This window comes from Telmatherina bonti (assembly GCF_933228915.1).
Source record: "Telmatherina bonti genome assembly, chromosome: 10".
NCBI lineage: Eukaryota > Metazoa > Chordata > Actinopteri > Atheriniformes > Telmatherinidae > Telmatherina > Telmatherina bonti.
The window spans coordinates 37847612-37919173 of record NC_136628.1 but is presented as its reverse complement, the minus strand read 5'-3'; the positions used below and the strand labels follow the sequence as shown (position 1 = coordinate 37919173).

Here is a 71562-nt window from a genome sequence, read left to right as displayed (position 1 = left end):
GTGTAGTTGTGTCGTTGTGTAGCTGTGTGTAGTTGTGTAGCTGTGTGTCGCTTGGTGTCGCTGTGTGTAGTTGTGTCGCTTGGTGTCGCTGTGTGTAGTTGTGTCGTTGTGTCGCTGTGTGTAGTTGTGTCGTTGTGTAGCTGTGTGTCGCTTGGTGTCGCTGTGTGTAGTTGTGTCGCTTGGTGTCGCAGTGTGTAGTTGTGTCGTTGTGTCGCTGTGTGTAGTTGTGTCGTTGTGTAGCTGTGTGTAGTTGTGTAGCTGTGTGTCGCTTGGTGTCGCTGTGTGTAGTTGTGTCGCTTGGTGTCGCTGTGTGTAGTTGTGTCGCTTGGTGTCGCTGTGTGTAGTTGTGTCGCTTGGTGTCGCTGTGTGTAGTTGTGTCGTTGTGTAGCTGTGTCGGTGTGTAGCTGTGTCGCTGTGTGTAGCTGTGTCGCTGTGTGTAGCTGTGTCGGTGTGTCGCTGTGTCGGTGTGTCGCTGTGTCGCGGTGTCGGTGTGTCGCTGTGTCGGTGTGTCGCTGTGTCGGTGTGTCGCTGTGTCGGTGTGTCACTGTGTGTCAGTGTGTCGCTGTGTCAGTGTGTCGCTGTGTCGGTGGGTAGCTGTGTGTAGCTGTGTCAGTGTGTAGCTGTGTCGGTGTGTAGCTGTGTCGGTGTGTCGCTGTGTAGCTGTGTCGCTTGGTGTCGCTGTGTGTAGTTGTGTCGCTGTGTGTCGCTGTGTCAGTGTGTCGCTTGGTGTCGCTGTGTGTAGTTGTGTCGCTGTGTGTCGCTTGGTGTCGCTGTGTGTAGTTGTGTCGCTGTGTGTAGTTGTGTCGTTGTGTAGCTGTGTCGCTGTGTGTCGCTGTGTGTAGTTGTGTCGCTGTGTCGCTTGGTGTCGCTGTGTGTAGTTGTGTCAGTGTGTCGCTGTGTGTCGCTTGGTGTCGCTGTGTGTCGCTGTGTGTAGTTGTCGTTGTGTAGCTGTGTGTCGCTGTGTGTCGCTGTGTGTAGTTGTGTCAGTGTGTCGCTGTGTGTAGTTGTGTCAGTGTGTCGCTGTGTGTCGTTGTGTCGCTGTGTGTAGTTGTGTCGTTGTGTCGCTGTGTGTAGTTGTGTCGTTGTGTCGCTGTGTGTAGTTGTGTCGTTGTGTCGCTGTGTGTAGTTGTGTCGCTGTGTGTAGTTGTGTCGTTGTGTGTCGCTTGGTGTCGTTGTGTTGTGTCGCTGTGTGTCACTTGGTGTCGTTGTGTGTAGTTGTGTCGCTGTGTGTAGTTGTGTGTCGTTGTGTCGCTGTGTGTAGTTGTGTCGTTGTGTCGCTGTGTGTAGTTGTGTCGTTGTGTCGCTGTGTGTAGTTGTGTGTCGCTTGGTGTCGCTGTGTGTCGTTGTGTCGCTGTGTGTCGTTGTGTCGCTGTGTGTAGTTGTGTCGTTGTGTCGCTGTGTGTAGTTGTGTCGTTGTGTCGCTGTGTGTAGTTGTGTCGTTGTGTCGCTGTGTGTCGCTGTGTGTAGTTGTGTCGTTGTGTCGCTGTGTGTAGTTGTCGTTGTGTAGCTGTGTGTCGCTGTGTGTAGTTGTGTGTCGCTTGGTGTCGCTGTGTGTCTTGTGTCGCTGTGTGTAGTTGTGTCGCTGTGTGTAGTTGTGTCGTTGTGTCGCTGTGTGTCGTTGTGTCGCTGTGTGTCGTTGTGTCGCTGTGTGTCGTTGTGTCGTTGTGTGTAGTTGTGTCGTTGTGTCGCTGTGTGTAGTTGTGTCGTTGTGTGTAGTTGTGTCGTTGTGTCGCTGTGTGTAGTTGTGTCGTTGTGTGTAGTTGTGTCGTTGTGTCGCTGTGTGTAGTTGTGTCGCTGTGTGTAGTTGTGTCGTTGTGTCGCTGTGTGTAGTTGTCGTTGTGTAGCTGTGTGTCGCTGTGTGTAGTTGTGTCGCTTGGTGTCGCTGTGTGTCTTGTGTCGCTGTGTGTAGTTGTGTCGCTGTGTGTAGTTGTGTCGTTGTGTCGCTGTGTGTAGTTGTGTCGCTGTGTGTAGTTGTCGTTGTGTAGCTGTGTGTCGCTGTGTGTCGTTGTGTCGCTGTGTGTAGTTGTGTCGTTGTGTGTCGCTTGGTGTCGTTGTGTCGCTGTGTAGTTGTGTGTCGCTTGGTGTCGCTGTGTGTAGTTGTGTCGTTGTGTCGCTGTGTAGTTGTGTGTCGCTTGGTGTCGCTGTGTGTAGTTGTGTCGTTGTGTCGCTGTGTGTAGTTGTGTCGCTGTGTGTCGCTGTGTGTAGTTGTGTCGTTGTGTCGCTGTGTGTCGTCGTGTCGTTGTGTCGCTGTGTGTCGTCGTGTCGTTGTGTCGCTGTGTGTCGCTGTGTGTCGCTGTGTGTCGTCGTGTCGTTGTGTCGCTGTGTGTCGCTGTGTGTCGCTGTGTGTCGCTGTGTGTCGTCGTGTCGTTGTGTCGCTGTGTGTCGCTGTGTGTCGCTGTGTGTCGTCGTGTCGTTGTGTCGCTGTGTGTCGTCGTGTCGTTGTGTCGCTGTGTGTCGCTGTGTGTCGCTGTGTGTCGTTGTGTCGCTGTGTGTCGCTGTGTGTCGTTGTGTCGCTGTGTGTCGTTGTGTCGCTGTGTGTCGCTGTGTGTCGCTGTGTGTCGTTGTGTCGCTGTGTGTCGCTGTGTGTCGTCGTGTCGTTGTGTCGCTGTGTGTCGTTGTGTCGCTGTGTGTCGTTGTGTCGCTGTGTGTCGTTGTGTCGTTGTGTCGCTGTGTGTCGTTGTGTCGCTGTGTGTAGTTGTGTCGTTGTGTCGCTGTGTGTAGTTGTGTCGTTGTGTCGCTGTGTGTCGTTGTGTCGTTGTGTAGTTGTGTCGCTGTGTGTCGTTGTGTCGCTGTGTGTAGTTGTGTCGTTGTGTCGCTGTGTGTCGTTGTGTCGCTGTGTGTAGTTGTGTCGTTGTGTCGCTGTGTGTAGTTGTGTCGTTGTGTCGCTGTGTGTCGTTGTGTCGCTGTGTGTAGTTGTGTCGTTGTGTCGCTGTGTGTCGTTGTGTCGTTGTGTAGTTGTGTCGCTGTGTGTCGTTGTGTCGCTGTGTGTCGTTGTGTCGCTGTGTGTCGTTGTGTAGTTGTGTCGCTGTGTGTAGTTGTGTCGTTGTGTCGCTGTGTGTCGTTGTGTCGCTGTGTGTCGTTGTGTCGTTGTGTCGCTGTGTTGCTGTGTGTCGTTGTGTAGTTGTGTCGCTGTGTGTAGTTGTGTCGTTGTGTCGCTGTGTGTCGTTGTGTCGTTGTGTCGCTGTGTGTCGTTGTGTAGTTGTGTCGCTGTGTTGCTGTGTGTCGTTGTGTAGTTGTGTCGCTGTGTGTAGTTGTGTCGTTGTGTCGCTGTGTGTCGTTGTGTAGTTGTGTCGTTGTGTCGCTGTGTGTCGTTGTGTAGTTGTGTCGTTGTGTCGCTGTGTGTCGTTGTGTCGTTGTGTCGCTGTGTGTCGTTGTGTAGTTGTGTCGCTGTGTTGCTGTGTGTCGTTGTGTAGTTGTGTCGCTGTGTGTAGTTGTGTCGTTGTGTCGCTGTGTGTAGTTGTGTCGTTGTGTCGCTGTGTGTCGTTGTGTCGCTGTGTGTAGTTGTGTCGTTGTGTCGCTGTGTGTCGTTGTGTCGTTGTGTCGCTGTGTGTAGTTGTGTCGTTGTGTCGCTGTGTGTAGTTGTGTCGTTGTGTCGCTGTGTGTCGTTGTGTCGCTGTGTGTAGTTGTGTCGTTGTGTCGCTGTGTGTCGTTGTGTCGTTGTGTCGCTGTGTGTAGTTGTGTCGTTGTGTCGCTGTGTGTAGTTGTGTCGTTGTGTCGCTGTGTGTAGTTGTGTCGTTGTGTAGCTGTGTTGCTGCAAACAGTAAAATTGTTCCAGAGAAAGTTATGTTTTTACCAGCAGGTCAGATTTTCAGGCCGCAGCATGACGTGAAGCTGGTTCAGGTAAACGTGTGTTTAAGGAGAGGCTTCGGCCGGAACACGGCGACAGCGCTGCCGTTCCCTGAGACGCCGTCAGTCGGAGCAGGACGGGAAGTTTCAGGCGGTTCTGATTATTGGTCCGTTTCCTCGTTCTAGCAAGAACCAGTTTAGCTCTACGGAAGTCGCTGCAGCTTCATCACAGGCCTGTAGCCACATCCCATAATAAGCCGGGTCACTTACAGGCAGGTCGTCATGGAAACCGCTTCCTCTCTGTTTCATGTTGAACGCAGCAGGAAGCCGAGAAACTTCCTGAGAAACGTGTCAAACATCGACTCCATGAAACTAACGCGCTTCTCCTCCCCCCCTCCCCTCTCCTCCCCCCCTCCCCTCTCCTCCCCCTCTCCCCTCCCCTCGCCTCCCCCTCTCCCCTCTTCTCCCCCTCTCCCCTCTTCTCCCCTCTCCTCCCCCTCTCCCCTCTTCTCCCCCTCTCCCCTCTCCTCCCCCTCTCCCCTCTTCTCCCCCCCCTTTTTCTGTCCAAACTCAGAGTTTTCAAGAAGTCGAGTCCCAACTGCAAGGTGAGTCATTTCTCTGTTTACTCTGCAACAGACACCAGTTTACATACTGGGAAGCTGCCAGTTCTGGACTGGTGGAAAAGCTGCTGCTCACATGTCTTTACAACGTATTCATCTGTATTATTATTTATTTTTATTTGTATTTTATTGAAGCTTTGGCTTTGAACCCTTCACATCTAATCAGCAGCTCACTTTTTATAGAATATTTTTATTACAGAAATGTGACAAAATATTGTTTTATATATAAAATAGTACAATATTACATGTAAAATCATGCAGCATTGTTTTTAATGCATCAGAATGTTGAATTAATTCCATTAAATCTCTTTAATTTCATTTATTTTTTATTTAATGTGGAAAAATTAAAACTGTTTCTGCTGAACGTGTCGAATAAACACGGAGGATTCCTTCCGTTAAAGCTCAACGTAAACGATGAATCCTGCGTTCGGGTCAGCTCTGACTCGGGTCTGACTCGGGTTCTGACTCGTTTCTGACCCGGTTCTGACCCGGTTCTGGTGCGACTGAGGAGCAGTCGGGCCGCATGGCGGCCTGTGATTGGCTCCGGAGAGTGACGTGTGCTCTGTGTCCAGCTGACGGTGTACCTGGGGAAGCGGGACTTCGTGGACCACCTGGACCACGTGGACCCCGTCGGTGAGCACTTCGACACGGTTCCTGCATGTTTCTGGACGAGTTAGGATGAATGAAACGTTTGTTTCCCTGCTCACAGACGGCGTGATCCTCGTCGACCCAGAGTACCTGAAGGACAGGAAAGGTAGGTGATCTGGCCTGGCTGTAGCGCCGCCCAGACGTCGGATAAATGACTCGTCTCTCTTAAAGATGAAGATTTGTGTTTGTGGATTGGCTTTCTTCATCAGCCCTTCCTCTTCCTCTCTGGTTTCTGTACTCCGGTTGCGTAACTCCAGCCGCTTCCCGAAAGTGGGCTGACGTCAGAAGAAACGTGTCCGTCTCAGGAAGGCGCCTGCGTTTCACTTCTTCTTCTCTTGTTTTCTTCAGGCGCCTAACAGGCGACATGTTTATGTCGTAAACAACCAGGCACAAATCAGGTTTGATGTGACTGAAACCGAGTTCGTCCTCTTCCTCCCACAGTCTTCGTCACGCTGACCTGCGCGTTCCGATACGGCCGCGAGGACCTGGACGTGCTGGGTCTGTCCTTCCGGAAGGATCTCTACATCTCCACCTTCCAGGTGAGACTCGGTGAACCTGCGCTACTCCATCTGTCTGTAAACTGTTTGTTTTCCAGTCAGAGTGGCGTTTTCTGACGGGGAAAGTTTCTCTTCACGATTCATGATTAATAAACGGCGTCTGAAACGTCGCCAGACTTGGCGAGATGCCGCGCCGAGATGCTGCCAGGCAGAACCTTTACTTGTGTTGCCGTAGCAACACGCTGCTGTTGATTATAGCAGTAAATAACATTAATCACGAAATTCCTTTATTAATCCCGATTACCTGCGAGACGTCGTACATTTCTGTTGAGATGAGAAATTATCGTGATTAATCACAATTTATCGCAGAATAGTTACTTTGATTCTCACAGCTGCACAATTTGCTCCATGATTAAATTTAGTTGGCGATGCTGGGATGAATGGCGGTTCAGCGTTTCCCAGCGGGAAAGGTTCCTCATGTGGATCCGAGTCCTGGTTCAGTTTTTCATCGTAACTAAACCCAAGAGTCCCGATCTGACTGGAAGGCTGGAAACGACGACCACGGAGAGAAGCTGAAGGAAACGTTCCATAACCCTGACGTGTTTAGTTCGGACTCTGGGACAGGACGTAGACTCGCTGGTTCACGACGAACCAGAAGATCCTGAAGGGACCAGTTCCTCCAAATCCTGGCGAGACGTTGGTCCTGGAATATCAGGCTGGAAGTCATCCTGAATGTTCCGAGTCTGGGAACGCCGTCGCTTCATCATTTATCAGCCGCCATCTTGGTGGAGCAGGAGGCTCCGCCCCCAGCTGCCGGGTCTACGGCGGTCACCGTGGATTTAATGCGGAGAATCAGAAAAAAACTTTGAGTAACTGATAAAAGGCGTTTTCTGGCGTCTCCGTTTCAGGCCTTCCCTCCGGTTCCTGAGGAGCGGAAACCCAACAGCCGGCTGCAGGAGAGACTGCTGAAGAAGCTCGGCCAGCACGCACACCCCTTCTACTTCACAGTGAGCTCCTCCTCCTCTTCCTCAGCTCCTCCAGGCTGAGCCCAGCCTGTCCAGGTGGACCTGTTGGCTGTCCAGGTGGACCTGTTGGCTGTCCAGGTGGACCTGCTGTCCTCTGGGTCACCGTGTCTCTTTTTGGCAAATTTTAATATTTTTTTCTTATTTTTCAACATAATTTTATCTATGAAGTTTTTTTTTTTATCCGTCCATTAATCAGGATGTTTTTGTGTGGCTGCGCTGCTCCCTTATGGCTACATCATGTCACTGCAGCTCATCTTTCTCTGTTCAGCTTTATTGATATAACATTTATAGTAAAAACAAACAGTGAAAAAGAGACAAAAACAGGAAGAAATAATAAATAAATTAAATAATAAATAAATCCCAATGACCTGATTATCAGAAGAAAAGACAGGACCTGACTCAAACCCAGGTCCAGGTGGAAAATCAGGAATGTCCAACTCCAGTCCTCCAGCAGCGACCCCGGTCCTGCTGCAGCGACCCCGGTCCTGCTGCAGCGACCCCGGTCCTCCAGCAGCGACCCCGGTCCTCCAGCAGCGACCCCGGTCCTCCAGCAGCGACCCCGGTCCTCCTGCAGCGACCCCGGTCCTCCAGCAGCGACCCCGGTCCTCCAGCAGCGACCCCGGTCCTGCTGCAGGGACCCCGGTCCTCCTGCAGCGACCCCGGTCCTGCTGCAGCGACCCCGGTCCTGCTGCAGGGACCCCGGTCCTGCTGCAGGGACCCCGGTCCTGCTGCAGCGACCCCGGTCCTGCTGCAGCGACCCCGGTCCTCCTGCAGCGACCCCGGTCCTGCTGCAGCGACCCCGGTCCTCCTGCAGCGACCCCGGTCCTCCTGCAGCGACCCCGGTCCTGCTGCAGCGACCCCGGTCCTGCTGCAGGGACCCCGGTCCTGCTGCAGGGACCCCGGTCCTGCTGCAGGGACCCCGGTCCTCCTGCAGCGACCCCGGTCCTGCTGCAGCGACCCCGGTCCTGCTGCAGGGACCCCGGTCCTCCTGCAGCGACCCCGGTCCTGCTGCAGGGACCCCGGTCCTGCTGCAGGGACCCCGGTCCTCCTGCAGCGACCCCGGTCCTCCTGCAGCGACCCCGGTCCTCCAGCAGCGACCCCGGTCCTCCTGCAGCGACCCCGGTCCTCCAGCAGCGACCCCGGTCCTCCAGCAGCGACCCCGGTCCTCCAGCAGCGACCCCGGTCCTGCTGCCGTTCTGGTTCATCTGATTGATGTGACTGAGACCAACCCGGACTGGTCCAGCAGAACTGGACCTGAGGTCTCCACCAGAAAGCTGGACTGATTTCTATATTTCTTCTTCTGCTGTTTCAGATTCCTCAGAACCTCCCCTGTTCAGTCACTTTACAGCCGGGACCAGAAGACACCGGGAAGGTAACGGACTCGGGGAACTCGGCTGCAGACTCAGAGGGTTTTAGAAGTTTTCACCAGACGTCTCGACATTTTAACCTCGTTACAAATAAACTTTTAGGTGGTTTTTTTGGTTTGTTTTTTTTTAGATTTTGTCTGCAAGTACTTTAAAGTCTTATTGGCTGATATCAAACCTGCATGATGTATTTTGTTCTTACTGGTCAGATGACGCGCTCCGCCCAGTCCAGACTGGGCAGGACTCACTGGATGCTGCTTTTATAGCCGTTGGCTGCTGGAAGCTCTGTGATGCAGCAGCTGCAGCATGACGTCCGTCCGTCTCATCAGACGTGACGGAAATATGTGAAAACCTTTAAAGGCCGTTTTTCCTCGTCTTCCTGGTGGAAACGCTCCACGTCAGCAGTTCTAGAACATCTGGAAGACGTGACAACAGTCAGATGCTTACAAACGGGTGCGAATCAGCACATTTTCTCGAAAACAGAAACAAGAATGGCTTTAAAGTGGAGAAAAACCATGAAAATGGTTTAAATGTTGCTTTAAATATAGAAAACGAGGCGCTTCTGTGATCCAGGAATGTAGCCAAGCCCAAACCAGACGTTAGACTGGTTCCAGCTGCCGTTGGGAACATTCAGAGCAGATAAACTTGTCTTCTGCAGGCCTGCGGCGTCGACTTCGAGATCAGAGCTTTCTGTGCCAAGTCCATAGAGGAGAAGATCCACAAGAGGTGAGTCCAGACCTGCAGGAACCTGGTTGGTTGTTGAGATCAGGTGACTGAAGCGTGTGCCGCGTGCAGGAACTCGGTGCGTCTGGTGATCCGGAAGGTCCAGTATGCCCCGGAGAAACCGGGTCCGCAGCCCATGGTGGAGACCACCCGCAGCTTCCTGATGTCGGACAGATCCCTCCACCTGGAGGCGTCTCTGGACAAGGAGGTGAGCACGCACACGCAGGGACACGCTAACGCCACGGGACGGCCATAATGACGTGTTTTTCCCATGATGCTTTGTGTGCAGCTGTATTACCACGGAGAGCCCATCAGTGTCAACGTTCACGTCACCAACAATTCCACCAAGACCGTGAAGAGGGTGAAGATCTCCGGTACGTTCCTTTACACACCCAGCTCGCCTCGGCCGGGCGTAACGGGCTCAGCATGCGGGACGGCGCGCATCGAAACGCTCGTCCAAGATATGTGGTTAGTTCAGGTACTCGAGGGAATGTGGGCGTTTGCAGAGCCGGAGGCGACAGATGAAGCCCGAGGAGTCGGGATGTTTCGCTCCCAGAAGGAACCAACGACCCGCTTCGTTTATTTCCCAAACTGTCGTCATGTGGCGCCGACTTCCACGCTGGTCTAGACAACTTCCTGTTCTACGCCATCACTGAAGCAGCGCTGATTAAAGATTCCCGCCACGGCGACTGAACTGGAACGTTTTCACGTCCTTGTGTCACGTCGCAAGTTCGTGCACGAGGCCGAAATTCCACGTGTGCGAGCGTCGCTTGGCTGGAAGAGAGCGGCTCACTGCGATTTCCGTTGGTCCGGTCTCCCTCCCGCCTCCGTTGTTACCATAGCAACCATAACAATGTCTCTGTAACGCTTAAGACGCTTCTCTCTCTCTCTCTCCTGGTGTCTCTCGCCCGGCAGTGCGGCAGTATGCGGACATCTGTCTGTTCAGCACCGCCCAGTATAAATGTCCAGTGGCCCAGCTGGAGGCAGAGTAAGTCCGGCTCGAGCTCGTTTGTCTGTTCAGACGCAGCTTTTACACATTTTCATCAGCTTTCTGTTCCTTACACAAATTACTAAATAAAAACTGCAGATTTCATTTCATTTAAACTGGTTTCAGACCAGAAATCACCAGTCGGGTTCAGACATGAAAACCAGTTTAAACTGGGTGTGGTTCTTCACATTTGGTTGATGTCATCTGGGAGGGGGCGGGGATCCTGAGCAGTCTGGCTGACGGTAGCCTGTCGTTTCCATAGCGACCAGGTGTCGTCCAGCTCCACCTTCTGCAAGGTGTACACCTTGACCCCGACGCTCGACAAGAACCGAGAGAAGAGAGGACTCGCTCTGGACGGAAAACTCAAGCATGAAGACACCAACCTGGCCTCGTCCACCATGTAAAACACACACACACACACACACACACACACACACATACAGGTGTGTCGGAGCAGTCACATAACCAAACACCTTTGTGTTTCAGAGTGAAGGAGGTCACCAACAAGGAGGTTCTGGGGATCCTGGTTTCCTACAGAGTCAAAGTCAAGCTGGTGGTTTCACGTGGCGGGTACATCACACACACACACACACACACATCCTGGTGACATCACTTCCTGTCTCTGATCTTTATCTCTTCCAAACTGGACGTTTCTGAGTTGGACCAATCGGCTTCATCGGTTTATCTGCGACACACGAAGTGGTTTTGTAGCAGAAACAATTCTTCCGTGAATGTCTGAAACGAACTCCTGACCGCTGGGAATTCTGGGAAATGTTGTTTTCCAAGCCGGTAGCTCCCTGCTGACGGGATAAGTGTCATTTCCCTTTCGGCTTGTCCGCCACAGCGAGCCCAGAGCGCCCGTCGCACGCTGCACGTCTCGGCAGGTTTACGCCGGATACCTTCCCTGACGCAGCCCTCTGCGTTGATCGGACCGGCAGGGAACTCGTGTCGCGGTCGGGCTCTGCAGCTTAAAATAAAATGGGATTTAAAATGATTTAATGTTTGTTTAAACACACGTTTGACCTGCAGCAGTAAAAGTAAAATAAAAGAATAAATGTGTCTCTGCTTGTGGTTGTTGAGGCAGAAGGAAGTTGCATGTAGTAAATGTTTGCAGCTGTTTGTCCTCACATTAAGGTCTGCAGCGTAGCCTCTGATTGGACCATTTTCAGGGTCCATGCTTGGTCCGCCAGCGCCACCTACAGGATGCAAGAAACAAGAAACAAACAAGTGGGCTTTGAGGACAAAGCAACATAGCAGGAACTTCCAGTTTCCCACCACCTGGTGGCATTAATGTTCGCTATGCAGCTAACCGCTAGCCATTAGCCGTTAGCCTGGAGCTAACGCTGTGAAGAAGAATTTAAAATGAAAACATAAAGAGCAGCTCAATGACATCAGTCTGATGATGATGATGATGTGTTTCAGAGATGTGGCGGTGGAGCTGCCGTTCATCTTAATGCATCCTAAACCAGTGGAGCCACCAGCATCACGTCCACAATCAGGTCAGAACACGCACTCCCGGAAACTAGTTTCCATGGCAACGAGCGGGTTACATGCTAATTCGTTGTATGTGTGTCTTACAGCCGTGCCAGAGATGGACCCCCCCATTGACACCAACTTGATAGAATTCGACACAAAGTGAGTCTAAAATTCCCCCGTTGTGTTTTACTCTGGTTGGTCCAGCAGCTGGTCTGGACCGGTTCAGACCAGCTAGACCGGACCAGGTGGTCTGACCGGACCGGGTCAGACCAGTTCAGACCAGCTAGACCGGACCAGGTCAGACCAGCTAGACCGGACCTAGCTGGTCTGACCGGACCAGGTCAGACCAGCTAGACCGGACCTAGCTGGTCTGACCGGACCAGGTCAGACCAGCTAGACCGGACCTAGCTAGACCGGACCTAGCTAGACCGGACCTAGCTAGACCGGACCTAGCTGGTCTGACCGGACCAGGTCAGACCAGCTAGACCGGACCTAGCTAGACCGGACCTAGCTGGTCTGACCGGACCGGGTCAGACCAGTTCAGACCTGCTAGACCGGACCAGATCAGACCAGCTAGACCGGACCTAGCTGGTCTGACCGGACCGGGTCAGACCAGCTAGACCGGACCAGGTCAGACCAGCTGGTCTGGACCAGCTGACGTTAGCGAAACAACTGCGACGACTGACCTCTTCCTCTTCGTCTTCTCAGCAGCATCTCCCAGGACGACGACTTCGTCTTCGAAGACTTTGCTCGCCTGCGACTCAAAGGCGTCGTGGACGACAAGGACGAGGACTGCTAGGAGCTCGCCGACCTTCATGCGCTCGCTTTGAACCCACAACCCACTCTCAAACACGGAAACAAACACACACGGAAACACTCGTACATGCTTCACGTTACATTCCCCGATAGAGGCGACGGATGACGACACGTTCAGACGTTCAGCCGCCGCCTCTTCCTCGCCATCGTCTTCTGTTTGTCTGTTTGAAGTAAACGTTATGCTGCTGCGGGGCGATGTCGATGTGGGCGGGGCTTCAACCGCGTCACCAAGTCAGCGGAAGGAAAAGATGAAATGGCGTTTCTAATGTTTCCCAACGTCGTGGTCAGAGGATGAAGATCATAATGTTGTTTACGATGGCGGTTCTTGTTCTGATGGATCCTGTTGACGCTTCCTGTTCAGCGGCTGCAGCGAAGCTCGCAGCATCCTCATCCTCCAGTTCCCATCCTTTTCCTCATGTCCTTTAAACCCCCTCCCCCCACCCACCCACCCCGATCAGTCCGTCGCCGCCAGACCTCAGCTCGCCAATCGGGATCTTTTGGGGTCAAAGTTTAAGTCGTTCTGGGTCCAAAACTTTGTGAAACTTCTTTGATGTTCAACAGATTTGTTCAGGTTCTGAATCCCGACTCGCTGCAGCCGAGTCCAGGGTCTGGTTCTGTTGGACTGGACCCGGTTGTGGAAGGGAAGAACTGGTGCCATCTGTCCGGTTTAGATAGAAGTGTGCCTTCTGAACGTCGCCGCTGCCAACAAGTCAAATCTGCCAGAATTTTAATAAATCTTTATTAAATAAACAGAATTTAATGAACAAAACTTTGACTGAATATTTTGTTGTTTATCATGTAGAATTTTTACGTTTTTAACTCCAAGATTTAAAATCTTTCTTTAACCCTTTAACAGCTGATTGTTGCGTCGGAGTAGCAGTTCCAGGAGTCGTCGCTAGGGGGCAGAAACAAGCGCTAGCACGGGGTTTAAACCCATTTTACCATGAAGTGAAGAAACGTGATTTGGCAGCAGTAGTCGTTGAAGCGTTAAAACAAAAACAAGCCAAATAAAGTCTGAGATGTTTAAAAAGCTCAAAACCTTTTTATGTTAAATTTTTTTTAATTTAAGAAAATTTGATTTGCAAGTTTTTTCTATAAATTATTTAAAATTTGATGAAACGCATTAAACATAAGGATCCATTTGACTAAAAACTTAAAACTAATTTTTCTCTGATTTTGTAATTCTGAATATATTTGTGTTTTTTTTACTTTTCTACATTTAAAAGCCAAATTATTTTTTTCCTGATTAAATTTTAACCAACCATTTTTTTTCTTCATCTTCATTTGCCTTAAAAATTCTTCTTTAACGTGTCGATAAAATGTAATATTTTCATTTGAAACATTCTTAGAATCAGCTCGTTTTTATTTTCACTTTTAAAATGTTAAAAATGACTAATTTTAATGAACCGGATTTAAAAAGCATACATTTCTGTTCAAAGATAAAATAATTTAGATTCACCAGAAAATACAGAAAATCTTTTTGTTTAAAAATGGCGACAAAATAAATCCTGGATCCAGAACAAACAAAATATTCGTAAACAAACAAAAAGTCCTTAATATAAAACTTTAAATGTGTCATTCTGAATTTTAAGAAAAATCTGAAACTTCTGTGAAAATTCACTCGATTATTCAGATTTGAGACGAAAATTTGAAAAAAAAAAAATTAAAATTCAGACAAAAAAAAAATTCAGTGAAAAATAAAAAACGGACAAAAATTTGTATTTTCATTTAATTTAAACTAAAATGTCAAAAATGATGATCGTTGGTGCCATGAGGAAAGCAGCCAAAGCCAACCAGACGGCACCAGTGTTTCCCGACAGAACCACCTCCTTCATCCTCCTCATCTTCTTCATCCTCCTTCACCCTCCTCATCCTCTTCATCCTCCATCTTTATGTTCTTTATCCTGAAATGAAGAAGCTATTTGTTGTAAACAGAAGAATTTATCGTAAACATTCGTCGCGTTGCTCCTGACGTTCGTCAGAACTTTCTTCCATCAATCAACTGAAAATCCACGGATCTGATCGGGTCAGCTGACCCGGCAGCGCTGTGCTCTGATTGGTCAGAACCCTTCAGACCTACAGACGTCATTTATAAGTTTCACACGAATGTTTTATTTTTCCGTGTGACTCGGGTCAGTTTAACGTAAAAAGCGAAGTGTCCCCGCCCCCCTTTGCTCGCCGACGCTTCGCCCCAGAGAAGAAGAAGAAGAAGAATGATGCAACAGGGAGCATGTTTTTACTCTTTGACGACATATTTTTCCAAGCAGTGCTGTGAATCGTACGAGCCGTGATTCTGTCCTTACGTTGTCGTGCATATGTGGGGTAACTTTGCTAAGTGTGAAAATATTTTGACAAGTGCCACGCCCCGGCCTGTGCGATGCTTACCATGTCTATAAAACAGGAAGAGATCTGTGCTGGTGGAGCGACACCAGGACGGATATAGATTTATTATTATTATGCTTCTGATTATTATTATGGTGACTATTATTATTATTCTACTGTATCAGCACCGCGACCATGATTATCCTCGTAATCATTTCAGAGTCTATTGTTTTGCCATGTATTTTTTTTATTTTGAGATTTTTATTTGAGTTTTCTTATTAAAGGAGAAATGAACTAACCGCTGTGGGTGTGGTCGCTTCACACGTCCATCCAACTGATTTTTCTACAGATTGACTAAATAAAATGCAAGTATGTGCACATTTCCATCAAACGCTGGTCTGTGGTTTGTTACGTCTCCGGACTGCTGTCCGGTCCCGGTTCTGGTTGGGCGTGTGGAGTCATGTGACATCCAGCATGTGATGTAATGATGGCGGTCACCAACAGGCGGCGCCAGACGCCAGGTTTGTTTCTGGACCTGGATCCGTCGCAGACACCCACTGAGCTCAGCGCCGGAACCGGTCCAGGTGTGTCGACCTTCTTTGGCCTCAGCCTGAGGCGCGCGATCGGGTTGTGACCTTTGACCCGTCCAGGTCAATCCTGGGCGGACACGGTACCGTCTTTTGGATCTGAACCTGGGAAGTCCACTTTGGTGGGTTCCTGTGGAAACACTCAGATGATTCAGATCAAAGAAATGGACTGGTCCACCTACAAGCGCAGGTCCGGTCCATTTCAAATGGGCCACATCCAGGAAGCAGACTACAAAATGGTTCTGATAGACCGGGTCAGTCCAGGTCTTTGTTTCCTCTGGTGGCCAGCGTGATGCTGAATGATGCCGTCTGACCCACAAGGCAAGGGGAGTACTGTCAGGACCAGAACCAGGAAGGAAAACCCCCATCAGGACTGGACCTGACTGTTTATGACCATCAGACTTTCCAGCGGGGAGGTTTATGGTCGGTGGGTTAATGGTTTACCTGTGGACAGGTGACGGAGGGAAACACGGTGGTCTTATCTCTTCTTCTCCAGATTCTCCTCTTCCTCACTTCTTCTTCACCTTTAATTTGTTTCCGTTCGGAAAAAAAATTAGAAATATTGATGAAATCTGTTCAGCGGGATTTTGAGGTGAAGTCTTCGTCTTCTCCTCCTCCTCCTCGGTCTGGTCTGGTCTTCCTTCAGTCTGAGTCCAGGACCCGGTTCAGGGACCATCTGGATCTGTTCAGGCTTATTGATCATTAACCAGCCAAGGCTCCGATCAGTTTGACCTCCAGTTTTACTGCTCCTACCTGAGCAGGTGAACCGAAGCTTCCAGTTTACTGCAGTCAGTAAACGCACCGTTTTCTGCTCTATTTACTCATGTTTGTTGTTTTCAGTTTGTCTGCTTGGAGTTCGGATCTTTTATTTATTTATTTATTGTTTCTGATGAGAAACAAAAATTTCCTGAAGGACAAACTTCAGAACATGAAGCGATTAAAGACATGAACATTAATTTAAATTAAATAAAAACCAGCTAAAATTTCAATTTTAAAGTGGAATATTAAACACAGTAAACTTTTTAAGTAAATTATTTGAATATTTACACTGAAAATCAACAAGATTTTAAAAATATGAAAAACAAAAGAAAATATTAACCCTTGAAGAACCTTTAAATCAAATGAAAAAAATTATCGGTTTTCTGGATATTTACCATTTATAACCAAGTTATATGTCAAACTAATTCCAGTAGGATCTCCTGCTTCCAGGTATTGATCAGGAGAGTTTCTGATTCGGTCGATCGGAAGTTTAAACAAAGTTTTTTTTTTTTTTTTTTCCATAAAATGGTACAAAATGTCTCAGAAACTTTATCTGACATATCAGTGTTACAACGCACCAGCACAGGAATCATGCTAACATGTAACAATGCCAACATGAAATGAAAAATACTTTATTAATCCCCAAAGGGAAATATTGCAGTATATAATAATAACTAGAGGAGGTCTTGTTCTGGAGGCTGCTGGCTGCTGGCAGGAATGATCTTCTGTATCTTTCAGTCTTACATCGGACCTGAAGAAGCCTCTCACTGAACACACTTTGTTGTTTCATCACTGTGTTGTGGAGAGGGTGTGAAGAATCCTCCATCATCTTCATCAGCTTGTGCAGCATTCTTCTTTGGACAATCAGCTCCAGCGGCTCCAGAGTTACTCCAAGCACAGAAGCAGCTTTCTGGATCAGTTTGTTGATTCTCTTCAAGTCTCTGGTTCTGATGCTACTACCCCAGCAGATGCTGCAAAGCTGACTGCACTCTCCACAACAGACTTCTAGAAGATATGCAACATCTTGGTGCAGACGTTAAACCATCTCAGCTTCCTAAGAAGTACAGTCTGCTCTGACCTTTCTTGTAGATGTAGTCAGTGTTGCATTTCCAGTCCAGTTTGTTGTCCAGCTGAACTCCAAGATACTTGTATTCCTCCACCACCTCCACCTCCTCTCCCAGGATGGAAACAGTGCTTTGTTTATTCTTCTTCCTCCTGAAGTCAACAATCACCTCTTTTGTTTTGCTGCTATTTAATATGAGATGATTGTCACCGCACCATTTAACAAACTGACTGACCAGTTCTCTGTACTCTGCTTCTTGTCCATCCCTGATACACCCCACAACTGCAGAGTCATCAGAGTATTTCTGCAGATGACAGGACTCAGAGTTGTACTGGAAGTCTGAGGTGTACAGAGTGAAGAGGAATGGCCAGAGTACAGTTCCTTGTGGTGCACCAGTGCTGCTGACCTCCATCTCAGACACACAACCTTTCAGTCTCACAAACTGGGGTCTGTTTGTGAGGTAGTCATAGATCCAGGTGGTTGTGGAGGTATCCACCTGGAACTTATGGAGCTTCTCACATAACAAAGCAGGCTGAATGGTATTAAAAGCACTGAGAAATGAAAGAACATGACCCTCAGAGTGCTGCCTGAATGGTCCAGATGAGAGTGTGCTCTCTGGAGCAGGTATATGATGGCATCTTCAACCCCAAGTCCATTACCATATGCAAACTGGAATGGGTCCTGAAAGGTGTTTACTTGCTTGTTGAGGTGAGCCAGTAAGAGTCTCTCCAGGACTTTCATGATGTGAGATGTCAGGGCAACTGGTCTGTAGTCACTTGGTTCAGCTGGTTGGGTTTTTTTAGGCACTGGAACAAGGCAGGAGGTTTTCCACAGCACTGGGACTCTATTTTGTCTCAGACTGGTGTTGAAAAGGTGCTGGAGAATTGGACATAGTTGTTCTGAGCAGGTCTTGAGAACTCTGGGACTGACACCATCTGGACCTGCAGCCTTGTTCTGGTTCAGTTTCTCAAGTTGCAGCCAATTGGTGATCAGGACCAGTGACACAATAAAAGACAGTCCTGCTTACCTGGAAGGGGGGGACCTGAGAGCAAGCAGGGTGGAAGTGACAAAGAGTGGTAATGTATAAAGTTTTATTGGTAATTGTAATATTGACATTTATTTTGGGTCCTTGATAAGACCATTAAACAAGAGCCACTCACCCTGGCTGCTCTTGGGGAGGTCTGTTTTATTGTACATTTGTTTTTAGTGATTTTTGCATTTTAACTGCTTTTATCTGTTCCCTTTTAGTGGTCTCCTGTCGTACAGAGTTGCTCCACCTGCCTGGTGGTCGGGTATAATTTTAGATTGGATTATATTTTAATGGTTTTATTGCATGTGGTTTTAGTGTTTCACTTTCTTTGTTATTAGCGTTGTTTGTGTTTTTACCAGTCTGGGATTAAAACCCAGAACCACTGCAGGTGGTAGCTACGGACTACGTTTTGTAATATACAGGAGACGATAAACCTTTTTAATCTGTCTATTTATCCTGTCTTGCTTGGCCTACTGAGGTGCTCTGACCAGGGGTGTCCTTATAGGGGAAGCTTAAGGGGGACACAGCCCCTCTTCCCCTTTTTGTGCGTGCTACAGCTTCATAACCTGATTGCAGGAGACAAACAAGGTGGAGGTCTCAGGATGTCCTGATGTGGAGGGAGATGAAGCTGTGTTCTGGTCCATGACTGAGCTGCAGGGTGACAGATTGGAGGCGTGACAGGAAAGCAGTGGGCTTATGGAGGGTGTGTGGTCTGTTGGGCTGGAGGTAGGGGGTGAACTGAACCTGTTGAAGAATATGTTCAGCTCATTAGCTCTGTCCAGACCTCCATCAGGCTGGTCCCCCTTTAACTTGAAGCCGGTGATCTTCTTCATTCCAGACCACACATCCCTCAGGTTATTCTGCTGGAGCTGACTTTCTAACTTCTTCCTGTAGTCCTCCTTGCACTTCTTAGTTTGTGTTTTAAGTTGTTTTTGTGTTGCCCTCAATAACTCCCTGTCTCCATCCCTGAAGGCTTTCTTTTTGATGTTCAGCAGCTTTTTCAGGTCACTGGTGATCCAGGGTTTGTTATTGGGGAAGCACCTCACTGTTCTTGTTGGGACGATGCTGTCCACACAGAAGTTTATGTAATCTGTCACACACTCAGTCATGGCGTTGATGTCGTCTCCATGAGGTTCACAGAGGACGTTCCAGTCTGTAGCCTCAAAGCATCCTCTAAGAGCATCTTCAGCTTCAGCAGACCAGATTTTGATAGTCTTTGTGATGACTGGTTGCTGCTCAACGATGGGCTTTTAGGTGGAGGTGAGAAGAACCAGATTATGGTCAGATCTTCCTAAAGGAGGCAGGGCAGAACAACTGTATCCATTATTCATATTTGCATAAAATAAGTCCAAGATCTTATTTTCTCTGGTGGAGCAGCTGACAAACTGCTGGAATGTTGGTAGAGTTGCAGAGATGGAGACGTTGTTGAAGTCTCCGGAGATCGCCATGAATGAGTTTGGATGCTGTGTTTGTAGCCGAGCAACGACGGAGCTGATGACATCACAGGCTGTGTCTGGTGCGGTACCAGGTATTATATAAACCGCTACCAGAATAACACAGGTAAACTCTCTGGGTAAATAATATGGACGGAAGCTCACAGCTAACAGTTCCATGTCCCTTGTGCATATCTTCTCCTTGACAGTAACATGTCCAGGATGACACCAACGCTGGTTAACCAGCACTGCAATTCCACCACCCTTTAGCTTTCCGCTGTGTTGTCTACTGCGGTCTGCACGGACCGTTTTAAAGCCCGGTACAGAAACATTACAGTCAGGGATGTGTTCATGCAGCCATGTCTCGGTGAAGCACATAATACTGCACTCTCTGTATTCTTTCTGAGACCTTGTTAGCATCTCGAGCTCGTCCGTTTTGTTAGCTAGCGATCTCACATTACCCATGACGACGGTCGGGAGAAATGGTTTAAATCTCCATCGCTTCCTCCTCTGTCTGACTCCCGCTCTGCATCCTCTTCTTTCTTTTCAACTCCATCGGGATTTGATGTGTTGTTTCGCTGATAATCCTGATTTGGGAGATGTTAATAAGTTGATTCCGATTGTAAACAAGTCTTTCGTTGCCATGGAGACTCATCATAACAAGCCTTGAAAGAGCCAAAAATATGCAGAAAAAGCTCCTTGCAGCACACCCTCCGAACCGGCATGAAATCCTCAGAAAAAAATACCTAGTTTGTGGTAGTATCTATGCGAGAAGAGTTTGTACTTTGAAAAAATTTAATATAGCAGGTCAGAGCTACTACAATCTGCTGCCATCAGACAGCGCAATCTAGAATAGAAAGGAATAGAAAGGTTAATGCAACAATGCCAACATGTAGTATAGCGGCCATGCTAACATGCTAGCATAGCAACATGATTCAACAACCTTATCAAATGAGTTCCGATCTGACATTAAGTTGTGAGGAAAACAGGTGTGTGTGATAAAACATGAAAGATTTGGACAAACTGTTTTTCTTGGTTTCTTTCAGTTTATCTTGCAGCAGAAATCAGAAACATGTCTGTTCAGGGAGAAGTTGCAGCAGCAACACGACATCCATCAAACCCTTGTTGTGGCTTTTATGTGATTTTACTGCAGCCGACTAAACTAAATACTCATCAGCGTAAAACAATAAATCTCCCATAAATCCATAAAGACGCAGATAATTCCTCTTCAGGAGGCAGCAGAGCTGCTGCTGGAGGGTTGTGGGTTTGAATCCGTATAGATATTCATCAGCAACATGAACGCTCAGCGTCTGTGGAGAATATTAAGATCATGCAAGAAGTTCTGAAGCTTCATGAGACAAATCTGCTGCAAACTTTCAAACAAAATGGAAAATAAATCAAAGTTAAATGAAAATAGTGGATTCTGTTCATTTACAAGAAACAATAAAACGAGGAGAAGTCCAGGAATAATCCAACAGCATCGAATTACTTTTCATAAACATTCATTTAAAGTAGTTTTACCAAACTAAAATATGACAAAATATGATATGGCGACTTATGAAGCCACGACTGAAATGTCAACATTTTACATCTACTAAACATCAAGTCGACAGTTTATCTTTCTCTGCCATGTAGGCTGACCTCACACACACACACACACACACACACACACACACACACACACACACACACACACACACACACACACACGCAGAGACACACACACACACACACACACACACACACACGCAGAGACACACACACGCAGAGACACACACACACACACACACACACACACGCAGAGACACACACACACACACGCAGAGACACACACACACACACACACGCAGAGACACACACACACACACGCAGAGACACACACACACACACACACACACACACGCAGAGACACACACACGCAGAGACACACACACACACACACACACACACACGCAGAGACACACACACACACACACACACACGCGCAGAGACACACACACACACACACACGCAGAGACACACACACACACACACACACACACGCAGAGACACACACACACACACACACGCAGAGACACACACACACACACGCAGAGACACACACACACACACGCAGAGACACACACACACACACGCAGAGACACACACACACACACACACGCAGAGACACACACACACACACACACAAACACGCAGAGACACACACACACACACACGCAGAGACACACACAAACACGCAGAGACACACACACACACGCAGAGACACACACACACATGCAGAGACACACACACGCAGAGACACACACACGCAGAGACACACACACACACAGAATGTTATCATGAACACACACCAACTACTAAACTAAGATGATAATCTGGGATTTATTGATTACAGAGAAGAACGATGAAAACTGAACCAGTAGAAACGACATGAAGAAGAAACAAATCAGACTCCTGTTCTCCTCTTCCTCCTCTTCTCCTCTTCCTCCTGTTCTCCTCTTCCTCCTGGTCTCCTCTTCTTCCTGTTCTCCTCTTCCTCCTGTTCTCCTCTTCCTCCTCTTCTCCTCTTCCTCCTGTTCTCCTCTTCCTCCTCTTCTCCTCTTCCTCCTGTTCTCCTCTTCCTCCTCGTCTCCTCTTCCTCCTCTTCTCCTCTTCCTCCTCTTCTCCTCTTCCTCCTCTTCTCCTCTTCCTCCTGTTCTCCTCTTCCTCCTGGTCTCCTCTTCCTCCTGGTCTCCTCGACCTCCTGGTCTCCTCTTCCTCCTGGTCTCCTCGACCTCCTGGTCTCCTCTTCCTCCTGTTCTCCTCTTCCTCCTGTCTCCTCTTCCTCCTGGTCTCCTCTTCCTCCTGTCTCCTCTTCCTCCTGGTCTCCTCTTCCTCCTGTCTCCTCTTCCTCCTGGTCTCCTCTTCCTCCTGTCTCCTCTTCCTCCTGGTCTCCTCTTCCTCCTGGTCTCCTCTTCCTCCTGGTCTCCTCTTCCTCCTGTTCTCCTCTTCCTCCTGGTCTCCTCTTCCTCCTGTTCTCCTCTTCCTCCTGTTCTCCTCTTCCTCCTGTTCTCCTCTTCCTCCTCGTCTCCTCTTCCTCCTGTTCTCCTCTTCCTCCTCTTCTCCTCTTCCTCCTCTTCTCCTCTTCCTCCTGGTCTCCTCTTCCTCCTGGTCTCCTCTTCCTCCTCTTCTCCTCTTCCTCCTCTTCTCCTCTTCCTCCTGGTCTCCTCTTCCTCCTGGTCTCCTCTTCCTCCTCTTCTCCTCTTCCTCCTGGTCTCCTCTTCCTCCTCTTCTCCTCTTCCTCCTGTTCTCCTCTTCCTCCTCTTCTCCTCTTCCTCCTGTTCTCCTCTTCCTCCTGTTCTCCTCTTCCTCCTCGTCTCCTCTTCCTCCTGTTCTCCTCTTCCTCCTCTTCTCCTCTTCCTCCTCTTCTCCTCTTCCTCCTGGTCTCCTCGACCTCCTGGTCTCCTCTTCCTCCTGGTCTCCTCTTCCTCCTCTTCTCCTCTTCCTCCTCTTCTCCTCTTCCTCCTGGTCTCCTCTTCCTCCTGTTCTCCTCTTCCTCCTGGTCTCCTCTTCTTCCTGTCTCCTCTTCCTCCTGTTCTCCTCTTCTTCCTGTCTCCTCTTCCTCCTGGTCTCCTCTTCCTCCTGGTCTCCTCTTCCTCCTCTTCTCCTCTTCCTCCTGGTCTCCTCTTCCTCCTCTTCTCCTCTTCCTCCTGGTCTCCTCTTCTTCCTGTCTCCTCTTCCTCCTGGTCTCCTCTTCCTCCTCTTCTCCTCTTCCTCCTGGTCTCCTCTTCCTCCTGGTCTCCTCGACCTCCTGGTCTCCTCTTCCTCCTGTCTCCTCTTCCTCCTGTCTCCTCTTCCTCCTGGTCTCCTCTTCCTCCTGGTCTCCTCTTCCTCCTCTTCTCCTCTTCCTCCTGGTCTCCTCTTCCTCCTGTTCTCCTCTTCCTCCTGGTCTCCTCTTCTTCCTGTCTCCTCTTCCTCCTGTCTCCTCTTCCTCCTGTCTCCTCTTCCTCCTGGTCTCCTCTTCCTCCTGGTCTCCTCTTCCTCCTGTCTCCTCTTCCTCCTGGTCTCCTCTTCCTCCTGTCTCCTCTTCCTCCTGTTCTCCTCTTCCTCCTGTCTCCTCTTCCTCCTGGTCTCCTCTTCTTCCTGTCTCCTCTTCCTCCTGTCTCCTCTTCCTCCTGTTCTCCTCTTCCTCCTGTCTCCTCTTCCTCCTGTCTCCTCTTCCTCCTGGTCTCCTCTTCCTCCTGGTCTCCTCTTCCTCCTCTTCTCCTCTTCCTCCTGTCTCCTCTTCCTCCTCTTCTCCTCTTCCTCCTGGTCTCCTCTTCCTCCTGTCTCCTCTTCCTCCTGTTCTCCTCTTCCTCCTGTCTCCTCTTCCTCCTGTTCTCCTCTTCTTCCTGTCTCCTCTTCTTCCTGTCTCCTCTTCCTCCTCTTCTCCTCTTCCTCCTCTTCTCCTCTTCCTCCTGTCTCCTCTTCCTCCTCTTCTCCTCTTCCTCCTGTCTCCTCTTCCTCCTGGTCTCCTCTTCCTCCTCTTCTCCTCGACCTCCTGGTCTCCTCTTCCTCCTGGTCTCCTCTTCCTCCTCTTCTCCTCGACCTCCTGGTCTCCTCGACCTCCTGGTCTCCTCTTCTCCTCTTCCTCCTGGTCTCCTCGACCTCCTGGTCTCCTCTTCCTCCTGGTCTCCTCTTCCTCCTGTCTCCTCTTCCTCCTGGTCTCCTCTTCCTCCTGTCTCCTCTTCCTCCTGGTCTCCTCTTCCTCCTGTCTCCTCTTCCTCCTGGTCTCCTCTTCCTCCTGTTCTCCTCTTCCTCCTGGTCTCCTCTTCCTCCTGGTCTCCTCTTCCTCCTGTCTCCTCTTCCTCCTGGTCTCCTCTTCCTCCTGGTCTCCTCTTCCTCCTGTCTCCTCTTCCTCCTGGTCTCCTCGACCTCCTGGTCTCCTCGACCTCCTGGTCTCCTCTTCCTCCTGTTCTCCTCTTCCTCCTGGTCTCCTCTTCCTCCTGTCTCCTCTTCCTCCTGGTCTCCTCTTCCTCCTGGTCTCCTCTTCCTCCTGTCTCCTCTTCCTCCTGGTCTCCTCTTCCTCCTGTCTCCTCTTCCTCCTGTTCTCCTCTTCCTCCTGGTCTCCTCTTCCTCCTGTCTCCTCTTCCTCCTTGTCTCCTCTTCCTCCTGTCTCCTCTTCCTCCTGTTCTCCTCTTCCTCCTGGTCTCCTCTTCCTCCTGTCTCCTCTTCCTCCTGTTCTCCTCTTCCTCCTGGTCTCCTCTTCCTCCTGTTCTCCTCTTCTTCCTGTCTCCTCTTCTTCCTGTCTCCTCTTCCTCCTCTTCTCCTCTTCCTCCTCTTCTCCTCTTCCTCCTGTCTCCTCTTCCTCCTCTTCTCCTCTTCCTCCTGTCTCCTCTTCCTCCTGGTCTCCTCTTCCTCCTCTTCTCCTCGACCTCCTGGTCTCCTCTTCCTCCTGGTCTCCTCTTCCTCCTCTTCTCCTCGACCTCCTGGTCTCCTCGACCTCCTGGTCTCCTCTTCCTCCTGGTCTCCTCTTCCTCCTGGTCTCCTCTTCCTCCTGTCTCCTCTTCCTCCTCTTCTCCTCTTCCTCCTGGTCTCCTCTTCTTCCTGTCTCCTCTTCTTCCTGTCTCCTCTTCTTCCTGTCTCCTCTTCCTCCTGTTCTCCTCTTCCTCCTGTTCTCCTCTTCCTCCTGGTCTCCTCTTCCTCCTGGTCTCCTCTTCCTCCTCTTCTCCTCGACCTCCTGGTCTCCTCGACCTCCTGGTCTCCTCTTCCTCCTCTTCTCCTCTTCCTCCTGGTCTCCTCGACCTCCTGGTCTCCTCTTCCTCCTGGTCTCCTCTTCCTCCTCTTCTCCTCTTCCTCCTGGTCTCCTCTTCCTCCTCTTCTCCTCTTCCTCCTGGTCTCCTCTTCCTCCTCTTCTCCTCTTCCTCCTGGTCTCCTCTTCCTCCTGGTCTCCTCTTCCTCCTCTTCTCCTCTTCCTCCTGGTCTCCTCTTCCTCCTGGTCTCCTCTTCCTCCTGTCCCCTCTTCCTCCTGGTCTCCTCTTCCTCCTGGTCTCCTCTTCCTCCTCTTCTCCTCTTCCTCCTGTCTCCTCTTCCTCCTGGTCTCCTCGACCTCCTGGTCTCCTCTTCCTCCTGGTCTCCTCTTCCTCCTCTTCTCCTCGACCTCCTGGTCTCCTCGACCTCCTGGTCTCCTCTTCCTCCTCTTCTCCTCTTCCTCCTGGTCTCCTCTTCCTCCTGGTCTCCTCTTCCTCCTGGTCTCCTCGACCTCCTGGTCTCCTCTTCCTCCTGGTCTCCTCTTCCTCCTCTTCTCCTCTTCCTCCTGGTCTCCTCTTCCTCCTCTTCTCCTCTTCCTCCTGGTCTCCTCTTCCTCCTGGTCTCCTCTTCCTCCTCTTCTCCTCGACCTCCTGGTCTCCTCTTCCTCCTGGTCTCCTCTTCCTCCTCTTCTCCTCGACCTCCTGGTCTCCTCGACCTCCTGGTCTCCTCTTCTCCTCTTCCTCCTGGTCTCCTCGACCTCCTGGTCTCCTCTTCCTCCTGGTCTCCTCTTCCTCCTGTCTCCTCTTCCTCCTGGTCTCCTCTTCCTCCTGTCTCCTCTTCCTCCTGGTCTCCTCTTCCTCCTGTCTCCTCTTCCTCCTGGTCTCCTCTTCCTCCTGTTCTCCTCTTCCTCCTGGTCTCCTCTTCCTCCTGTTCTCCTCTTCCTCCTGGTCTCCTCTTCCTCCTGTCTCCTCTTCCTCCTGGTCTCCTCTTCCTCCTGGTCTCCTCTTCCTCCTGTCTCCTCTTCCTCCTGGTCTCCTCGACCTCCTGGTCTCCTCTTCCTCCTGTTCTCCTCTTCCTCCTGGTCTCCTCTTCCTCCTGTCTCCTCTTCCTCCTGGTCTCCTCTTCCTCCTGGTCTCCTCTTCCTCCTGTCTCCTCTTCCTCCTGGTCTCCTCTTCCTCCTGGTCTCCTCTTCCTCCTGTCTCCTCTTCCTCCTGTTCTCCTCTTCCTCCTGGTCTCCTCTTCCTCCTGTCTCCTCTTCCTCCTTGTCTCCTCTTCCTCCTGTCTCCTCTTCCTCCTGTTCTCCTCTTCCTCCTGGTCTCCTCTTCCTCCTGTCTCCTCTTCCTCCTGTTCTCCTCTTCCTCCTGGTCTCCTCTTCCTCCTGTTCTCCTCTTCTTCCTGTCTCCTCTTCTTCCTGTCTCCTCTTCCTCCTCTTCTCCTCTTCCTCCTCTTCTCCTCTTCCTCCTGTCTCCTCTTCCTCCTCTTCTCCTCTTCCTCCTGTCTCCTCTTCCTCCTGGTCTCCTCTTCCTCCTCTTCTCCTCGACCTCCTGGTCTCCTCTTCCTCCTGGTCTCCTCTTCCTCCTCTTCTCCTCGACCTCCTGGTCTCCTCGACCTCCTGGTCTCCTCTTCTCCTCTTCCTCCTGGTCTCCTCTTCCTCCTGTTCTCCTCTTCCTCCTGTCTCCTCTTCCTCCTCTTCTCCTCTTCCTCCTGGTCTCCTCTTCCTCCTCTTCTCCTCTTCCTCCTCTTCTCCTCTTCTTCCTGTCTCCTCTTCTTCCTGTCTCCTCTTCCTCCTGTTCTCCTCTTCCTCCTGTTCTCCTCTTCCTCCTGGTCTCCTCTTCCTCCTCTTCTCCTCGACCTCCTGGTCTCCTCGACCTCCTGGTCTCCTCTTCCTCCTCTTCTCCTCTTCCTCCTCTTCTCCTCTTCCTCCTGGTCTCCTCTTCCTCCTCTTCTCCTCTTCCTCCTGGTCTCCTCTTCCTCCTGGTCTCCTCTTCCTCCTCTTCTCCTCTTCCTCCTGTCTCCTCTTCCTCCTGGTCTCCTCGACCTCCTGGTCTCCTCTTCCTCCTGGTCTCCTCTTCCTCCTCTTCTCCTCGACCTCCTGGTCTCCTCGACCTCCTGGTCTCCTCTTCCTCCTCTTCTCCTCTTCCTCCTGGTCTCCTCTTCCTCCTGGTCTCCTCTTCCTCCTGGTCTCCTCGACCTCCTGGTCTCCTCTTCCTCCTGGTCTCCTCTTCCTCCTCTTCTCCTCTTCCTCCTGGTCTCCTCTTCCTCCTCTTCTCCTCTTCCTCCTGGTCTCCTCTTCCTCCTGGTCTCCTCTTCCTCCTGTCTCCTCTTCCTCTTGTTCTCCTCCTCCTCCTGTCTCCGCTTCCTCCTGGTCTCCTCGACCTCCTGGTCTCCTCGACCTCCTCTTCTCCTCTTCCTCCTGGTCTCCTCTTCCTCCTCTTCTCCTCTTCCTCCTGTCTCCTCTTCCTCCTGTCTCCTCTTCCTCCTGGTCTCCTCTTCCTCCTCTTCTCCTCTTCCTCCTCTTCCTCCTGGTCTCCTCTTCCTCCTGGTCTCCTCTTCCTCCTGGTCTCCTCTTCCTCCTGGTCTCCTCTTCCTCCTGGTCTCCTCGACCTCCTGGTCTCCTCTTCCTCCTGTCTCCTCTTCCTCCTGTCTCCTCTTCCTCCTGGTCTACTCGACCTCCTGGTCTCCTCTTCTTCCTGTCTCCTCTTCCTCCTGGTCTCCTCTTCCTCCTGTCTCCTCTTCCTCCTGGTCTACTCGACCTCCTGGTCTCCTCTTCTTCCTGGTCTCCTCTTCCTCTTGTTCTCCTCTTCCTCCTGGTCTCCTCTTCCTCCTCTTCTCCTCTTATTCCTGTCTCCTCTTCTTCCTGGTCTCCTCTTCTTCCTGTCTCCTCGACCTCCTGGTCTCCTCTTCCTCCTGTCTCCTCTTCCTCCTGTCTCCTCTTCCTCCTGGTCTCCTCTTCCTCCTGGTCTCCTCTTCCTCTTGTTCTCCTCTTCCTCCTGGTCTCCTCTTCCTCCTGGTCTCCTCTTCCTGCTGGTCTCCTCTTCCTCCTCTTCTCCTCTTCCTCCTCTTCTCCTCTTCCTCCTGGTCTCCTCTTCCTCCTCTTCTCCTCTTCCTCCTGGTCTCCTCTTCTTCCTGTCTCCTCTTCCTCCTGTCTCCTCTTCCTCCTGGTCTCCTCTTCCTCCTGGTCTCCTCTTCTTCCTATCTCCTCTTCTTCCTGTCTCCTCTTCCTCCTGGTCTCCTCTTCCTCCTGGTCTCCTCTTCCTCCTGGTCTCCTCTTCCTCCTCTTCTCCTCTTCCTCCTGTCTCCTCTTCCTCCTGGTCTCCTCTTCCTCCTCTTCTCCTCGACCTCCTGGTCTCCTCTTCCTCCTCTTCTCCTCTTCCTCCTGGTCTCCTCTTCCTCCTGTTCTCCTCTTCCTCCTGTCTCCTCTTCCTCCTGGTCTCCTCGACCTCCTGGTCTCCTCTTCCTCCTGGTCTCCTCTTCCTCCTCTTCTCCTCTTCCTCCTGGTCTCCTCTTCCTCCTGGTCTCCTCTTCCTCCTCTTCTCCTCTTCCTCCTGGTCTCCTCTTCCTCCTCTTCTCCTCTTCCTCCTGGTCTCCTCTTCCTCCTGTCTCCTCTTCCTCCTGGTCTCCTCTTCCTCCTGTCTCCTCTTCCTCCTGGTCTCCTCTTCCTCCTCTTCTCCTCTTCCTCCTGGTCTCCTCTTCCTCCTGTCTCCTCTTCCTCCTGGTCTCCTCGACCTCCTGGTCTCCTCTTCCTCCTGGTCTCCTCTTCCTCCTCTTCTCCTCTTCCTCCTGGTCTCCTCTTCCTCCTGGTCTCCTCGACCTCCTGGTCTCCTCTTCCTCCTGTCTCCTCTTCCTCCTGGTCTCCTCTTCCTCCTCTTCTCCTCTTCCTCCTGGTCTCCTCTTCCTCCTGTCTCCTCTTCCTCCTCGTCTCCTCTTCCTCCTGGTCTCCTCTTCCTCCTGGTCTCCTCTTCCTCCTGTCTCCTCTTCCTCCTGGTCTCCTCTTCCTCCTCGTCTCCTCTTCCTCCTGGTCTCCTCTTCCTCCTGGTCTCCTCTTCCTCCTGTCTCCTCTTCCTCTTGTTCTCCTCTTCCTCCTGTCTCCTCTTCCTCTTGTTCTCCTCTTCCTCCTGTCTTCTCTTCCTCCTGGTCTCCTCTTCCTCCTCGTCTCCTCTTCCTCCTCGTCTCCTCTTCCTCCTGGTCTCCTCTTCCTCCTGTCTCCTCTTCCTCTTGTTCTCCTCTTCCTCCTGTCTTCTCTTCCTCCTGGTCTCCTCGACCTCCTGGTCTCCTCGACCTCCTCTTCTCCTCTTCCTCCTGGTCTCCTCTTCCTCCTCTTCTCCTCTTCCTCTTGGTCTCCTCTTCCTCCTGGTCTCCTCTTCCTCCTCTTCTCCTCTTCCTCCTGGTCTCCTCTTCCTCCTGGTCTCCTCTTCCTCCTCTTCTCCTCTTCCTCCTGGTCTCCTCTTCCTCCTGGTCTCCTCTTCCTCCTCGTCTCCTCTTCCTCCTGGTCTCCTCTTCCTCCTGGTCTCCTCTTCCTCCTGTCTCCTCTTCCTCTTGTTCTCCTCTTCCTCCTGTCTCCTCTTCCTCTTGTTCTCCTCTTCCTCCTGTCTCCTCTTCCTCCTGGTCTCCTCGACCTCCTGGTCTCCTCGACCTCCTCTTCTCCTCTTCCTCCTGGTCTCCTCTTCCTCCTCTTCTCCTCTTCCTCTTGGTCTCCTCTTCCTCCTGGTCTCCTCTTCCTCCTCTTCTCCTCTTCCTCCTGGTCTCCTCTTCCTCCCACCTTTCAACCATGGCTGTTGTTAAAGCTGCTGTTGGTGATGATGACGACGATGATGATGGGGATGACAATGATGATGATGACGGTGAAGATGATGATGATGCTGATGAAGATCTTGCAGTGACTCAGCAGCATGAGACAGATAATAATGGTGATGATTTGGGTGTTTTCATCGTCGACTCCGTTTGCTGAAGTCAGGAAATAAACGTTATTTCTGTTTTAATTCTAATTAGAATTTCTACTTTCAGACTTTTTCCCGGTTCTTAATGAAAACATTCTTTTAAATATATGTATTAAAATTATTCCCTTTATATTTAATACATCAGTTAATTTATCATTTTAGTAATTATCCAGATTAAATAAAAAACTACATTAAAAACATTGTAACTAAATTAATGTTAACATTGTAATTAAATTATTCTCATTTAAAATTATTATTATTGTTATTTTGAGTTATTATTATTATGATTATGATTATTATTATTATTATTATTATTATTATTAATATATTTTGTAATAAATGCAGGGACACAGAAGATACATAACTTCTTATTCTAAACACATTTGGAATATTCTACAGTTATTATTTAAACAAGTAAAAAAAATGAACAAAATGTCTGTTTTGCTTTATTTTTTGTAAAATAGAAAAATTATTTAAATAGAAGAGTAAAATCTTACTTTAAAATCAACAACAGAAAAGAGGCCGCAACTGAAACAGAAAAAAAACATCAAAATACAAAATAAATAAAAAACATTAGAAACAATAGAATTAATAAAAGTCTTTCAACTCCATTTTCACTCATTAATTTAATTCTAAACTGAACCGGATTCAGGTCCAGCAGGAAGACCTGGACCCGCAGCACTGCGCGACCCGCAACCCTCTCACGCGCCTCTCTGCGCATTTTCTGCCGCTTCAGCGTCACTTGTCGCCGCAACCGCGGCTCTTTGATGTTCAGCAGCGGACTGTCATGCAAATGGACCGATAGAGGAGCAGGAGGAGGAGGAGGAGGAGGAGGAGGAGGATTATTTCAGAAAATAAAACTAAAAGATAAACACATGAAATATTTCTGAAGTGATGCGGCACGTGGAGGAAGAGGTGGATGAAGAGGAGAGGGTGATGAAGAGGAGAAGATGAGGATGATGAAGAGGAGAGGATGAAGGGCAATGGACAGGATGAGGAGGATGAAGGGGAAAGGGAGGCAGAGAGGAGGAGGGAGATCAGAGTAATAAAAGCGGCCATGTGACCGCGGCGGTTTTTAGCGCGCGGCTGATGGAGCGCGCGCAGAGAGCCGGAGAGCAGGTGGAGGTGAAGGCAGGTAGAGAGAGAGAGAGACAGTCTGAGTGAAGCTCGCTCCACCCGCAGGTGAGAGGGGTCGCAGGCAGGCTGGATCCGCAGTATGCTGAGGGAGACCCCTCACCTGGAAAGATGTACGTGAGCTACCTGCAGCTGGACAAGGACCCGGGCATGTACCCGCACCAGAACCCGGTGGGCCGCCACCCGGGCCTCAGCCTCAGCCCGCAGAACTTCCCCGGTCCGCCGCAGTACTCAGACTTCGCCGGCTACCACCACCACCACCACCACGGCCTCGGCAACGACCCGCACGCCGCCCAGCAGGCCGGAGCCGGCGGCTGGAGCCCTGCCTACCCACCTCCTCCCCCGCCCGCCCGGGACGACTGGTCGTCGCATCACTACGCGGCGGCGGCGGCCGCTGCGGCCGGCGGGCCCCCCGCAGCCTCCGCCGTGAACGGCGCGGTGGGTCCCACGCTGGGCTTCAGTCCCGCGGAGTTCCCCGGACAGCCGCCCGCGCTGCTCCCCGCCGCCCTCAACGCCTCGGCCGGGCAGCTGTCCCCCGGATCCCCGCGGAGGAGGAACCCGTACGAGTGGATCCGAACCTCCGCGCCGCCCAGTAACCCAAGTAAGAACCGGGCCGTGGGGGTCATAACCGGGCCGTGGGGGTCAGAACCGGGCCGTGGAGTCTTCTTCTTCATGGCTTTTATAGTCTTTATTTTTATTCTATTAAAACGAGCATTTTGATTTCAGCGCAATAATCTGAATTTCTGCAAAAAAACTGATAACATTTTTAATTAAATTTTTTATTTTCTGTCCCGTAAATCCTGAAAATTCTTCACTTTATTTTAGATGATTATTTTATGACAACGTGTGGAAAGTCAGTTTTAACATTTTAATATGAGTGAGATATGAGTGGATTTAAATAGATAAAGATGCGTCTCAAACTCGGGTATAATCCACCTGAAAACTAAAAAAGTTTGGTAGAAAAAACTTTATTTTTCATTAAATTACTCAGGATTTGTCTTTATTGTCATTTAAAAACGGAATAAGTCTTTTAGAAACATTTATTTTCCAGTGAAAAAAACAAAATAAACTGCCTTATCATATTATTTTACTGTTATTAAAACCAAACCTTAATTTCAAGATAAATTATTCCTGAATATTTAATTATGGTTTTTAATGCGTCTATAAATAATTTCCTCCAGCAGCTTTAAGTCGTGTTTACATCAATAATTTCTCCAGATAAAACATGAGACATCGGGGCGGTGGAAGCGGCGGCAGGAGCGGTGAAACGCGGCGGCGGCGGCCGCGGGCGGCACGCGGCGGCCGGCCGGTTCCCACCGCGTGAAGCCGGTTTGAAGCCGTTGTGATGGAAATGTCCCCGCTGGACGCAGCCTGGCCTTTGTCCTCCAGCTTGTCTCTGGGCGGAGAAAACAAGAGTTTACAGGACAGTTCCCACTTTGAAGTGGGAAGTGTGACTTTCTGTCTGAAGGAGCTGATAAGAGACCTGATAAGTGATCAATCTGCCGGCTGGAGGATCGATCCGTGTCCACGGCGGACTCGTCTGTCCACAGCGGACTCGTCTCTCTACGGGGGACTCGTCTCGTGTGTCCACAGTGAACTCGTCTGTCCACGGCGGACTCGTCTGTCCACGGCGGACTCGTCTCTCTACGGGGGACTCGTCTCGTGTGTCCACAGTGAACTCGTCTGTCCACGGCGGACTCGTCTGTCCACGGGGGACTCGCCTCGTCTGTCCACGGTGGACTCGTCTGTCCACGGCGGACTTGTCTCGTCTGTCCACGGCGGACTCGTCTCTCTACGGGGGACTCGTCTCGTGTGTCCACAGTGAACTCGTCTGTCCACGGCGGACTCGTCTCGTCTGTCCACGGCGGACTCGTCTCTCTACGGGGGACTCGCCTCGTCTGTCCACGGTGGACTCGTCTGTCCACGGTGGACTCGTCTCGTCTGTCCACGGCGGACTCGTCTCTCTACGGGGGACTCGTCTCGTGTGTCCACGGTGAACTCGTCTGTCCACGGCGGACTTGTCTCGTCTGTCCACGGCGGACTCGTCTCTCTACGGGGGACTCGTCTCGTGTGTCCACAGTGAACTCGTCTGTCCACGGCGGACTCGTCTCTCTACGGGGGACTCGTCTCGTGTGTCCACGGTGAACTCGTCTGTCCACGGCGGACTCGTCTCTCTACGGGGGACTCGTCTCGTGTGTCCACGGTGAACTCGTCTGTCCACGGCGGACTCGTCTCTCTACCAGGGACTCGTCTCGTGTGTCCACGGTGAACTCGTCTGTCCACGGCGGACTCGTCTCGTGTGTCCACGGTGAACTCGTCTGTCCACGGCGGACTCGTCTCTCTACGGGGGACTCGTCTCGTGTGTCCACGGTGAACTCGTCTGTCCACGGTGGACTCGTCTGTCCACGGTGGACTCGTCTGTCTACAGTGTCCGCTGTCTTTTTGTGCAAGTGAGACGAGCTGGTGTCCTGAAAAGTAGGTTGAATCATGTCTTCCAGCGCGGTCCAGTCTCCTGTCTCCGGAGGACAAATGGTTCGTTCCTTCATGACGAAGCTTCTGGATTCTGGATTTTAAGACGGCTGTCCGAGTCCCATGTTGTCCCATGTAGTCCCATGTTGTCCCATGTAGTCCCATGTTGTCCCATGTAGTCCCATGTTGTCCCTTGTAGTCCCTTGTAGTCCCATGTTGTCCCATGTTGTCCCATGTAGTCCCATGTTGTCCCTTGTAGTCCCATGTTGTCCCATGTTGTCCCATGTAGTCCCTTGTAGTCCCATGTTGTCCCTTGTAGTCCCATGTTGTCCCATGTTGTCCCATGTAGTCCCATGTTGTCCCTTGTAGTCCCATGTTGTCCCATGTTGTCCCATGTAGTCCCATGTTGTCCCATGTAGTCCCATGTTGTCCCTTGTAGTCCCATGTTGTCCCATGTAGTCCCATGTTGTCCCATATTGTCCCATGTAGTCCCATGTTGTCCCATGTTGTCCCATGTTGTCCCTTGTAGTCCCATGTTGCCCCATGTTGTCCCTTGTAGTCCCATGTTGTCCCATGTAGTCCCATATTGTCCCTTGTAGTCCCATGTAGTCCCATGTAGTCCCATATTGTCCCTTGTAGTCCCATGTAGTCACATGTAGTCCCATATTGTCCCTTGTAGTCCCATGTAGTCCCATGTAGTCCCATATTGTCCCTTGTAGTCCCATGTAGTCACATGTAGTCCCATATTGTCCCATGTTGTCCCATGTAGTCCCATGTTGTCCCTTGTAGTCCCATGTTGCCCCATGTTGTCCCTTGTAGTCCCATGTTGTCCCATGTAGTCCCATATTGTCCCTTGTAGTCCCATGTAGTCCCATGTAGTCCCATATTGTCCCTTGTAGTCCCATGTAGTCACATGTAGTCCCATATTGTCCCTTGTAGTCCCATGTAGTCCCATATTGTCCCTTGTAGTCCCATGTAGTCACATGTAGTCCCATATTGTCCCTTGTAGTCCCATGTAGTCCCATGTAGTCCCATATTGTCCCTTGTAGTCCCATGTAGTCACATGTAGTCCCATATTGTCCCATGTTGTCCCATGTAGTCCCATGTTGTCCCTTGTAGTCCCATGTTGCCCCATGTTGTCCCTTGTAGTCCCATGTTGTCCCATGTAGTCCCATATTGTCCCTTGTAGTCCCATGTAGTCACATGTAGTCCCATATTGTCCCATGTAGTCCCATGTAGTCACATGTAGTCTGTTGTTGTCTTTATTGAAATTCTTTATATTTTTTTTGTTAAGTTTTCAGTTGTTGCTGTCGATTATTATCTTGTTAGTAAAAAATAGAGTCAGTATGTGATTTAATCATAACCACCTAAACTGGTTGTCATGGTGACATTTAAACAGCAGGTTTGGGATTTTCTTCTTTTAAATACAGCGTTGCTCATTCTGTGGCTATTTGGGAGGCATCTATTACCCTTAATCATTTAGTGGATTTAGCTTTTATACCAAATCCTGGAACCCTCACCAGATATGCTGATTATATCCACGTTCTACAAACATTAGTGTTTTTATCTGCAGTAAAACAGACAGAAAGTCATATTGTACACATGGAAACTCTGAGGTCGAACATCTGTCTCTAAACTTCATGAGAGGAAAAAAATATGATAAAAATGAAGCTGTGATAAAGAGGGGCGAGTGATAATAATAATAATAATAATAATAACTATAATATTGCTGCATGGTGGCATAGTGGTTCGATCTTTGGCTGGATGAGGATGGTCAGTGGCCTTTCTGTGTGGAGTTTGCATGTTCTCTCCGTGTATGTGTGGGTTCTTTCCAGCTTCCTCCCACCGTCCAGAGACATGATGTTAGGTTATCTGGTTACTCTGAATTGCCCCTAGGAATGAGTGTGAGTGGTTGTTTGTCTCTGTGTGGTCCTGCGATGGACTGGCGAGCTGTCCAAGGTGTACCCTGCGTTTCCACTTTCCATCGTTGCTTCAGTTTATTAAGATCTGAAACATCTGATGGTCGATCTGGTTCCTGCAGTCATGATGAGGTCTGGACTCTGATCTACCTCCTCGGCACACCTGAATGTTTAAAAAAACAAAAAAACATCTGAGGTTTGATTTACACTATCAGTCAAAAGTTTGGACACACTTTCCCACTGGATTTAATGGGGAAGTGTGCCCAAACTTTCAACTGGGAGCGTACGTCTTTACAAACCTGGTAAATTTTTTAACATCAGGATTTTTCTGATACTTTAAAGCTTTAAACTTAAAGATGGAGAACTTTCCTGTCTCTTCTCTGAGATCCATCCTGCCACTAAAAGTCGGTCTGTTGTTGACTCTGGTCTCATGTCCTGCTCTGTCCCGTTGTCTCTCTGTCTTTTCTTCCCTTCCCCCAGTCACGTCCTTGTGGGTTTCTTTAGTGAATCGTCATGCCGACGTTCAGAGCGGCCAGTGAGATGACTATATATGTTTTCCTGCTGTGTGACTGGATGGAGGTAATGTTAGTGTATTATTGTGTTATGAGCTGCATTTATGTTGCTAAAGCAGCTACAGAACTGAAACCCAGGATTACTTTCCCAGTATCATCTGACATCGCCTCACAGAGTATCGTATTGTATTGTATCGCATCGTATCGTACTGTATCGTATCGTATCGTACTGTATTGTATCGTATTGTATTGTATCGTATCGTATCGTATCGTATTGTATCGTATCGTATTGTATCGTATCGTATTGTACTATATCGTATCGTACTGTATCGTATCGTATCGTACTGTATTGTATCGTATCGTATCGTACTGTATCGTATCGTACTGTATCGTATCGTACTGTATTGTATCGTACTGTATTGTATCGTATCGTATTGTATTGTATCGTATTGTATCGTATCGTACTGTATTGTATTGTATCGTATCGTATCGTATCGTATCGTATTGTATCGTATCGTATTGTATCGTATCGTATTGTACTATATCGTATCGTACTGTATCGTATCGTATCGTACTGTATTGTATCGTATCGTATCGTACTGTATCGTATCGTACTGTATCGTATCGTACTGTATTGTATCGTACTGTATTGTATCGTATCGTATTGTATTGTATCGTATTGTATCGTATCGTACTGTATTGTATTGTATCGTATCGTATCGTATCGTATTGTATTGTATCGTATCGTATCGTACTGTATCGTATCGTATCGTACTGTATTGTATCGTATCGTATTGTACTGTATCGTATCGTATCGTATCGTACTGTATTGTATCGTATCATATCGTATTGTATCGTATCGTATCGTATCGTACTGTATTGTATCGTATCGTATCGTATCGTACTGTATTGTATCGTATCGTATCGTATCATATCGTATTGTATCGTATCGTATCGTACAGCACTGCACCACACCGTATCGTATTGTATCGTATTGTATTGTATCATATCGTCTCATCCTGCAGAGTATCGCAATGTGTAAAAAATATCATTTAATGTAAGTAAGCAACAAAAAAACATGATTTAGATGTTTTTTTTTAATAAGATATTTGAGATTTTTTGTGTTTTTTATGTTCAGCCAGTTTGGTTTCGGTTGATTAGTCAGGCGTACCTTCACCGGCTTCATTGTTTTATCTAGTCATGCCAGTCAGATGAGAGCAGCAGGTCTCATGATGGGTTTGAAGCTCTGCTGAGGTCCTGAGAGTTGCTGATTCTTCTTTTCAGGTGGAACTGTGGCTTCATGTCCTCCAAAAGCGTCTTTCTGTTGCTGCGTCTTCATTCTGAGATAAAACAGAAAAATGCTTCATAGCTGAGTTGTGTTGTCCTGTTTTTGTTCCAACTGCCTCCACACTGTTCGGTCTGCTTCGTGTGTCGTGGTACAACTGTACAACGGTACAATTTGCCTAAGAAAGGTATTCCTCTGGTCTCAGAGTGAAGATCTTGTTGGTTTATGTTCCTTCGCTACCTTCTGCTTTCTCCGGGCTTCTTATCTGCCCATTCAGAATCCAACTGTTGGTTTTTACTTTCTGACAAACGAGGCAGAAATTTCAGACAGATGTTCCTCTGAAACTAAAATGTTTGAGTTTGAACTCGCCCTAGTGAGCGATTAGAGCGCAGACGGAGGGTGTGTGTTTAGAGAAGACAGACACATCACTTATTTAACTGTTGTGTGTTTAGAGTTAATGTTGAATCAGAGCGTGTTAAAGAGAGCTGAAGGCCCTTTAATTACCTCAAACACTTGGTCTGCTCTCACACGTTCACTGAAATATTACAAACACTGAATTAATCAGTCAAGAAAATGTCTGAAAACAGATGGAAAAGTGAATGATTGATCGGGAAACTGTTGGTTACGGCTTCCCATGCTGAAAGTCTGGCAGCATTTACAGAATTCACAAAAAACTGCGACTCTTTTCCGGTAGGAATGAGCGGGATTTGGTGCCATGAACCCAGGAAACTTCCAGCTCCGGTTCACTTTCACGTAGAAGCATCATGTAAAGTTTAAACGGGGCGTAAAAGCTAAAAGCTGACTGAGTAAAAGGAGATTTTCAGGTTTGCTGCGAGTTAGTCCTCCAGGCCAACGTCTAATGTGGACGGAGTAATGTCCAAGCTGTCTGGAAGTTTCTGGAAAGTTTGCAGCTGCGTCACAAGCAGCGTCTTGGAGAAGCAAAACCAAACAAAATGGCACCAATTTTTGTTGGTTTCTGTTGATGTTTCTGTCATGAAAATACCAAACAACATTCTCTGACCTGTCATGGTGGTCTGTGCCTTCAGGCTCGTCGGCCTTCCACGTCTCTCAGCTTCCAACTTTAAATCCTTCGTCCCAACATTAAAACGCTTTATTTTCTGTTTTTACATGTATAAATGCAGACATCCTTGCAGAAGAAGATGAGTTTTCTCACTCCAACCTAGTTTTTTTTAATGAAATCTAATTTTTTTCCTTCATCATGGACATCCTTCTTTTCTCATTAGCGATCTCGTTCTTTCCACCGTTAGACCATCCAGGTGCTTTAACCTTTGTCCAGCCAGCTGGTAAGAAGCGCGGATGATACTTAAATGTAGTGATTCGTTTTCCTTCGACTGTGTATGAAAGTCAAATTGTCATCCTCAAAGCTAACAGTAGCGACATGGTTTGGTTTGTGTTTTTTGTAACTTGTTTTTGTTGTTATATGACTATAAATGCGTTTGCTTCTAATTTAACCAGGAAGAAACAAAAGCGATTTAGTGTCGGTGTGAAAATGTCTGAGTTTAACCAGAAAAGTTGTAAACCAACAGCTCTAATTTGGTCTAAACTGCACGGTGACGACCTGAAACTTAAGAAGAAATGTGCCGACAGACATTTTTGAGGACAGACGAAACATCTTCTCAACCTCCACAAAGCTTCAGTTTGCAAACTGTCGACGGATTAAATGTGAAACACTCTGATGCAGCTGTGAGAAATTCCGATTTATTAAATTAATGTCTGATTTGCCAACAAATCAGAAGAGTCATGTTTAGGTGCAGTACCGCTGTTTGCCTGTAGGGTGGCTAGTTTCAGAGAGCACCTTTACACTGATCAGAAAACCTGCAACAGCTGTTAAACATCTGCTTCTGAGTTCGTCAGAACAGCTTTAAAATGCTTTTCAGACCAGCTTTACATGTTTACTCCGCTCCGATCAGCAGTGATGGGATCTGTTTCAGTTACACTATTGGATCTAACACAAGGGCATATCTGGTATTGTTTTTTACAGATAAAATGAATTAATATGGAGACATAATGAGACAGAAACATTCACTACAGAGATGGGCAGAAACTCCTGATCCATCATGGTAATAATCCAGTCAGAGTTGGAATAAATGAAGAAATGCATGAACTGCATGCTGAGCTGCTTTGTGGTAACAAGTTTGCCAAGAAAGGAGAAAAGCGTGGAATCAAATCGATTCCACGTTTAATATTTAACCAAATATTCGAAGAGTTCATTTAGTTTCCGTTTGGATGCAGCGAGTTTTTATTTCAGCTGATAGGACTCAGCTCATGCAAATGCAGGGAGGCAGCGAGGCCATTTGAATACAGCAGTCATGGTGAGAACGCCGCTCATCAGGCTGGCAACCCTTCGCCTTCACTGCTTTATGACACGTAATATAAAATGTTACGACGCCACTCGCTTCATTCACACTTTTACATACTAACAGCGGGTGTGATTTTTCTGCTGCTGAGCTCAAATCATAAAAGTGTGTGATGTGCACCGAGGCCTGAAAACGGCATAGAAAACAGCTCTTATGGACTGTAGCATGAGCTCTTCAGAAGCTTTTTTTTTTTACCTGTGATGATCCAGCACGTTCAGGTGGTTCAGTGCTTCCTGGGTTTTATCTCTAGCTTTTAAAAATGACAGTTTTTACTTTAACATGATGCCAAATAACAACACGCCTCTCCACAGAGGCGTGTTGACCAGCAGCAGGTGCCCATCACCTCCACCACAAGTCTGAGTTACTGCCGTCACATTAACAGGCGGACATGCAGAGCAGTGGGGGGGCGGGGCAGGGGGCGGGGTCTCTGACATATTAGATTTATTTTATCCCGATGAACTAACACGGCTCGACGTCAGATGATATGAGATAACGTGACGTATGATATGATGTGAGCTACGTCATGACATGGGATAATATGACGTGATGTGTGACGTTTGGGGAGGCGGTGTTCCGACATCCTGGTATTCTGACATCATGGCGTTCCGACATCCTGGTATTCTGACATCATGGCGTTCCAACATCATGGTTTTTTTCCGACATCATGGCGTTCCAACATCATGGTATTCCGACATCATGGCGTTCCAACATCATGGTATTCCGACATCATGGCGTTCCAACATCATGGTATTCCGACATCATGGCGTTCCAACATCATGGTATTCCGACATCATGGCGTTCCGACATCATGGTATTCCGACATCATGGCGTTCCGACATCATGGTATTCCGACATCATGGCGTTCCAACATCATGGTATTCCGACATCATGGCGTTCCAACATCATGGTATTCCGACATCATGGCGTTCCGACATCATGGTATTCCGACATCATGGCGTTCCAACATCATGGTATTCCGACATCATGGCGTTCCGACATCCTGGTATTCCGACATCATGGCGTTCCAACATCATGGTATTCCGACATCATGGCGTTCCAACATCATGGTATTCCGACATCATGGCGTTCCAACATCATGGTATTCCGACATCATGGCGTTCCAACATCATGGTATTCCGACATCATGGCGTTCCAACATCATGGTATTCCGACATCATGGCGTTCCAACATCATGGTATTCCGACATCATGGCGTTCCAACATCATGGTATTCCGACATCATGGCGTTCCAACATCATGGTATTCCGACATCATGGCGTTCCAACATCATGGTATTCCGACATCATGGCGTTCCAACATCATGGTATTCCGACATCATGGCGTTCCAACATCATGGTATTCCGACATCATGGCGTTCCGACATCATGGTATTCCGACATCATGGCGTTCCGACATCATGGCTTTCCAACATCATGGTATTCCGACATCATGGCGTTCCAACATCATGGTGTTCCAACATCATGGTATTCTGACATCATGGCGTTCTGACATCATGGCATTCCAGCATCACGGCGTTCCAACGTGGATTGTCCTGCCAGAAAGGCTTTTTAGCTGAATTTGTCTGATTATTTATTTCATGACGTTTTACTAAAATTTCTTTTTATCACATTTATACTTTTTATAGACGTTTATTTATTTACTGGTCTAGTTGTGGGTAGCGGCTTGTACATGTGTGTGTTTTATTGCCGTTACAACCTCTCCTGTCTGAAGACTTTTATATGTATAAACTGTTTATTATGTGCAGAAAAGAGCTTCAGAAAATGAGATTCATGGTGAGACGATGTAATGAGATGATGTGACCTGAGATTTGTCATGACGTGATGATGGATGACATGCTGCGATATAAATGATGCGCTACACGAGGAGATAACGATAGACAGAATATCATTACATAACACGACTATGTGATTATGAAACATGACGTCATTTCTGTTCTGCATCTTGTTTTTGATTCTCTCACATCCTTATAAATCATAACGGATTTTTCACTTTTTCAATCTTTTTTATGGATATTAATGGAAACATTTTCAGCTTTGTGACGCTGAAAGACTTTTAAGTATTAACTATAACTAAAATATAAAGTCTAACTTTGCTAATTACAGACTGGGTGGATCAATATCTGCTTTGAGTAATGATTCCATTTGGTCCTGACGTCCGTCATCAGTAAAAACTCCTAAACCGCCTCATCTGTTCCTGCAACACTAAAATCCACTGCAGGTGGATTTTAGTGTTGTCAGCTAGAACCCGTCTGGTCTGGTCCATTTCATCCGGTCCAGCTCATCTGGTCCAGCCCATCTGGTCCAGCCCATCTGGTCCAGTCCATCTGGTCCAGCTCATTTGGTCCAGCCCATCTGGTCCAGTCCATCTGTTCCAGCTCATTTGGTCCAGCCCATCTGGTCCAGTCCATCTGGTCCAGTCCATCTGGTCCAGCTCATTTGGTCCAGTCCATCTGGTCCAGTCCATCTGGTCCAGCTCATTTGGTCCAGCTCATCTGGTCCAGCTCATCTGGTCCAGCCCATCTGGTCCAGTCCATCTGGTCCAGTCCATCTGGTCCAGCTCATTTGGTCCAGCCCATCTGGTCCAGCTCATCTGGTCCAGTCCATCCGGTCCAGGCCATCTGGTCCAGTCCATCTGGTCCAGCTCATTTGGTCCAGCCCATCTGGTCCAGCTCATCTGGTCCAGCCCATCTGGTCCAGTCCATCTGGTCCAGTCCATCTGGTCCAGCTCATTTGGTCCAGCCCATCTGGTCCAGCTCATCTGGTCCAGTCCATCCGGTCCAGGCCATCTGGTCCAGTCCATCTGGTCCAGCTCATTTGGTCCAGTCCATGTGGTCCAGCCCGGCAGTCTGAGGTCAGCAGGTCTAGGACTGATGGTGGATCCTCAGAACCAGCCTGGACCTTCCAGCCAGTTAAATAAAAGCTTGTTGACATATTTCCCATCTTTCTGACCTTCTCTGTTCCTTTGATCTTGTATTTTATTCTTTTTTCTCGTTTTTACTTTGAAACTCGTTTAACCTCTAAAACATGTTCAATAAATAAACTTTATCTTATTTACCAGTTTGTTGGCAGGAAAAGCTTCGATAAACATAAAATTTCAAAGTTCGAACCTCTGAATATCATGAAATATGTTTTTACCAGGTTATGAGGATCATTTATATCCAGTAAAAGTGTTTCAGTATTTTCTGTTCTGTCCGGAACCTCCACATGATCTGCATGTTCCCACATAGAAAACTATCATCTGCAAATAAAATGGATCTTACCAGAGTAGGTAAATAACAACACAAACTGACCAGTCTGTTGTGCTGCATCCATCTGATGCGAAGGTTTCCAGCCACAAAGCGACCATCAGGAGGGGATCGCAGCGTTTCTGGTAACACCTTCGTCTGGTTTCTCTTTCAGACGGGAAAACACGGACTAAAGACAAGTACCGCGTGGTTTACACCGACCACCAGCGGCTGGAGCTGGAGAAGGAGTTCCACTACAGTAAATACATCACCATCCGGAGGAAGGCGGAGCTCGCCACGGCGCTCAACCTGTCAGAGAGACAGGTAAGCTGGAGCTGCTCTGACAGTTTATTTTCATGTGATAAAAACGTCTCCAAGAAAAAACTCGTTCTGACGTGAAGCCCCCCTTCCAGGTCAAGATCTGGTTCCAGAACCGACGGGCGAAGGAGCGCAAAATCAACAAGAAGAAGCTCCAGCAGCCGGCCTCCTCCACGACGACGCCCACTCCGCCCACTGGCAGCAGCGGGAGCGGAGGAGGCGGTCTCCATGGGAACAGCAACAGCAGCGTTGCCATGGTTTCCAGCAGCAGCGGCAGCAACGGGCTGGTGTCTCCGTCTCTGGCTTTAAGCATCAAAGAGGAGTACTGAGGAGGGAAAGACAATGTTTGATGCCGGGAACCATCTAACTCCTGGAGAGGAAAGTCTGAGCGACGCTGCCAGGAAGTGTCCTCCTTCCCGCTTCCTCGCTAACGTCACTCCGACTGTTCGCTGACAGCCAATCAGAAGGCCTCCTGGGAACTTGCTAATGGATCCTCATGTCCAGCTTCTCTCCAAATGTTCCTGGAGCTCGTTTTATCTCAGATTCAACCAAAGAAGTTTTATAAACTAAACTCTTTCAGGCTGTAAGACAACATGGAGAGGTCTCTTCATGTTTTTGTTTTGCTGTAAAACTACTTAAAACTGGACCTTTTCATGTAAATGCCACAAGCTTGCCTTCTGATAATGATGCTTCTCAGGCGGAGGTTTAGACAGGAACCTTTCAACGCTGCAGAATTTCTGTCCAAAAGCAACGAAAAGGTGAATGTTTGGAAACAGAGATGTGGAAGAAGCAGAAGGTTTTTCTGAGTCCACGTTACTGAACCCAAAAACCTGCCGAGACCTTCCAGAAGGCAGAATATAAACATCTGGAAAAGTCGAACCAAAGCCTCATTTTTAAATTCCTCTTTTTCTTTCCAACTCTTCCTGTTGAGTGTCTGAAGCTCTGTTCTCTGCTTTTCCATCTTTCACGTTGTCTACCTGCTGGTTGAAGGATCCTTTCCATCCCTGAGTCACCTAAACCTACAGGACATGGATCATTCCAGTCCACACTGGGTCCATTCAGAGAAAATCTGCTTTAATACTTTTATATTCAACATTTTTACATTTCTTAGAGAAAACCTTCGTGATGCTTTATCAGGAACTTAAATCGGACATTCTGGTTCTCCGTAGTCTGTCTGGAGAGACTGGAACATAAATGTGAATCATGTTTGTTTCCTTTAGCCGGTTGGAAGTGAATGAACTGGAAGAAGTAGTTCCTGAGCAGGAAGTAAACCAACCAAAGGGAAAAATCCACAATGAAAACCTCCTGTTCAGGAATCATTTCTACCTCTTTAATACTCAGGATGTGACCTTTTTCTAACGCCGTCCTTGGACCTCCATCTGTGTTGCACGTTGCCATGGTTGTTTCCCCACTTCACCCACGAGTTTTAAAAAAACAAACATTTTCCGGTCATGTTGCTGCAGAAGATGCAGCTGGTATCAGATCCGTCCATTTCACAGGTTCGGCCATGAATCGTTTATAAACCAGTGTAACGTTCCACCGAACCAGCGTGAGCTCCAGTTAGCAGATCGATTCTCAGTCTTTCCTCGGGTCTGACAGAGACGCAGAGCAGCACTACGTTGCAGACATGTTCAGGCAGAATCCAGGCTACTTTTGGCACTTATGGCTCAGTTACGGCCCTGGCGAGCGATGTGTGGACCCCATGTCAGCTGCTGGCCTGAACACGGATCACAGACGTCTGCATGAACATGTCCTCGAAGGCCACATGTGGTGGTCAGGGGACTGAGTTTCAGCAGCTGCACTCGCATGTTGTCACGGCCACCTCTGGGCCAGCTCTGGGCCACATGTGGGCCACCTCTGGGCCAGCTCTGGGCCACATGTGGGCCACCTCTGGGCTAGCTCTGGGCCACATGTGGGCCACCTCTGGGCCAGCTCTGGGCCACCTCAAGGCCACATGTGGGCCAGCTCTGGACCAGCTCTGGGCCACATGTGGGCCAGCTCTGGACCAGCTCTGGGCCACATGTGGGCCAGTAACTGGGAGGTTCCAGTTTCTGCAGGATGTAGACGATGAAAATGAAGATAATTTGATCTTGTTTTAAATCTGCAACGAACGCGACCAACAAGTCTTCCAACCAAATGTGAACAGTGGTCATTTGTTCCTTGTTGTAGCTGTAATTCAGTAGAAGAAGTAGCTGCTTCAGCATCTTCATACCTGTACAGGCTTCACCTGAACAGCACCTACAGGTGGTAGGAGGGAAATAGTCCTTCCACGCTGAAGCAAAAGTCCTACTGAAACGTCTCCTTGCAGGGTTTCCAGCCTCCTGGAGTCACTGTCCTGCTGGTTTTTACGTTGCCTTGTCGTCACACCCGACTCAAGCCTTGTGCACAACTGTTCAGCTGAGTGATGTTCAAGCAGAGAAACATCTAAACTCTGCAGGACAGGAGCTCCAAGGCCCAGAGTTTCCTGTTTTAGATGCCGCAACAAACCCGATTCAAATGAAGTGGATCACCCGAGAAGCTTCATTCGGATCAGGTGCAGGAACATCTAAAACCCGCAGGAAAGGAACTGGACGTCCGTGCCTTAACAGCTGCGTTTTGACATGCAGCGGTTCTGCTGGTTTGACCTCCTGAATGTGTCGTGCGTTTCTGTGAGGACACCAGACATCTGCTGTTTGCGGGAGGAGGACAGCCTGAACTGATGTGACGTTTATATGTGGATGGATTCATGTTGATGTTGGAGCTCCGCTCAAACAAACACAAGGTGGTGTCTGGATGTCTGGAGAAGACACAAACGTTTCATTATTTCTGGATTTAAAGTGAACATTGTTGGTCCATATCATGTCAGTTTCCTTCACCGATCGCTACATTTTCAGTGCCTGACGGGGTTCTTATCGCCTCACCAACATGTCGAAGGCGTTTTAATCTCATGTGCAGCAAAGAAAACATTAAATCCTCACATCTTCATCAGTTTATTGTTAAAAGCCAACTGGCTGCTTCAGCTGGCCAACATGAGAAGTAAATAAATGCTAAATTTTGCTGTGATTGAGAAACAGATGAAACCTGTTTGTTTGCGTGTAAACAGTCCACCATGTCCTGTAAACGTCTGACCTGATGAGACGTTATCATGTGTATATTTGAAATGTAATTTGTATTAAAACCAAAAAGCTTTATTGTAAAACTGGCTGTGGACATGCTTCATTGTAGTTTCTCTTTTTTTTGGAGTTGGACAGTAAATGAGGATTTATCTGCAAAGTTGTGACAGTTTAACTTCTTTTTATATAAACCTGCAGTTAAACTTTATCTTTGTTGCATCTTTAAAGCTTTAATTTCTAATAAAAAGGCAGCGATGACTGTAAACGCCTGTCATGTCGGCAGTGGGGAAGAAAATGATAAAGACAGTGCAACACTCAAGGGAGACTTTCTCAATGGAATTTTATCATTGTAGAAACGTAGAAGAAACTTTCATATTGTAACCTTGTGTTCAGGAAACGCGTCTCAGAGCTGACTTTCTCTCCACCAATTTGCTATGCTACATGTTAGCATAGCTGCATCCGAGTGTCTCCAGACATCTCCTGCATTGTAGAATCTCATGTAGCCTCACGACCAGATGAGGTTAAACCCCTTAAAATGGCCACCAGCAGACTCGTTCCACCAGCAGAGACTCGTTCCACCGGCAGAGACTCGTTCCACCAACAGACACGTTCCACCGGCAGAGACTCGTTCCACCAACAGACACGTTCCACCGGCAGAGACTCGTTCCACCAACAGACTCGTTCCACCGGCAGAGACTCGCTCCACCAACAGACACGTTCCACCAGCAGAGACTCGTTCCACCAGCAGAGACTCGTTCCACCGGCAGAGACTCGTTCCACCAACAGACACGTTCCACCGGCAGAGACTCGCTCCACCAACAGACACGTTCCACCGGCAGAGACTCGCTCCACCAACAGACACGTTCCACCAGCAGAGACTCGTTCCACCGGCAGAGACTCGTTCCACCAACAGACACGTTCCACCGGCAGAGACTCGTTCCACCGGCAGAGACTCGTTCCACCAACAGACACGTTCCACCGGCAGAGACTCGTTCCACCAACAGACACGTTCCACCGGCAGAGACTCGTTCCACCGACAGAGACTCGTTCCACCAACAGACACGTTCCACCGGCAGAGACTCGTTCCACCAACAGACACGTTCCACTGACAGAGACTCGTTCCACCAACAGACTCGTTCCACCGACAGAGACTCGTTCCACCAACAGACACGTTCCACCGACAGAGACTCGTTCCACCAACAGACACGTTCCACCAGCAGAGACTCGTTCCACCAACAGACACGGTCAACCGGCAGAGACTCGTTCCGCCAACAGACACGTTCCACCAGCAGAGACTCGTTCCACCAACAGACACGTTCAACCGGCAGAGACTCGTTCCACCGGCAGAGACTCGTTCCACCAACAGACACGTTCCACCAACAGACACGTTCCACCGGCAGAGACTCGCTCCACCAACAGACACGTTCCACCGGCAGAGACTCGTTCCACCAACAGACACGTTCCACCAGCAGAGACTCGTTCCACCAACAGACACGTTCAACCGGCAGAGACTCGTTCCACAGGCAGAGACTCGTTCCACCAACAGACACGTTCCACCAACAGACACGTTCCACCGGCAGAGACTCGTTCCACCAACAGACACGTTCCACCGGCAGAGACTCGCTCCACCAACAGACACGTTCCACCAGCAGAGACTCGTTCCACCAACAGACACGGTCAACCGACAGAGACTCGTTCCACCAACAGACACGTTCCACCAGCAGAGACTCGTTCCACCAACAGACACGTTCAACCGGCAGAGACTCGTTCCACCGGCAGAGACTCGTTCCACCAACAGACACGTTCCACCGGCAGAGACTCGCTCCACCAACAGACACGTTCCACCGGCAGAGACTCGTTCCACCAGAAGAGACTCGTTCCACCGGCAGAGACTCGCTCCACCAACAGACACGTTCCACCAGCAGAGACTCGTTCCACCGGCAGAGACTCGTTCCACCAACAGACACGTTCCACCGGCAGAGACTCGTTCCACCAACAGACACGTTCCACCGGCAGAGACTCGTTCCACCAACAGACTCGTTCCACCGACAGAGACTCGCTCCACCAACAGACACGTTCCACCGGCAGAGACTCGTTCCACCAACAGACACGTTCCACCGGCAGAGACTCGTTCCACCAACAGACACGTTCCACCAGCAGAGACTCGTTCCACCGGCAGAGACTCGTTCCACCAACAGACACGTTCCACCGGCAGAGACTCGTTCCACCAACAGACACGGTCCACTGGCAGAGACTCGTTCCACCAACAGACTCGTTCCACCGACAGAGACTCGTTCCACCAACAGACACGTTCCACCGGCAGAGACTCGTTCCACCAACAGACACGTTCCACTGACAGAGACTCGTTCCACCAACAGACTCGTTCCACCGACAGAGACTCGTTCCACCAACAGACACGTTCCACCGACAGAGACTCGTTCCACCAACAGACACGTTCCACCAGCAGAGACTCGTTCCACCGGCAGAGACTCGTTCCACCAACAGACACGTTCCACCGGCAGAGACTCGTTCCACCAACAGACACGTTCCACCGGCAGAGACTCGTTCCACCAACAGACTCGTTCCACCGACAGAGACTCGTTCCACCAACAGACACGTTCCACCGGCAGAGACTCGTTCCACCAACAGACACGTTCCACTGACAGAGACTCGTTCCACCAACAGACTCGTTCCACCGACAGAGACTCGTTCCACCAACAGACACGTTCCACCGACAGAGACTCGTTCCACCAACAGACACGTTCCACCAGCAGAGACTCGTTCCACCAACAGACACGTTCAACCGGCAGAGACTCGTTCCACCAACAGACACTCGTTCCACCAACAGACACGTTCAACCGGCAGAGACTCGTTCCACCGGCAGAGACTCATTCCACCAACAGACACGTTCAACCGGCAGAGACTCGTTCCACCAGCAGAGACTCGTTCCACCAACAGACACGTTCCACCAGCAGAGACTCGTTCCACCAACAGACACGTTCAACCGGCAGAGACTCGTTCCACCAACAGACTCGTTCCACCAACAGACACGTTCCACCAGCAGAGACTCGTTCCACCAACAGACACGTTCCACCGACAGAGACTCGTTCCACCAACAGACACGTTCCACCAGCAGAGACTCGTTCCACCAACAGACACGTTCCACCAGCAGAGACTCGTTCCACCGGCAGAGACTCGTTCCACCAACAGACACGTTCCACCAACAGACTCGTTCCACCAACAGACTCGTTCCACCGACAGAGACTCGTTCCACCAACAGACACGTTCCACCGGCAGAGACTCATTCCACCAGCAGAGACTCGTTCCACCAGCAGACTCGTTCCACCATCAGAGACTCGTTCACAAGAAGAGACTCGCTCCACCAACAGACACGTTCCACCAGCAGAGACTCGTTCCACCGGCAGAGACTCGTTCCACCAACAGACACGTTCCACCGGCAGAGACTCGTTCCACCAACAGACTCGTTCCACCGACAGAGACTCGTTCCACCAACAGACACGTTCCACCGGCAGAGACTCGTTCCACCAACAGACTCGTTCCACCGACAGAGACTCGTTCCACCAACAGACACGTTCCACCGGCAGAGACTCATTCCACCAGCAGAGACTCGTTCCACCAGCAGACTCGTTCCACCATCAGAGACTCGTTCACAAGAAGAGACTCATTCCACCAACAGACACGTTCCACCAGCAGAGACTCATTCCACCAGCAGAGACTCGTTCCACCAGCAGAGCCTTGTTCCACCAGCAGACACGTTCCACCGGCAGAGACTTGTTGCACCAGCAAAGGCTCGTTCCACCAACAGACTTGTTTCACCAACAGACACGTTCCACCAGCAGAACCTCGTTCCACCAGCAGAGACTCGTTCCACCAACAGACTCGTTTCACCAACAGACACGTTCCACCAGCAGAGACTCGTTCCACCAGCAGACTCGTTCCACCAGAAGAGACTCGTTCCACCAGAAGAGACTCGTTCCACCAACAAACTCGTTTCACCAACAGACACGTTCCACCAACAGAGACTCGTTCCACCAGAAGAGACTCGTTCCACCAAAAGAGACTCGTTCCACCAGAAGAGACTCGTTCCACCAACAAACTCGTTTCACCAACAGACACGTTCCACCAGCAGAGACTCGTTCCACCAGCAGACACGTTCCACCGGCAGAGACTTTTTGCACCTGCAGAGACTCGTTCCACCAACAGACTTGTTTCAACAACAGACACTTTCCACCAGCAGAACCTCGTTCCACCAGCAGAGACTCGTTCCACCAACAAACTCGTTTCACCAACAGACACGTTCAACCGGCAGAGACTCGTTCCACCGGCAGAGACTCGTTCCACCAACAGACACGTTCCACCAACAGACACGTTCCACCGGCAGAGACTCGCTCCACCAACAGACACGTTCCACCGGCAGAGACTCGTTCCACCAGCAGAGACTCGTTCCACCGGCAGAGACTCGTTCCACCAACAGACACGTTCCACCGGCAGAGACTCGCTCCACCAACAGACACGTTCCACCGGCAGAGACTCGCTCCACCAACAGACACGTTCCACCAGCAGAGACTCGTTCCACCGGCAGAGACTCGTTCCACCAACAGACACGTTCCACCGGCAGAGACTCGTTCCACCAACAGACTCGTTCCACCGACAGAGACTCGTTCCACCAACAGACACGTTCCACCGGCAGAGACTCGTTCCACCAACAGACACGTTCCACCGGCAGAGACTCGTTCCACCAACAGACACGTTCCACCGGCAGAGACTCGTTCCACCGGCAGAGACTCGTTCCACCAAAAGACACGTTCCACCGGCAGAGACTCGTTCCACCAACAGACACGTTCCACCGGCAGAGACTCGTTCCACCAACAGAATCGTTCCACCGACAGAGACTCGTTCCACCAACAGACACGTTCCACCGGCAGAGACTCGTTCCACCAACAGACACGGTCCACTGGCAGAGACTCGTTCCACCAACAGACTCGTTCCACCGACAGAGACTCGCTCCACCAAGAGACACGTTCCACCGGCAGAGACTCGTTCCACCAACAGACACGGTCAACCGACAGAGACTCGTTCCACCAACAGACACGTTCCACCAGCAGAGACTCGTTCCACCAACAGACACGTTCAACCGGCAGAGACTCGTTCCACCGGCAGAGACTCGTTCCACCAACAGACACGTTCCACCAACAGACACGTTCCACCGGCAGAGACTCGCTCCACCAACAGACACGTTCCACCGGCAGAGACTCGTTCCACCAGAAGAGACTCGTTCCACCGGCAGAGACTCGCTCCACCAACAGAGACGTTCCACCAGCAGAGACTCGTTCCACCAGCAGAGACTCGTTCCACCAACAGACACGTTCCACCGGCAGAGACTCGTTCCACCAACAGACACGTTCCACCGGCAGAGACTCGTTCCACCAACAGACTCGTTCCACCGACAGAGACTCGTTCCACCAACAGACACGTTCCACCGGCAGAGACTCGTTCCACCAACAGACACGTTCCACCGGCAGAGACTCGTTCCACCAACAGACACGTTCCACCAGCAGAGACTCGTTCCACCGGCAGAGACTCGTTCCACCAACAGACACGTTCCACCGGCAGAGACTCGTTCCACCAACAGACACGTTCCACCGGCAGAGACTCGTTCCACCAACAGACTCGTTCGACCGACAGAGACTCGTTCCACCAACAGACACGTTCCACCGGCAGAGACTCGTTCCACCAACAGACACGGTCCACCGGCAGAGACTCGTTCCACCAACAGACTCGTTCCACCGACAGAGACTCGTTCCACCAACAGACACGTTCCACCGGCAGAGACTCGTTCCACCAACAGACACGTTCCACTGACAGAGACTCGTTCCACCAACAGACTCGTTCCACCGACAGAGACTCGTTCCACCAACAGACACGTTCCACCGACAGAGACTCGTTCCACCAACAGACACGTTCCACCAGCAGAGACTCGTTCCACCGGCAGAGACTCGTTCCACCAACAGACACGTTCCACCGGCAGAGACTCGTTCCACCAACAGACACGTTCCACCGGCAGAGACTCGTTCCACCAACAGACTCGTTCCACCGACAGAGACTCGTTCCACCAACAGACACGTTCCACCGGCAGAGACTTGTTCCACCAACAGACACGTTCCACTGACAGAGACTCGTTCCACCAACAGACTCGTTCCACCGACAGAGACTCGTTCCACCAACAGACACGTTCCACCGACAGAGACTCGTTCCACCAACAGACACGTTCCACCAGCAGAGACTCGTTCCACCAACAGACACGTTCCACCAGCAGAGACTCGTTCCACCAACAGACACGTTCCACCAGCAGAGACTCGTTCCACCGGCAGAGACTCGTTCCACCAACAGACACGTTCCACCGGCAGAGACTCGTTCCACCAACAGACACGGTCCACTGGCAGAGACTCGTTCCACCAACAGACTCGTTCCACCGACAGAGACTCGTTCCACCAACAGACATGTTCCACCGGCAGAGACTCGTTCCACCAACAGACACGTTCCACTGACAGAGACTCGTTCCACCAACAGACTCGTTCCACCGACAGAGACTCGTTCCACCAACAGACACGTTCCACCGACAGAGACTCGTTCCACCAACAGACACGTTCCACCAGCAGAGACTCGTTCCACCGGCAGAGACTCGTTCCACCAACAGACACGTTCCACCGGCAGAGACTCGTTCCACCAACAGACACGTTCCACCGGCAGAGACTCGTTCCACCAACAGACTCGTTCCACCGACAGAGACTCGTTCCACCAAAAGACACGTTCCACCGGCAGAGACTCGTTCCACCAACAGACACGTTCCACTGACAGAGACTCGTTCCACCAACAGACTCGTTCCACTGACAGAGACTCGTTCCACCAACAGACACGTTCCACCGACAGAGACTCGTTCCACCAACAGACACGTTCCACCAGCAGAGACTCGTTCCACCAACAGACACGTTCAACCGGCAGAGACTCGTTCCACCAACAGACACTCGTTCCACCAACAGACACGTTCAACCGGCAGAGACTCGTTCCACCGGCAGAGACTCATTCCACCAACAGACACGTTCAACCGGCAGAGACTCGTTCCACCAGCAGAGACTCGTTCCACCAACAGACACGTTCCACCAGCAGAGACTCGTTCCACCAACAGACACGTTCAACCGGCAGAGACTCGTTCCACCAACAGACTCGTTCCACCAACAGACACGTTCCACCAGCAGAGACTCGTTCCACCAACAGACACATTCCACCGACAGAGACTCGTTCCACCAACAGACACGTTCCACCAGCAGAGACTCGTTCCACCAACAGACACGTTCCACCAGCAGAGACTCGTTCCACCGGCAGAGACTCGTTCCACCAACAGACACGTTCCACCAACAGACTCGTTCCACCAACAGACTCGTTCCACCGACAGAGACTCGTTCCACCAACAGACACGTTCCACCGGCAGAGACTCATTCCACCAGCAGAGACTCGTTCCACCAGCAGACTCGTTCCACCATCAGAGACTCGTTCACAAGAAGAGACTCATTCCACCAACAGACACGTTCCACCAGCAGAGACTCATTCCACCAGCAGAGACTCGTTCCACCAGCAGAGCCTTGTTCCACCAGCAGACACGTTCCACCGGCAGAGACTTGTTGCACCAGCAAAGGCTCGTTCCACCAACAGACTTGTTTCACCAACAGACACGTTCCACCAGCAGAACCTCGTTCCACCAGCAGAGACTCGTTCCACCAACAGACTCGTTTCACCAACAGACACGTTCCACCAGCAGAGACTCGTTCCACCAGCAGACTCGTTCCACCAGAAGAGACTCGTTCCACCAGAAGAGACTCGTTCCACCAACAAACTCGTTTCACCAACAGACACGTTCCACCAACAGAGACTCGTTCCACCAGAAGAGACTCGTTCCACCAAAAGAGACTCGTTCCACCAGAAGAGACTCGTTCCACCAACAAACTCGTTTCACCAACAGACACGTTCCACCAGCAGAGACTCGTTCCACCAGCAGACACGTTCCACCGGCAGAGACTTTTTGCACCTGCAGAGACTCGTTCCACCAACAGACTTGTTTCAACAACAGACACTTTCCACCAGCAGAACCTCGTTCCACCAGCAGAGACTCGTTCCACCAACAAACTCGTTTCACCAACAGACACGTTCAACCGGCAGAGACTCGTTCCACCGGCAGAGACTCGTTCCACCAACAGACACGTTCCACCAACAGACACGTTCCACCGGCAGAGACTCGCTCCACCAACAGACACGTTCCACCGGCAGAGACTCGTTCCACCAGCAGAGACTCGTTCCACCGGCAGAGACTCGTTCCACCAACAGACACGTTCCACCGGCAGAGACTCGCTCCACCAACAGACACGTTCCACCGGCAGAGACTCGCTCCACCAACAGACACGTTCCACCAGCAGAGACTCGTTCCACCGGCAGAGACTCGTTCCACCAACAGACACGTTCCACCGGCAGAGACTCGTTCCACCAACAGACTCGTTCCACCGACAGAGACTCGTTCCACCAACAGACACGTTCCACCGGCAGAGACTCGTTCCACCAACAGACACGTTCCACCGGCAGAGACTCGTTCCACCAACAGACACGTTCCACCGGCAGAGACTCGTTCCACCGGCAGAGACTCGTTCCACCAAAAGACACGTTCCACCGGCAGAGACTCGTTCCACCAACAGACACGTTCCACCGGCAGAGACTCGTTCCACCAACAGACTCGTTCCACCGACAGAGTCTCGTTCCACCAACAGACACGTTCCACCGGCAGAGACTCGTTCCACCAACAGACACGGTCCACTGGCAGAGACTCGTTCCACCAACAGACTCGTTCCACCGACAGAGACTCGCTCCACCAAGAGACACGTTCCACCGGCAGAGACTCGTTCCACCAACAGACACGGTCAACCGACAGAGACTCGTTCCACCAACAGACACGTTCCACCAGCAGAGACTCGTTCCACCAACAGACACGTTCAACCGGCAGAGACTCGTTCCACCGGCAGAGACTCGTTCCACCAACAGACACGTTCCACCAACAGACACGTTCCACCGGCAGAGACTCGCTCCACCAACAGACACGTTCCACCGGCAGAGACTCGTTCCACCAGCAGAGACTCGTTCCACCGGCAGAGACTCGTTCCACCAACAGACACGTTCCACCGGCAGAGACTCGCTCCACCAACAGACACGTTCCACCGGCAGAGACTCGCTCCACCAACAGACACGTTCCACCAGCAGAGACTCGTTCCACCGGCAGAGACTCGTTCCACCAACAGACACGTTCCACCAGCAGAGACTCGTTCCACCAACAGACACGTTCAACCGGCAGAGACTCGTTCCACCGGCAGAGACTCGTTCCACCAACAGACACGTTCCACCAACAGACACGTTCCACCGGCAGAGACTCGTTCCACCAACAGACACGTTCCACCGGCAGAGACTCGTTCCACCAGAAGAGACTCGTTCCACCGGCAGAGACTCGCTCCACCAACAGACACGTTCCACCAGCAGAGACTCGTTCCACCAGCAGAGACTCGTTCCACCAACAGACACGTTCCACCGGCAGAGACTCGTTCCACCAACAGACACGTTCCACCGGCAGAGACTCGTTCCACCAACAGACTCGTTCCACCGACAGAGACTCGTTCCACCAACAGACACGTTCCACCGGCAGAGACTCGTTCCACCAACAGACACGTTCCACCGGCAGAGACTCGTTCCACCAACAGACACGTTCCACCAGCAGAGACTCGTTCCACCGGCAGAGACTCGTTCCACCAACAGACACGTTCCACCGGCAGAGACTCGTTCCACCAACAGACACGTTCCACCGGCAGAGACTCGTTCCACCAACAGACTCGTTCGACCGACAGAGACTCGTTCCACCAACAGACACGTTCCACCGGCAGAGACTCGTTCCACCAACAGACACGGTCCACCGGCAGAGACTCGTTCCACCAACAGACTCGTTCCACCGACAGAGACTCGTTCCACCAACAGACACGTTCCACCGGCAGAGACTCGTTCCACCAACAGACACGTTCCACTGACAGAGACTCGTTCCACCAACAGACTCGTTCCACCGACAGAGACTCGTTCCACCAACAGACACGTTCCACCGACAGAGACTCGTTCCACCAACAGACACGTTCCACCAGCAGAGACTCGTTCCACCGGCAGAGACTCGTTCCACCAACAGACACGTTCCACCGGCAGAGACTCGTTCCACCAACAGACACGTTCCACCGGCAGAGACTCGTTCCACCAACAGACTCGTTCCACCGACAGAGACTCGTTCCACCAACAGACACGTTCCACCGGCAGAGACTTGTTCCACCAACAGACACGTTCCACTGACAGAGACTCGTTCCACCAACAGACTCGTTCCACCGACAGAGACTCGTTCCACCAACAGACACGTTCCACCGACAGAGACTCGTTCCACCAACAGACACGTTCCACCAGCAGAGACTCGTTCCACCAACAGACACGTTCAACCGGCAGAGACTCGTTCCACCAACAGACACGTTCCACCAACAGACACGTTCCACCGGCAGAGACTCGTTCCACCAACAGACACGTTCCACCAGCAGAGACTCGTTCCACCGGCAGAGACTCGTTCCACCAACAGACACGTTCCACCGGCAGAGACTCGTTCCACCAACAGACTCGTTCCACCGACAGAGACTCGTTCCACCAACAGACACGTTCCACCGGCAGAGACTCGTTCCACCAACAGACACGGTCCACTGGCAGAGACTCGTTCCACCAACAGACTCGTTCCACCGACAGAGACTCGCTCCACCAACAGACACGTTCCACCAGCAGAGACTCGTTCCACCGGCAGAGACTCGTTCCACCAACAGACACGTTCCACCGGCAGAGACTCGTTCCACCAACAGACACGTTCCACCAGCAGAGACTCGTTCCACCAACAGACACGTTCAACCAACAGAGACTCGTTCCACCAACAGACACGTTCCACCGGCAGAGACTCGTTCCACCAACAGACTCGTTCCACCGACAGAGACTCGTTCCACCAACAGACACGTTCCACCGGCAGAGACTTGTTCCACCAACAGACACGTTCCACTGACAGAGACTCGTTCCACCAACAGACTCGTTCCACCGACAGAGACTCGTTCCACCAACAGACACGTTCCACCGACAGAGACTCGTTCCACCAACAGACACGTTCCACCAGCAGAGACTCGTTCCACCAACAGACACGTTCAACCGGCAGAGACTCGTTCCACCAACAGACACGTTCCACCAACAGACACGTTCCACCGGCAGAGACTCGTTCCACCAACAGACACGTTCCACCAGCAGAGACTCGTTCCACCGGCAGAGACTCGTTCCACCAACAGACACGTTCCACCGGCAGAGACTCGTTCCACCAACAGACTCGTTCCACCGACAGAGACTCGTTCCACCAACAGACACGTTCCACCGGCAGAGACTCGTTCCACCAACAGACACGGTCCACTGGCAGAGACTCGTTCCACCAACAGACTCGTTCCACCGACAGAGACTCGCTCCACCAGCAGACTCGTTCCACCAGCAGAGACTCGTTCCACCAGCAGAGACTCGTTCCACCAGAAGAGACTCATTTCAGCAACTTTCCTCACAAATTGTAGATTTTCACGCAGAGCCATTAAATTATAGCTCCATATATTAAATACAGAGCAACTTGGTCTGGAGTCCCTCCCCTTCACAGAGATTTGCATTGGTCTGAAACAAACCGGCTAATCTGATTGGTTGATCTGACGAGACTCTTGTATTCATCATCATGTATTCTTAAAAAAAAGATGGCACGCGGATGTAGGGGGAGTTCGTTACTTTTTGACGTAAATGCTGTTTTAAATTAGCCTGGCAAGCCAGACTCTCTCGCTGTACCAGCGTAGAGTCGCTGAAAAGATGTTACTTAACACTTCCAGACATTGTAGGCTGCCACCTTACTGACGTCACATCCACCATTTTCCTGATTGGTTTACTCCACGCTTGTTTGTCCCACTCTAGAAATCTGTTGACGCGAGTGAGTCCCCAGACTCTATGATGGAACAGCGACAGAGTCTGGCTCGCCAGGCTAATCAAATTATTCAAAGTGAATTAAATACAAATTTACTTAAAACCTGTGATGGACTGGTGACCTGTCCAGTGTACCTGCCTCTCGCCCAGTGGTTGCTGGGATAGACTCCAGCATCCTGCAACCCTGAACTGGACTGAGCGGTTGAGAAGATGGATGCACATTATGAGTGTGGCAGAGATAACTGGTGGGGCAAAAATGATGCTGTTCTGATATCTCTTCTTCAGTTTGTCACTACATGTCACAGTCACTCACACACACACACACACACACACACACACACACACACACACACACACACACACACTTAGGCACACCAATATGTATTTGCTAACTGATGCATCAGCCGAGGTGTGGTGTCCAAAGGGCAAAGAGGAACACTGAGCAAACAGAGCGCAGTATCCACCTATCTGCTACAGTGTGTGTTCATGTGTCCACACCGAGACCTTTGTCCTTCTGGGCCCATTTCACCTCCAACAACAGTCATATCTCAAGACTGATAGAGGCTATCAGCGTGCGTCAGTTGACCACGATGGGCAAAAAGCCATTTTCAACTTGCTGGCAATGAAACCCACAGAAATGAAACATAAAACAGAAACAACTTTTATCTTTAGAAGCTAGTATTTAACTCTAAATATATTCATTGTATATTGAAATATTATATTTTATTGTGTTTCACAAAAAAACAAAAACATAGCAAGACAAACAGAAGTGGCTCGAGCATCAAACCCTGAGGAACTCCACTTATGTTCTGTTTAAAAATGAGTTATTTTCTGTAAGTTGTCTTGATTAAAGCACACATGGCAGCCCTATTTATGATGAAATATAAATACAATAATGTTTACAGTAAAAAAAAAAAAAAAATTGTTTGGGAAACAGCCTTGACTGTCAGCATGTTTAATTGTGATCACAGATAAAATTTATCAGAGAAGACATCAACAACACATCTCAACATCTAATCCTGACATGACAGAAGACACTGCAAACTCCTCCTTCAGATAAGATTAATGATAAACTATAAGACAGAAATCATAAAGTTTTGGTGGCTGTGGACAATAGAGAAATGTGTCCTCTAGAGTTTTCCTTGTTTAATGTCAACATTGGGGTGTAAAATACTGTTTAAAACTAAATGTTTTCAGAATCTGTTTCTCTGATTTTTCAGATTTTGTCAGTTTCTGTGAGTTTTTAAGTGTTTCCATTGTTGGACCAGAGACAAAAACCATAAAAAATACTATTTTAATGCATTCGGGAATTCTTTATATTTACTACTTTCTACATGGACCCCAGTATAAAACTGGGCAACTGGTCATGTTTTAAAGGATATTGTGTAAAATTGTCTGTTGTTTACTGCATTTCTATATGTTATCATCAGTGTATCATGACCTCTGCTAATAATCTGACACTTTTTCTGAAGAGTTTTAGATATGTTTATACATATGACGGGCAAGCCGGTAGGAAATTGCCATGACAGTCTGTCATTTTGAAACTACAGCTGCTGGTTAGGGACAAGAAGTGCTAATATGGAGTAAGAAGGGTTTTCCCTGTGAGGCAACACATGGTGATTGCTGGAGAAGGACAGTCAGAGAAGCTTACTATCCCAGAGTTGGAAAATCTGCACAAAAATGCAGAACCCGTTTTTCCAATCACCAAGAAAGAGAAAAAAGAACCCAAAAAGCAGGGAGACCAGATCGTCCAGAAGTCATCAAGCAGATCAACATGGCGCTAGCCTTCTAAGGATGGAAGGAACTCGAGACAGAAAAAGATTTTAAAAGAGACGCTGATGTTGCAGCTTTCTCCTTCACAAGTAAGTCAACTGTACTCCTGAAGTTAGCCTGAAGCTAACGGTTTTCATTGGGTTTTGTTAGCGTTGCTCGTTAGCATTAGCAGCAGGTACACGAGGCTTGTTGCTACGAAAATGGATGGTTACATGGTTTCAGAGTAAATGCCAGCTTCTTGTCACAGCTAACGTAACTCATAAAGCCTTCCTACCGGCTTTTATTCCGCTTTACAGCGTTTATTTTCATCTGCGTTGTTGAGGCTTTCTGATCCATGGCAGCTACCATTGTTGCTACAGGAGCTAAAACACAGTCGTTTGAATGAGATGCAAGAGTTTAATGTTAGATGGGAGAAATTCTTATGCAGCGTCCCTTTAAAAATGTTCACTTTTCAAGTAGCAAGTTAGAGCGCATTCACATTGGCTCTGTTTGGTCCACTTTAGACGAACCTTAGTAATTTGTTTGTAGTTTGGAGAATTTGTTTGCTAATTTATACCAAAGAAACAGACTGACTTGCAGCATGAAACCAAATGAAGGTATGAAATGTCTCACTGTTTCTCAGCCAATCAAACCAAGCCCAACAGACCATTCAGTGCCATTAGTTTCGTCCAGTTCAGGGAGCCTATCCTGAAGGTGAGAGGCAGGCTACTCCCTGGACAGGTCCTCCAGACCAGTATGTCTCAATCCTGGTCCTCCAAACAACAAACATCGTGGTGGGAGATTCAGTGTTCAAGCTGGATGGTCTGAGAAATTGAAGGAAAATGAAACAAAATTAATATAAAAGTCTTCATTTATCTCGTGGAGGAAACTGTGAGACTGCACTATATTTATTTATTCATTCAATAAGAAAAATAACTTGTTGGTCATGTTGTTCTGGAGGATGATGGCTGCTGGAAGAACTGACCATCTGGTTGGACAATCAGCTTCAGATCACTCCACAGAATTAGACCAGTTTGGCTTCGGCTCTGGTTCTGCTGCAAAGCTGACTGTACAACAAGAACATCTTGGTTCAGAGATTGAAGGATCTGAGCATCCGTCAGAAGGAGAGTCTGCTCTGCTTCCAGATGCATCTGTGTTGCGTTTCCACTCCAGGTTCTCCTCCACTCTTCTGTCAGGAGTGTTTTCTGTTCTCCTCTTCCTCCTGAAGTCCACCAACCGTCTGAGCAGTTCTCTGTTCTCATCGACGATACAAAGTGCTTCCTGATTGGTCCAGATGAAAGTGGGCTCTGAAGCAGGTAGATGATGCGTCTTCCACCCCGACAGCATGACTATAAGCCGACTGTTCTGCTCCTGGAAGGTGTTAGGTCCCTTATGAAGGCGAGTCAGAAATAATCTCAGGAAGGAAAGAAGGAACTTGGAGCAGTTTTTATTTCTTTTCGTTGGACTGAAGAGTCTCCACGTGGTCTGAGATGCTCAAGCGAAGGTTCAGATGAGAATAATCATCAGATTTTATCTTTCTGTTCTTCTTTCTCAGCTGGATTCATAGATCAGAGTTCTGTGACTGTTTGAACCTCTTTCCTGTCCTCCATCCCCCGCTGGTCCAGGGAGATGGACCAGCATCCTGGTCCAGATGAAGGCTTTCCTTCCTGGTTCTGGTCCAGATGAAGGAATAGAAGTTTATTCACTTCTATTCAAACTGTTGTGATTTTAATAAGTTTAAGAAGGACAGATCATAAACTATCTGCTGATGACCTTCCATGAAATATAATAAATGTGTAAAAACCACCGGAGTTTAGGCAGGACTGAGCTTCATCTTTACCTGCAGTCCTGGTAGAATCACTTATTTTCTTCTATCAGTGCGTCAGCGTGAATGGATTAATTATATTTTCATACAAAACTTCTATGAAACAATATCATCTAGTGTGGAAAATGACCTGCATCTGGTGCAGTGGCCGTGAAATCCAGAAGGAAAGAAACATTTCCACATCTTCATCTCTGTGAAGCCAGAAAGTGACTTCTTCCATGTTGTTTGAAGCAACAGCTGCTCAGGTCTCATTGTTAGGTAAACAGAAGGTAATGAGAGCGAAGCTGCTCCGTCTCCCTCTTCACCACCATAAATTTTATTAGGGGGTGGATGCCGTAAAACAGCTTCACCACAGAGACACAGTTATGTTTGTAGAGGAGGCGTGATGAGCTCTGATAGCAGCGACGGCCGCCGGGCCGAGGATTCACCGCCAGAGTCCCGACATGTGGAGATGCAGACATGCAGCAGACAACGATCTGATGGATAAACTCACTTCAGTCTTTTCATTTAGGAAATAATGACAATAATAAAGTCTGTGTTTTCATTTCTCTGCTGATCAACCCATAAATCAATGAATTCAGCCTGAGGTAGAATGTTTTCACACAGACCCAAAACCCATCCATCTATCCATCCATCCATCCTTCCATCCTTCCATCCATCCATCCATCTATCCATCCATCCATCCATCCTTCCATCCATCCATCCTTCCATCCATCCTTCCATCCATCCATCCATCCTTCCATCCATCCATCCATCCATCCATCCTTCCATCCATCCATCCATCCATCCATCCATCCTTCCATCCATCCATCCATCCTTCCATCCATCCATCCATCTATCCATCCATCCATCCTTCCATCCATCCATCCATCCATCCATCCATCCTTCCATCCATCCATCCATCCTTCCATCCTTCCATCCATCCATCCATCCATCCATCCTTCCATCCATCCATCCATCCATCCATCCTTCCATCCATCCATCCATCCATCCATCCTTCCATCCATCCATCCATCCATCTATCCATCCATCCATCCATCCATCCATCCATCCTTCCATCCATCTATCCATCCATCCTTCCATCCATCCATCCATCCATCCATCCATCCATCCATCCATCCATCCATCCTTCCATCCAAGCATCCATCCATCCATCCTTCCATCCAAGCATCCATCCATCCATTTATTCATCCAGAAAAAAACTGTGGCTTTCTTCTTCTGGTGTTTTCAGTCAGTTTTGAACGACTTCATGGTGGTGTGTTACCGCTAGCTAAGCCGTCAGAACAGGGAAGTAAATTCTGAACTCAGCTCTGCCCCCTAGTGGATGAACTGACTTAACAACCATGGAAACGTAAAGACGTGTGGACGTATGAGGACGGAGACGTTTGTCGCGGACGTCCCTGTTCACATACGTAAGAGAGCAGAAATAGATGTTAAAAATAAAAAAAGCTGTTCATACTGACCACTTGCTGACAGATGAAATTATTATTTTAGAAATAAATCTCATAATATCCTCTGATATTATAACAAGACTCTTTTCTCTGAGTATTTCAGTGAGTGCCTGACAGCAGGTTAAAGATGTTATTTATTATCAGGAAATTCATCGTTAAAGATCAGTTTTAAATATTTAAAGTAAAATATTCAGCATCAAGTCTCAGACTGATGAAAAATGGATGAAATAAACTTTGTGAATGTTTCTTGTCTTCCAGAGTGAAACAGCTCAGCGTGAAGCTCTGACGGGACTTTATGGCCCAGTCTGGTGGCTAAGTGCTCTGTGCGAGCTGTTAATGAGGAACAACATCCTCATCTGTTATCACAGAGGTCAAATGTTCACCCGGCAGCGAAACAGAGGCCCCGAGAGGCAGGATGTCAAGGACGACGCCAAATCCAACTTATGCAACGCCCAACTCCTCACATTTACCTTCTTGTTTCACGTTTTCTCACGTTTTCAACATTAATGATATGAAGCTTCCAGAACATTCTGAGTCATTTTTTCCTTCCTGGAAACACAAACAAACGGGATAAATGTCTGAACGCGGAGGAGACGCGCTGCTCTTGGCGGCCATTTCAGGACACATCTCATCTTGTCCAAACAAAATGGCCGCAGCCAGACAGGCAGACGGTGGAGCTGCGGTGCGGCCGAAACCTGAACAAAATGTTCCAGACGTTTCATTCGGCCTCCTACAACGCTCTCAATCTGCAGCTCATTAAAAAGAGTTTGTAGCTCGTCGGCAGTGTTTATGATTTCTGTCAACACACAATAATTAGAGCAAATAAAAGGAAAAGACGAGCAAACTGAGCAAATAACTCTCGTCCATAAACATCCAGAGACTTGTGTCTCTGCAGCTCATCCAGGCTTATACAGCCGCCTGTTTATGGGCCATTTTACCATAAACTTTCATTTACAATATACTTACTGCCCCTAATACGCCCCTGTATTGGCCACATTGATTGTGGATAAACAGTGCAGTTGTAAAGAAGCAGTGCTGGAACGCTTCAGATAATACTGAAAACACGACAGGACTACTGGTATTCCCCCCAAACGCAGAAATTCACGCCGCTGCTTTATATGGCGCCTCAAGGTGTGAGTAAATAATAATAAAAAATGACCCAATGACATAAATCCTGGCTGCGAAGTTTTGTTCATGCTGCGTTCAGGTGAAACGGGAGGTTTATGAACTAATTACAGTCTATTAGAGGGACACATTGGTGTCTGTAAAAACATCTGTAGCTCAACTTGCATCAGATACAAACACACTTTATTATTATTACTATCATCATCATCATCATCATAATTCTTATTGTTATTATTAATGATAATAATAACATCAATAATAATAATAATAATAATAATGATGATAATAATGATAATAATAATGTAATTATTATTATCATTATTTTAATTATTATTAATATAGTTTTTAATTTATGTTTGTTATTTATATTTTGTTTTGATGAAGATTCCATATTAAATCAGAAATTTTCTTTCTACAAGGTATTTTTTCTGTTTTCTCTTCTTTTTGATTCTCTTTCTGTCCCTCTTCCTCCCTGGTCCGGTCCAGCAATACAAACTTTTTAATACCAACAATTATGCAAAATAAATAGAAAAATAAAACAAGAAACCAGAAAGGGGATCAATATATCCATAAAACTTTTCTTGGTAAAGTAAATGTGCAGAACAGCTTCCAGATCATTCTGCTGCTTAAATGCTGGACAAGAGAAAAAAAATCTCTTTCATTCATTTTTATATTTATATTTCTTTATTTCTGTTCCTTAGTTTTTTATTAGCATATTTTCCAGATTAAATGTAAACATTCAGTCAACATATTTCAGTAACTGATTAAAATGTTTATGTTCCTCTTTTATATATATATATATTTAAAAAAAAAAAAAAAAATTATCAGGTTTTAAAAATTTGTTTATACATATTGAAAAATTTTACTTTTAAAATTGTGCTTCAATAAAATGTTTATTAATTACAATTTATAATTACAATATTAATCAGCAAAATATTTGACATATTAAAGAGTTTAATATGACCTCTATTTCTTCATATTTATTATGTCTGATTCTTTAATTTTTATTCATAATTTGGTTTCATTTGAAGATTTAAAACAACTTTTGGGAACGTTTTGCTTGTATTTAAGAATTTGGATGACGTTAAACTGATCCTCTGCAACATTTTTCTCTCTAAAGGTTTAATTATTGCTTATGAACGTGAATAAAAACTGAATTAATTTCTGGCTTATGAAAACTTCTTCGTGTTAAATTTCGGTTACCGATGTTCCCACAATGCATCTGTGCTCTATTTGCTTGACTATCAGCGACTGTGGGAAAAAGGAAGAAGCTTGAGTCAAACAGGACAATGTGTTTGACTCTGGAGCAGAAGCCATAAATACTGTTTATAAAGCAGTAAATAAAAAAGAAGAAACAGAACTTCTGTTCCTTCTGGGAAAAATGTTTGAATAAAGTCATTTGCATGTTTTTCTGCTTGCAATTTTAACATATTTTACATTTGAAATTTGCCTGTTTACACATTTAAAAGTACAAGAGGCTAAAATAAGTTTTATTTTTCATTTTTTACAGAGTATTTATTTTATAGAAATATAATCCCATTTTGTTTTATAGCTTTAATTCTAAACAAACAACATGATAAAAAAAAAAAAAAGAAGCATCACAATTAATCTATAAAATATCAAATGATGTCTGATTAAAATAATTAATAAAAAGACAGTTTTGGGATTAATAATGAATATGAATATGTTTAAATATTAATTTTTTTCAGAAGGTAGACATTTCTTTAAAAGATTTGTATGGTGATTTGTGTTATCTTATGTGTCTTTTTAATTCATTTTATTAATTTTTTTTTTTTACCTGTTTATTTGATTGATTTTAAGTTTATTATTTTGTGTTTATTGCTGTAATCCATATTTTAGTATATTGTAACATCTTTTTCACTGTTTCCGTCATAATTTCAGCTCATGAATCTAAACCTGCTTGTGTTGCGTTTGAACGAGACTGAAGTTGGAGATTAAAGCTGTTTGAGGAGTAAGTGACAGATTGAGCAGTCATGTTTCTTCCATAAAGCTGTTTCCAGCTGCGTTTTATCTGCCAGGCGGGTTTACCTGCCCATCTTACCTTTCCCCCTCATTAACCTTCGTCCCACTGATACTATCTGAGGTTTCGACACAATGCTGTGAAATCCTGATTCCTCTCCAAGTTCATGTTTGGCAACAACTGAAGAAACACAGATATGCTTCTTCTTCTTTTCTTTCCACCTACGCATGTAGAACTAAAACACATAGAGCTGCACCCATCTTTGAACTATTAATCACCAGAATCAATTAAAAACTAAAGGTCAATTTTATTACTATTTTAAAAGCAAAATGATAAATATTGATGCAAAATGTGCACTAATCAAACACGCAACACCGAGTCATATAGACATGTTGAAGACAGCTAGCTGAAGTTCAAACTGAGCATCAGAATGAAGAAGAAATGGGATTTAGATGACTGAACGCAGCTTGGTTGTTGGTCAGACTGGTTGGAGAGAAATGGTCAGATTGGTTGGAGAGAAATGGTCAGACGGGTTGGAGAGAAATGGTCAGACTGGTTGGAGAGAAATGGTCAGATTGGTTGGAGAGAAATGGTCAGACTGGTTGGAGAGAAATGGTCAGACTGGTTGGAGAAGAATGGTCAGACTGGTTGGAGGAGAATGGTCAGACTGGTTGGAGAGAAATGGTCAGACTGTTTGGAGAAGAATGGTCAGACTGGTTGGAGAAGAATGGTCAGACTGGTTGGAGAGAAATGGTCAGACTGGTTGGAAAGGAATGGTCAGACTGGTTGGAGAAGAATGGTCAGACTGGTTGGAAAGGAATGGTCAGACTGGTTGGAAAGGAATGGTCAGACTGGTTGGAAAGGAATGGTCAGACTGGTTGGAGAAGAATGGTCAGACTGGTTGGAAAGGAATGGTCAGACTGGTTGGAGAAGAATGGTCAGACTGGTTGGAAAGGAATGGTCAGACTGGTTGGAAAGGAATGGTCAGACTGGTTGGAGAAGAATGGTCAGACTGGTTGGAAAGGAATGGTCAGACTGGTTGGAGGAGAATGGTCAGACTGGTTGGAGAAGAATGGTCAGACTGGTTGGAAAGGAATGGTCAGACTGGTTGGAAAGGAATGGTCAGACTGGTTGGAAAGGAATGGTCAGACTGGTTGGAGAAGAATGGTCAGACTGGTTGGAGGAGAATGGTCAGACTGGTTGGAGAAGAATGGTCAGACTGGTTGGAGAAGAATGGTCAGACTGGTTGGAAAGGAATGGTCAGACTGGTTGGAAAGGAATGGTCAGACTGGTTGGAGAGGAGACAGGAAGTCTAATAGGCATTGGTCAGTTTCTAAAACAAAGTTCTTTTTGGGCTAACAGTGACCTGTGAGGGTGTCAGAATTTGGTATAAAAAGAGCATTTGTCTATAGTTGTAAATGCAGAACTTCCAACAGGTTTAAGATTAAAAAAAAAAAAAAGTCAGAACTTTTATTTTTATTCTCTTGGCTGTCGCCTGATGAGTCTTTTCTATGTGATTTTTGGTCTATGTGACTTCCACTCTGACCTGCAGGCAGTTAAACGCCGTCAATAGTTAACCAATGAAAAAGTAAAAGGCTGTCATGGCGTATTGGAGTAGGTCATCACCTCTCGTAATGTTTGTGTCCTCATCGTGACCCTGATCACGTTATGTATTTATATCTGAGCTGAAGATCCACTTTAACCCTTTAATATCCTGACAGACCGGCTGGTACAGCAAGTTTTCAGTGACTATAATGATCTTTATTAGAAAATTGTGTCAATAAATCTGCCTGAAACCACATGGTTTGAGTATGTAAGTATTGCCCCATTACTGTTTCAAAATGTAACTATTTCTACTGTATTGTTAACTAGAATTTCATGCAACTACTTTGGTTTTTACTGTTAAAGGAAATAAACACTTTTCTTTTGCTTTTTTATGAGTGTGAGCATTTAAGAGTCAAGTGTTTAATGTTTTTGACTCTCACCTGAGCATCACCAGACTGAATATCTCAGTGCCAACTCAGATGATTGACAGGTCACTGAAGGAGGACAAAATGCATCTTTTCAGACCCACACTGTAGAATTTAGTTTCCTAATCATTTAATCTTTTACAATGATTGATATGTCGACACACTTATGGACAAGGTTTTGTCCCTGTGCAAACACAACTACCACTGTTATCAGAAAAGCTACACAGCAGTGCTAATCTGGCTCTGTGCTAGAAAAGGCTTAGTTTTAAGCTAATATGGGTAAACCATGTCATATTTAGTTTTCAGTGAGTGAATTTATAACTACACATCATTGAGTTTATCAAGACTTTCATTATCAAGCTGAAAATAAACTAGAAAGATAATTAAAGATTAGCTTAGCGCTGACTAAGCTAGCGCTACATGACGCAGGTTAATTTAAAACTAGCAAGGATGCTAGTTGGTTCTAAAGTAGCTACAACATGGACATGTAAATAAATAAATCCTGTAACCTCTGATTGTTATGTTTGCGTCTTATTGGTCCCGGTTCCTGACGATATTTTACATAAAAGACGTTTTCCATCTATGAACTGAAACTGAAGGGAATTGTTGCTACGAGCCGCAGTGAAAGTGACGATGAGTTACAACATTTACGTACGTTAAGGAGCAGTAATGGACCTTTTTATGTCTCATGTCTCCTGTATCCGAATGTCACCTGACATTAGTTTTGTTATTGATCGTATTGGTTAAAGGGGGGTGTCAAACTCCAGTCCTGGAGGGCCGGTATCCGGCAGGTTTTTGTTGTTTCCCTCCTCCAACACGGCTGATTCAAATCAGATGGATCCAGCAGATTCTTGTCAACCTGTTTATGAATTTCAGTCAGGTTGGTTTGGAGCATGGAGAAAACAAAGACCTGCAGGATAGCGGCCCTCCAGGACTGGAGTCTGACACCTGTGGTAAAGGGACAACTCGTGTCCTACCAAGCGTTTAGCCTCATCCAGCGGATAACATCAGAACCAATGACGGCAGAGCGTTTGACCAACATGTGGCGTCTGGCATTCGGAAACTTTCCTGCTGGTTAACAAATGAATCTGAGACAAAACATGAAGAATTATGTGTTTATGATGAATGAATAAAAATTCCTTCTTTTCTCCTCTGTTTCCCCTTCCTTCCTTCCTTCCTCTATCTCTTTCCATTCTCTGCCTCCCTGCGTCTCTTTCCCGCCACCACGGTGTCAAAAGTCGCGCTGCATCCCAGGTGCAGTCTGGGTAAACAATGGTGGGAGGCAGCAGCCAGGAAGAGCCGGCCATTAGCATGCTTTAGGAGAATTAGCATCCCTGTCATCAGAGGTGCGAGTCCTCCCTGGTCGTCTGGAGGTCATGAACTTTGGCCTGAGCCCCCGTCCTCAGGCGAAGACACGATGTCTCCGCTGTCATTTAAACGTCATGTTCAGAGCCACAGCTCAGATGATGAAGTCAAACACGTTATTTATCTGGAGGCGTGGTCCACATGAACGTTTTAATCATTGGGCTGAAAGAAAAAAAAGCTTTTAATCCCAAAGTGTTTAAATGAAAAAAAAATATGAAATAAAAAGTTCGTTGATTTAAAATTTTGTTTTTACAACTAAAATATTTTGCCTTCAATAATAATTGAATAAAAGAATTATCCTGCAGTTAAATCATAGTGTGTCAAACATAAGGTCTGAGGACCAAAACCGGCCCGCTAAAGGGTCCAGTTTGGCCCCAGAGATGAATCAATTAATTAGTAAATCTGAAGTGACAAATAAAACAACTTTTTTTCTTGAAAAGTTTCTCAGATTTCATCATGAAATTCTGGATTTTTTTGGTCCAAATTTCAAGATGAAACATTTTGTGATCTGAAAGTTGTAAGATATGTGTCAACAGGTAATTATGTAAATGTGGGTTATATACATAAAATTACAGGACATTAATAAGTAAGTAAATAAATACAAAAATGCAAACAATTAAATTAATATATATACATATACATATATATATATATATATATATATATATATATATATATATATATATATATATATATATACAAAATATCTAAAATAAATTTATTTTAAGGTAAAAAAATATTAAATTAATTGTACAAATTAATATTTATATATCAGTTTACATTAAAACATGTAAAAATAGTTTCATATCAAAAACACAATAAAATATTGAATCAAATAAACACAAAATAATAAAACAGGAGCAAAGTATCGATGAAACTTCATTTTTCTGATAAAAATTTCAGGTTATTTAAGATGTTTTCTGAAGGAAACTTCATTAAATGGAAATAAAATAAATTTTTTAAAAACTATTTTTAATTTGCTGTTTTATTTTATCTGAGGTGAACTTGTGCTTAACTAAAATAATTTAGCGACAGGTTTATAATATTTCTACAGGTTTCAGATCTTTATGGAGAAACAGAATAAATCATCCGGACTTTCAGGAAACAACAGAAGAAGAAAAAGTTGCTTCTGACGTAAACAAACGCAGCAGATTGTTTGTGTTTCCTGCTGTTTTCACTAAAACCTTCAGCAGCATTTTGACCCATTTTGTTGCCATCTTGGCTTTCCGAGCTTGAAGCGGAAGTTTACGTCGCGCCAACGCAGGATGGATGCGACCGTTCGCTGAGGAAGTTTTTCTTCTGGTCAGGTCTCGGCAGCTCGGTGTGTGAGCTGACGAATGTTTTCACATCAGGAGTAAAACATGTTTTCAGACAGATTAAGTCTTAAAGTCTGAACCTGCGGAGCCTCGCTGGCTGAAACACGTCAGGGAGAGGCTGCTTCACTGTGTGTTAATCTAACAACACATAACTCAGCGCGGCGATGTCGGAACTGGGGACGGGCGGCTTGGTGGAAATAATGAGTGTGTTCTTGAACTTCAGTCCCACCTGTATGTGACATGTCTGACAGCATGTTGTTACAACATGTTTATGGTTTACCGGCAGCCTTATCTCCGGCAGGTTTTCTTCCTGCAGAGGAATTTTAGACGCTGCTCCAGGAGAGTTTAAACCTCTGATGACCGCCGTCGCAAATTTACAACAAGCCTCTTCAGACCTTTTGTCAAAAGAAAAGAAATGTAAAACCTAAATGATTAATTTATAATTAAAATGTATATTATCTTCAGGTTCTCAATTAGACGTCCTAGAGTTTCTTACCTCTCCAGCACTGCATTTTATTTTATTTTATTTT

General features: G+C 48.0%; 2 protein-coding genes across 4 annotated transcripts in view; both read left to right on the top strand.

The window, feature by feature from the left end:
• Nucleotides 1–14615, top strand: part of LOC306761522 (arrestin red cell) — a 22558-nt gene extending 7943 nt beyond the window's left edge. The window contains exons 2-16 of one of the 3 annotated variants that reach the window (XM_079247727.1): nucleotides 4361–4391; nucleotides 4979–5039; nucleotides 5116–5160; nucleotides 5496–5593; nucleotides 6460–6558; nucleotides 7889–7948; nucleotides 8599–8666; nucleotides 8736–8871; nucleotides 8953–9037; nucleotides 9579–9651; nucleotides 9914–10051; nucleotides 10138–10221; nucleotides 11074–11150; nucleotides 11232–11286; nucleotides 11839–14615. In XM_079247727.1, coding sequence (XP_079103853.1) covers nucleotides 4361–4391; nucleotides 4979–5039; nucleotides 5116–5160; nucleotides 5496–5593; nucleotides 6460–6558; nucleotides 7889–7948; nucleotides 8599–8666; nucleotides 8736–8871; nucleotides 8953–9037; nucleotides 9579–9651; nucleotides 9914–10051; nucleotides 10138–10221; nucleotides 11074–11150; nucleotides 11232–11286; nucleotides 11839–11926 — 1198 coding nt within the window. In that variant the 3' untranslated portion in view covers nucleotides 11927–14615. Of the gene's footprint in view, nucleotides 1–4360; nucleotides 4392–4978; nucleotides 5040–5115; nucleotides 5161–5495; nucleotides 5594–6459; nucleotides 6559–7888; nucleotides 7949–8598; nucleotides 8667–8735; nucleotides 8872–8952; nucleotides 9038–9578; nucleotides 9652–9913; nucleotides 10052–10137; nucleotides 10222–11073; nucleotides 11287–11835 lie in introns of all 3 variants that reach the window. The other 2 variants (XM_079247726.1, XM_079247725.1) reach the window with 2 other exon arrangements.
• Nucleotides 14616–31028: 16413 nt separating this feature from the next.
• Nucleotides 31029–43370, top strand: cdx1b (caudal type homeobox 1 b; the record flags this gene model as incomplete). The annotated part of the gene is made up of 3 exons (XM_079247265.1): nucleotides 31029–31518; nucleotides 42899–43047; nucleotides 43137–43370. The coding sequence occupies 3 exons, from the start codon at nucleotides 31029–31031 to the stop codon at nucleotides 43368–43370; spliced, it is 873 nt and encodes a 290-aa protein (XP_079103391.1).
• Nucleotides 43371–71562: the final 28192 nt, after the last annotated feature.